The sequence below is a fragment of the Miniopterus schreibersii genome (genome assembly GCF_964146895.1).
Source record: "Miniopterus schreibersii genome assembly, chromosome: 8".
Lineage (NCBI taxonomy): Eukaryota > Metazoa > Chordata > Mammalia > Chiroptera > Miniopteridae > Miniopterus > Miniopterus schreibersii.
The window spans coordinates 74,471,975-74,532,922 of NC_138109.1; the positions used below are offsets into that span (position 1 = coordinate 74,471,975).

The 60,948-nt window shown below is 42.1% G+C and overlaps 2 protein-coding genes across 3 annotated transcripts in view; both read right to left on the minus strand.

The window, feature by feature from the left end:
- SNRNP48 (small nuclear ribonucleoprotein U11/U12 subunit 48) overlaps positions 1 to 17,281 on the minus strand; it is a 24,315-nt gene extending 7,034 nt beyond the window's left edge. Inside the window, exons 1-6 of the mRNA XM_081143692.1 lie at positions 17,068 to 17,281; positions 13,980 to 14,093; positions 13,663 to 13,723; positions 12,774 to 12,848; positions 6,173 to 6,361; positions 5,624 to 5,745 (exon numbers count right to left, since the gene is read on the minus strand). Coding sequence (XP_080999818.1) covers positions 5,624 to 5,745; positions 6,173 to 6,361; positions 12,774 to 12,848; positions 13,663 to 13,723; positions 13,980 to 14,093; positions 17,068 to 17,223 — 717 coding nt within the window. The 5' untranslated portion in view covers positions 17,224 to 17,281. The remainder of the gene's footprint in view (positions 1 to 5,623; positions 5,746 to 6,172; positions 6,362 to 12,773; positions 12,849 to 13,662; positions 13,724 to 13,979; positions 14,094 to 17,067) is intronic.
- Positions 17,282 to 20,982: 3,701 nt separating this feature from the next.
- On the minus strand, positions 20,983 to 60,664 carry DSP (desmoplakin). 2 transcript variants are annotated; one of them, XM_081145008.1, is made up of 24 exons: positions 60,094 to 60,664; positions 48,729 to 48,831; positions 47,219 to 47,367; positions 46,307 to 46,481; positions 43,049 to 43,177; positions 41,905 to 41,955; positions 40,858 to 41,019; positions 40,239 to 40,343; positions 39,387 to 39,482; positions 38,446 to 38,571; positions 37,764 to 37,916; positions 36,485 to 36,639; positions 35,583 to 35,709; positions 34,649 to 34,850; positions 34,189 to 34,415; positions 33,334 to 33,500; positions 32,769 to 32,907; positions 32,119 to 32,312; positions 30,728 to 30,890; positions 30,163 to 30,246; positions 29,597 to 29,704; positions 28,930 to 29,028; positions 27,658 to 28,155; positions 20,983 to 24,904 (listed from the first exon to the last, which is right to left on the minus strand). In XM_081145008.1, exons 1-24 carry the CDS (start codon positions 60,291 to 60,293, stop codon positions 21,671 to 21,673), a joined length of 6,846 nt encoding a protein of 2,281 aa, XP_081001134.1. In that variant the 5' UTR covers positions 60,294 to 60,664; the 3' UTR covers positions 20,983 to 21,670. The 2 variants fall into 2 exon arrangements, with proteins under 2 accessions (XP_081001134.1, XP_081001133.1); XM_081145007.1 differs by having other exon boundaries at positions 25,861 to 28,155.
- Positions 60,665 to 60,948: the final 284 nt, after the last annotated feature.

The following is a 60,948-nucleotide window of genomic DNA, read 5'->3' on the forward strand; positions in this document are numbered from 1 at the left end:
ACCAAGTGGAAGTTATAACTGAACTGGAAAATACACTAAAGGGTTTCAACAGCAAACTGGATGAAGTAGAAGGAAAAATCAGTGAGGAGGAGGAGAAAGCAATGAAACACACCCAGGCAGAGCAGCAAAATGAAAAAATAATTTAAAAAAGTGAAGATACTTTAGGAGACCTCTGGGACAGCATCAAGTGGAATAACACTCACATTATAAGGGTCCCAAAAGGTGAAGAGAAAAAGGGCCAGAAAAGTTATTTAAAGAAAAAATGGCAAAAAATTTCCCTAATCTTGGAAAGGAAACAGATACCCAAGTCCAGGAAGCCCAGAGAGTTCAAATAAGATGAACCCCAGCCCAGCCGGGCGTGGCTCAGCGGTTTAGCGTCGACCTGGGATCCAGGCAATCGGGGTTTGAGTCCTGGTCAGGTCACATGCCCAGGTTGTGGGCTCGATCAATGACTCTCTCATCATTGATGTTTCTCTCTCTCTCTCCCTCTCCTTTCCTCTCTCTGAAATCAATAAAGATATATTTAAAAAAAAAAAAAAGATGAACCCCAGAAGAACCACACCAAAACATATTATAATTAAAACGGTAAACTTGAGGATAAAGAGAAAATCTTAAGAGCATCAAGGCAAACCCCATAAGGCTATCAGTGGATTTTTTTCAGCAAAAACTTTATAGGCCAGAAGGGAGTGACGTAACATATTCAAAGTGCTGAAAGAAAAAATTTCCAACCAAGAATTCTCTACCCAGAAAGGTAACATTTGAAGGAGAAATCAAGAGTTTTCCAGATAAGCAATAACTTAGAGAGTTCATGGTAGCAGATCAATTATGTATAAAGCAAATATCAAGGTTAAAAGACAAAACAAGTAAAAGTAACTAAAACTACAATAATTAATTAAGGAAAACATATAATGATATAAAATGTGTTGTCAGAAATATAAACGTGGGCGGGGGGAGTAAAAATGCAAAGCTTTGGAATGTGTTCAAGTTGCTATCAACTTAAAAGAGACTACTGTATACTATAGGATATTCAATGTGATCCTCATGGTAACCACAAAGAAAAAACATAACGCACACAAAAGAAAATGAAAAAGGACTCTAAACATAACAGTAAAGAAAGCCAGAAAGGAACGGAAAAAATATAAAAACAGCCAGAAAACACTTAACAAAATAGCAATAGATACATACTTAGCAATATTTACTTTATTTTTAAATATGTTTTTATTGATTTCAGAAAGAGGAAGGGAGGAGCAAGAGATAGAAACATCAATGATGAGAGAGAATCATCAATAGGCTGCCTCCTGCATATCCCCTACTGGGGATCAAGCCCGAAAACCGGGCATGTACCCTGACTGGGAATCAAACTTTCATCTCCTGGTTCATGGGTAAACACTCAACCACTGAGCCATGCCGGCCTGGTTTAATAATTACTTTAAATGTAAATGGAATAAATTCAGCAACCAAAAGAACAAGAGTGGCTGAATGGATAAGATAAGACCCATGTATATGCTGCCTGGAAGAGACTCGCTTCAGAAGGCCACACACAGACTGAATGTGAAAGGATGCAAAAAATATTTCATGCAAAAAGAAACAAAAAGAAAGCTGGTGTTTCTATACACAGATAAAAGAGACTTTAAAACTAACATTGTAATAAGACAAAGAAGAGCACTATCTAAATGATAAAGGGGACAATTTGCAAGAGGATATAACATTTATAAATATATATACACCCAATATAAGTACACCAAAATATATAAAGCAAATATTAATGGACCTAAAGGAAGAAACTGAAAGCAATACAATAATAATAGGGGACTCTAACACCCCACTTACAGCAATGGATAGATTATCTAGACCCAAAAAACCCAATAAGGAAACAAAAGCAGAATACACATTCTTCTCAAGTGTGCATAACAGTCTCCAGGATAGATCACATGTTGGGCCACAAAAAAACCTCAATAAATTCAAGACTGAAATCATATCAAGCATCTTTTCCAACCACACTGGTATGAAACTTGGAAATCAATGATAAGAAGATAAATGGAAAAACTTACAAAAACCTAGATATTAAAGAGCATGATAATAAACCAATGGATCATCAAAAAAAGTCAAAGGAGAAATAAAAAAATAGGTAAAGACAAATGAAAACAGAAATATGACTTATTAAAATCTAAGCAATGTTCTAAGAGCAAAATTCACAAGACAGGCCTAAATCAAGAAACAAGAAAAATCTCAAATAAACTATCTAACTTTACACCTAAAGAACCTAAAAAAAAAAAAAAAAAGATGAAACGAGCCCAAAGTTAGTAGAAGAAAACAAGATCAGAGAAAAAAATAAATAAAATAGAGACCAAAAAAATTTAAAAATCAATGAAACCAAGAACTGGTTATCTGAAAAGATAAACAAGATCAACAAAACCTTAGCTAGACTAACCAAGAAAAAAGGGCTCAAATACAAAATGTAAGAGAAGTTGTTACAACACTTACCATAGAAATACAAAGGATCATAAGAGACTACTTACGAACTACTATATACCAACAAATTGGACAACCTAGAAGAAATTGATAAATTCCTAGAAACATACAATCTTCCAGGACAAAATCATGAAGAAAAAGAAACCCTGGAATAGACCAGTTACTAGGAAGGAGGTTGAATCAATAACCAAAACCTCCCAATAAGTAAAAGTCCAGGACCACATGGTTTCACTGATGAATTCTTTCAAACATTCAAAAATTTAGTATCTATCCCTCTCAAACTCTTCTAAAACACTGAAAAGAAACTCTTCCAAACACATTTTACAAGGCCATCATTTCCTACATCGAAACCAGAAGAGGACACCACAAAAAAAGAAAAGTACTGGCCAACATCCTTGATGAACATGAATGCAAAAATTCTCAATGAAATATTAGCAAACCAAATTCAACAATACATTAAAAGAATCCCATACCACAATACAGTGAGACTTATTCCTGGTACGCAAGGATGGTTCAACATGCATAAACCAATCAATGGGATACACCACATTAACAAAATGAAGGATAAAAATCATATTATCATCTTGATAGATGCAGAAAAAGCATTTGACAAAATTCAACATTCATTTATGATAAAAACTCTCAACCAAGTATTACAGACAAAAGTATCTCAACCTAATAACAAACTTATATAATATACTCAATAATAAAAAGCTGAAAGCTTTTCCTCTAACATCAGGACAAGACAAGGATGTGCACTCTCACCCCTTTTATTCAACATAGTATTGGAAGTCCTAGTCATAGCAATTAGACAAGAAAAAGAAATAAAAGGCATACCATTAGAAAGAAAGAAGTAAAACTATTTGCAGATGACATGATACTATATACAGTGGTACCTCGGTTTTCGAACGTCTCCATTTACTAACATTCCAGTTTACGAATGCAGTAAACTGAGACAGAAATGCTTCGGTTTTCGAACACACCTCAGAAGTCAAACATGCCACACGGCTTCCCCTGAGTGCAAGATCCTGAGGCCTAGCTGTTGGCTGTTGATCCTTTGGTTTTCGAATGTTTCAGAACTCAAACAGTCTTCCAGAACGGATTACATTTGAAAACCGAGGTACCACTGTATATAGAAAACACTAAAGACTCCAGCAAAAAACTGTTATAACTAGTAAATGAACTCAGTCAAGTTGCAGGATACAGAATCAACATACAGAAATCTGTGGTATTTCTACACACTGATGATAAACTATCAAAAATATAAATTAAGAAAACAATCCCATTTACAACTGCATCAAAAATAAAATACTTAGGAATAAATTTAACCAAGGAGGTGAAAGACCTGTACACTGAAAACAGTAAGACACCAATGAAAGAAATTGAAGAACCACGATAAATGGATTTGAAGAATTAATATCATTAAAATGTCAACACTACCGAAAGCAATCTGCAGATTCAATGGAATCCCTATCAAAATTTCAACGGCATTATTTCATAGAACTAGTACAAATAATTCTAAAGTTTGTATGGAACTACAAAGATCCTGAATAGCCAAAGCAATAAGAAAAACAAAGCTGGGGGTACTATGCTCCCTGATTTCAAACTATACTACAAAACTATAGTAAGTAAAATAGTAAATGGTACTTAGACATAGACACACAGACCAATGGGGCAGAATTGAGAGCCCAGAAATAAACCATATATATATATGCACAATTTATGACAAAGAAGCCAAGAACATAAAATAAAGAATGAACAGTCACTTTAATAAATGTTGGGAGAATTGGACAGCCACATGCAAAAGAATGAAACTAGACCATTATTTTACACCGTACACAAAAATTCACTCTAAATGGATTAAAAACTTGAATATAAGACCTGAAACCATAAAATTCCTAGAAGAAAACATAGGCAGTAAGCCCCCTGACATTGGTCTTAGCAATGGTTTTGTGGCTCTCACTCCAAACAAAAGGGAAACAAAAGCAAAAATAAACAAATGGGACTACATCAAACTAAAAAGTTTCTGCACAGCAAAGGAAACCATCATTAAAAAGAGAAGGCAACCTACTGAATGGGAGAAAATATTTGCAAATTATATATCTGCTAAGAGGTTAATATCCAAAATGTATTTAAAAACTCACACAACTCAAAAACAAAAAAAACGAACCACCCAGTTTAAAAATGGGCAGAAGATCTTGATGGTTGCAGAGGGGAAGGAGGTTAAGTGAAAGACAGAAAGTGGTCAATTGTGTGGTGACGATAGTAACTAGACTTTTTGGGGTGATCATTTTGTAGTGTCCACAGATGTCAAATTATAACGTACAAATGGAACTTATATAATGGGGAAAAATTAAAACACCAAAATGAGCATTTCAAATGAGGAAACAACATGTATTAGGACATGGAGGTAAGAATAAAGCTATGTAAATCAGATATAGTTTAAGAGACATGCTTGACTAAAGCAAAAGAAAATGTTTGATAGAATGAGGCCAGGTTGTGGAAGGTCTTTGAAATCATAGAGAAAAGAAAGAAATAATGTGGAAACAATTAGGGATTCAATGAGGAAATTATTTCAAGTCTGGGCAAGGTAAATTCATGTACCAAAAAATTCACCAACTCTACCCACTAAATGACATCTGAAAATAAATCTAGGTAGACATCAAGAGAGTGATGTAATTATATAATTTTATAATATATTATATAATTATATAAGTTATATATAATTTATACCAAGACATTTCTTTAGCCCAAATATTTAGCAGAGTACATAAAAACACACTAAAATTTCTGCAAATAAACCACAGATATTTATTGAGCAATTTGTTTCCACATGTATAATCTCAATCAATTCTTATAACAACCCTGAAAAGTCTGTATTGTGACAAAATTTTTAAAAATGATTCTTAAAAAGCTCAAATAACTTGTCCAAGTCAAACAGCAATGATAAACAGCAGAATGAAAACTTAAGCCCAGGTGTATTTAAAGTCAAAATCCTCTTACCACTTTCTCTAAAGTAGGTATTTTTTAAAGACTGTACAACCTCTTTATATAAAGTTTTTGTACCCTAAAAAGCCTTTGTTTGGTAAGGGGTGGGTCTGCAAATGATGAAGCAACTACAAACCAGGTTCGACAGCTTAAAGATACTTACCTCAGTATACGATTTCTTGGTTATGTGAACATTCTTAGCTCTATAGGACTGACGTCTTCTTTTATAATCCCTTACTTCTGCCAGGATTTCAAGGTAAGATTTTGGGCTTTTTCGACTATTATCTAACAAAAAAATAAAATAAATATATCCTTATAAACATTTGAATTCTTATAAATTGGCAGGAAGACCACTACAATCATATTTCAACACATTTCAATGTAGCACACAAAAATATTCTAAAAATTCCACATTATATAAATGGGCTAAGTTTTATATCATTCCTTCTCTCTAGCCATCAGTTGAACATAAGTGTTTAGGTGCATACATTAAAGTAACATCACAGCTGTAACATTTTCACAGAAGGAAACTATACTTAATGTAAAAATCAGAGAGCAAAATTTCATTACTGAGTAAACATCTATTATATGTGAATACCAGATGATACAAAACCATCCTATTCCTACCCAAAGTGGCTTGAAAAATCATCTTCGTAATACTCGAAGAATGGAATGACAATTAAGAAATAGAAAACTATGAGTCATCTCAAACCTTGATTGACTTTTGCAGCCAAGTCTACAAAGAGATCACTGTCATTTTCGATAACTTGAGAATCAGAGCGCTTTTTCTTTGTCTCCTCAATTACAAAATCATAGAGGGCAAGACGATCGGCTTGGGTCAGATCACAAACAAATCGTTTGTGATTCAGAGGCACTTCAACAGGTAATGAAGAATAAATTCCTAAAGTAAAAATAAAACCACAAGAATAAAAATACATGAAGCATTGTGGAATTAAGATCTACCACTTATCTATAAACATGTGCTATAGTAATGCAGTTATTAACACAGTTTTTTTTCATAATAATCCCTAAATTACAAAATATCTATGTGAAAGTGATCAACAATGACTCTATCCTGAATGCTACATTCACATAAAGGATATACTGTGGATATTCGCTCTTCTCTCCAGCAAAGATCCCATGAAGGCAGGCAGTAATTATCATAAGACAATATTCAAAAGAAAACCTTTTGGGTAACAATCAAAGGCTACCCATATTATAAAAGTAGATATTAACTTCCTTTCTCTTTATATGCTTTTTCCCATAAAAGCTGCGGTGGAGGGGACTTTTAATAGGTAATACACATTATAGTTCCTTTGAAAATAAATTATGGAAATATGAAAAATGTGTTAAAAAAAAAAGTCCTTTTCACATGAGACATCAAGCTAGCTGGTTCCATATTCAAAATATAGCCCATTTCTACACTGACTCAGAGCTATGGACGAAAAACAATTAAGTAGCAGAAATCCCACACTTTCTCAGACCAGAGAAAGACAGATTACATTGAGAATAACCTGTTTTAATTTTTTGAAGAGGAAGCATATCGGCTTAACCAAGTTAACTGAAAAAAGTTAACAGCAGTGCCCCCACAACAGTTACAGAACTTTCTAAAATCTGCTCATTAATGAAAAAAAGTAAATACAATACCTTGATATGATGTATTAAACACTGAAGAAAATTTTTGTTTTGAGATTCAAATTTTCTCAAAGAAATAAAAAAATTATTGTAACTGTAAATAAAGCAATTTAAAATGATAGTCCCAGACCTCATTATTTACTAATGCAAAGAACATGAGCTACTAAATACATCCTATTAATATTTACTAGGTTACCCTACAGTAATAACTCTGGTTTATAGAACAATGTCAAATCAGTAGCTCTTCCCAGATACTTATATTTGATAATAACTTTGTTGACATTCCTAAGACACACAAAAATAAATCAAACAAAAGCATACTATGAACTAAGCATTGCAACACACACACACAAAAGATTGCTTTACATTTGTCTACAAATTAAGAGGATAGTTCCAATGAATCTGAGTCTGTAGTTTAACTGCTATAGATGGCCATTTGTACAAGTCAAAGGATTTTGAATTAGTGAGGAAGAGTCCCTTTCAAGTCAGTCAACTTTACTCCACTTCGGACAGACACCAGGAAAAGCCCTTTTGTGCAGCCAGATGTTAAAACATTTAATTTTGTAATATAAAAATGAGTTAGCTTTGATAAACCTAATTCCTTTGAATATAGGCTATTAAAATCTGGGAGAAAAATTAGAATTAGAAAACACTGATGTTCAGTCATGCGCCACTTAATGAGGGGGATATGTTCTGAGACATGCATTGTTAGGCGATTTTGTCACTGTGGGACTATCACAGAGTACACTTACACAAACCTATATGGTATATCCTCTACACACCTAGGCTTTGTGGTACAGCCTATTGCTCCTAGGCTACAGGCCTGCAGAGCATGTTATTACTATACTAAATACTGCAGACAATTGTAACTCAATGGTAAGTATTTATGTATCTAAATATAGTTAAACCTTAAAAGGTAGAGTAAAAATACTGTATAAAAAATTAAGTATGTGTGTGTGAGCGCTGGCTTGGGGGGACAGGGGAGGGCTGTGGAGAGAGGCACCATGAAAGAGAGAGTAGATATAAGGAGGTGGGAGGGAAGAAGGGAGAAACAGAAGGGGTGAGAAAAGGGAGAGCAGAAGTAGAGCTCAAAAGAGACACAGATAAAGCTTGAGATGAAAATAAAAGGGGGAGGAGAGAGGAGGGAAAAAGAAAGGGAGACAGAAAAAGTGAGAGAGACTGAGAGGGGGTTAGAAATGGAACTGGGGGGAAAGAGACACAAAGAGAAACCACAAGAAGGAAGGGAAGTGAGTGTGTGCTGGAGTGTGAGTGCATGTGTGCAGGGGTGGGGCAGAGAGCTCCTGGATTGCCCCCCTCCCCAGCCCGCTCCCCTCACTCCTTCACCAACTCCAGGCCCCAGCCAGAGGGAGGGTGCAGGGCAGGTAGACAACATGCTGAGCGCCCTTGTCTATTTAAACCACCCAGCACTAACAGTAAATTCAACATCCTAGTTGGATCCAGCCTTTTCTTTCAACATCACAAACTTTTGCTTATGATCCATTATAATCTTATGGATCACCATCATCTACGCAGCTCATTGCATACCAAAACATCATTACGCAGTGCATGACTGTGTTATGAACAAGTGCCACGTAAACCTTTGTCTGTTATTTTCGAACAAAGAAATATAATTTCCTTCTTGAAATATACTGGAGTTTTCTTTATTCATCTTAAATTCCTGTATGTATTACCTAAATTCCTTGAAATTCAACTAAAATTCCAAATCAAGATTGTAATATTGTGACAGTAACTAAGATAAAGTTTAGAAATTTGAATGATACTTTTAAAAGGATATCATTTGCAAAAAGGATACTGCATATCTTTAAATAAGGAGTACATTCAGGTTCCTAATTCCTCTTTATACTCACCCCAATTACTGAAAAAGAAAAAGTACAGGAAAAGTTAAACAACAAACTGCATTCGAGTCATTCAGAACATAGATATTTCTGACAAAAAAAAAAGGGTAAACACACTTAAATATGCTTACATTTCCATAAAATGAAAATTTTCAAACACAAGTTTCTATGATTTAGAGTACATCTCAATGTGCTGTAATCATATCAATTCTGTGACCTTCTATCTACATTTTTGTATAATAGTTTTTAATTGTGGTAAAACATACATAACATAAAATTTACCATTTTAACCATCTTTAAGTATATAGTTCATTGGCATTAGTATATTCACACTGTTGTGCAACCATCACTTCTAACCATCTCCAGAAACTTCGTCACCCTGACCTAACACTCTAATCTACTTTTAAATAACTAATTCTCAATTCTTCCTTGTCACTTGTGCCACCATAGGGCATCTTAAACGTATGAGATACAGTATTAAGTATTAACAAGAGGTACACTGTTTCTGAGATACATATTTTGAATTTTAGGGAGAATTCATACAGAGTCAATTTCTTAACATTAGAGATAAAGAAAAAAAAGCCCACAGAAGCAAAATGACTTGCCAAAGTCTCACAAGTGGGAACAGATTAACTCTAGAACCCCTCTAATCCTGTCTCTTTACAGTTCGTTAGCCATAGTACCCTGATCTTCAAATTAGGGCCATGACTCAAATATAGTTGACCCTTGAACAAAGCGACAGTTAGAGGCGCTGACCCGCCTCTTTCCCATGCAGTCAAAATCCTCGTATAATTTCACTCCCTAAAAACTTTACAGTCAGCTCTCGGTATCGCAGGGGGTTGATTCTAGGAAACTCCACAGATACCAAAATCTGTGGGTGCTCAAGTCCTTATATAAAATGATGTAGAACAATACACAGTCAGCATTCCACATCCCTGGATTCCCAACCATGGATCAAAAATACCGTTTTGGTATCCTCCTCAGATACCAAACCCGCAGATGCGAAACCCACAAATACAGAGGGCCAACTGTATTTATTGGAAAAAATCCACGTATAAGTGGACCAGTGCAGTTCAAACCCATGTTGTTCAAGGGTCAACTGTATATGTCATGAAACTGAAGTATCGCAACTTGAATCTTTAATACTGAAGGAAAAAGATAAACCATTAAATATAAAATGATTGTTTATGATTGAAATTAATATCTTGGTTATAAAATTAACCAAAGTAACTATATCTGAAAATATATAAGTGGATCTAACAGTTATTAAGCTTTCACAAAGATTAATGAATTAAGACCTAATAAGACTGATAAAATTAAAACATAATATAACCTCATTGAAAAGACTTATAATTCAGTGGATAACAAAAAAATATAAATTACATGGAAAAATGGAAAATTGTTCATGTTAGTCGTCTTCCTTCAAAGTAAATACATTAAAAATAAGATATTAAAGAGATTTCTGTCCTGGAGAAAAATGTCTAAGACATAAGTAAGCAAAAAGTAATCTCAGCTGAGAAAATGCAGAACTCTACACAAGATGGAAAATAGTTTTAAAGAGGATTACAGATCATATAAAAATATTTCTTAACAGTTAAATCTTAATTTAAGTCAGTGCAAAAATTCAAAATCAAAATCTGCCTATTACTGTTATATAAATAAAAAACTCAGAACATTAGAAAATGTTCTAAAAAATTACTCATATATGTAATTCTCACCCATATCAGTATCTTAATATTGCTTTCTATACATTAATTTGCTTAGAAATTAAACTGCTTAGACAATAACAGCTACCAATTATTAGTTCAGGCTAGTTTAGCATTCACTATTTTTACTGCTCTAAACACTCCAGAAGATAGTTATATATTACAGATAAGAAAGTAAAAACTCAGAAAAGTTGCCATTTGTACAAGGCCAAGCAGCCAGTTTCTTTCTTTAAAATAGGCTTACCCAAAGCAGAATAAACAATGAACAGTATAAACAGTAGCATTAGGTACAGATTTGTAGCTCATGATATTCTCCTACTCAACCACGACAGACATAATAAATAAGGAAGATATGTGAGCAAGCACCTAGAATCCACAAACACAGCTAAATGTAGAGTTTCTAACAGAATGCAGAATAACTCAGTGCAGGGTTTGTGCCAAAATTCAGAACTTGCTCTCGATCAACTTTGCTATTACCTAGCAAAGGACTGTTTATTCTCTTATATGCACCTCTACTTCTGCACCTACCGTGAAGGGGAAAATGCTCGTCCAGCCTATCACAAGTTTGCAGTGGAGTAATAAAACATCTAAGAGGGCTTCGAAAAAAATCTTTTAAAAGTATTAAGTACCTTTAGAACAAACACACCAGAACCTTATCATCTGTCAGTCAGGGTTTGTTTCCTTTTCGGTAAAAAGCACACCCCAGATTAGATGATTTCCAAGTTCTCTTTACACTCTAATATAAATTCAGTAAATCTAGCTAACTAGGTAAGGTCAAATAAAATCCTTTAACAGTAACCCCTCCAAAAAAACAAGATCCTCTCACTTTTTAATTGGTTAACTAAACAGGGGCAATGGGTAGAACCAACAATAGGGGACAAAAAAAAAAGCTTCACTGATCACAGCTCAGTAACCTCTTCAAGAGGAAGTCAAACGTCTCCCTGGGAGAAAAACCAAGAGTTTAGCCTGGGCTGGCCTGCTCAGCGGTTAGAGCGGCCTAGGGACTAAGTGGTCCTGGGTTCGGTTCTGGCCAAGGGAACATACCCTGGTTACAGGCTGGGTGAGGGTTAAAAAACCAAAAAACAAAAACAAAACCCCTGGAATTTAGCACAAAAGCACATAAAAACAAGAGCTTCAAAACAGGAAATGCAAGGCACGTGTGTCTGGCTGCTGTAAGGAACCAACGTAATGTAGACCAAGGGGTAAGGACTTCCTCCTTTCAAAGCCACCGTGCAATGTGGGGGGGAACAAAGCCCAGATATTCACTTAGAGAAATGGGCTAAGACCCTGGACTTCAACAAGGGAGAAAAATCGTAACAACGGGCTGGTGAATGTGATTCGGCCAAAAAGCGGGGTGAGGGAAAAAGGTAAGACGTCCGGGGAAAGCTCCTTCAGAAGGGTCAAAGGACAACTCGAATCCTTGTAAAAGGAGCCAGTCAAGCTTAGCTTAGATGTTTATCTAGGTTCAAAAATCTATGAAATCTATTTACTCATTTACCTTCTATGTTTCTAATGGATTAAGTTTTCTTTCAATTTCCTAAAAGATCACACTTAAAAATTCTAACCTAGTCTCTACTGAACTAAGTCCCAGGTAGAAACTCTTAACCCAGCTCCAAAACTGGGCACGAAACGATCCACAAACCCTCTGAAACTGTACCACACACTCTGTGTGTTTGTGCTTTACACTGAGGGGCAGCTGTGGAAACTAATCTCTTTTAGCCTCAGCCTTTCCTTTTTTACTGCATTTCAATATTCTTACAGTTAACAATGGGCTAATCCTCGAGAGAGGAAACCTAGGGTAAAACAGTCTCACTAAATGGGATTTATTTACAAAATAATCATAATTTAAAGAATTATCTACAAGGCAATCTCATCTATTAGGAAATTCCAGAGCAGGAAACCCCAGCTAAGACAGTGTCCTAGTGAGACTTGTGTATTGGAGCAGAAAATATATAACAAATAAAGTGACACCAAGCACAGTAGTCTAATGTTAAAAGTAAAACTTAACCTTTCCCATGCAATTGTTTCCACAATATTTTTCTTAAAAATTAGTAATGTGCTTGTGGGAGAAAAATAGTTTGACTCATTATTTAGCTCAAACTAGGATGCCACTTACTTTGATTATAACAATCACCATCTTTTCCAACTGTGGTTCTAGCTTGTTTAATTATCTGGAATTGTGAGTCCTTATCTGTCAAAAAAATCCATTAACACAGTATGAATCATCAGTGTCCACAATTAGATTATTAACTGGTTTCCAATCCAAGTTCTTTAGACACAAACAAACCTATAAGAATCTTAAGAAAGGAAACACCCACATCATTGCCTAGGTAATCTGAATGCAGAATTCTTTCAGATCTAGCTAGATTCCAGTCAGTAACCAGAGTTCAAGTGTTTCAGAAAACATTATAATCAAGTGCACAGCAGTAGCCGCTACAAACTTTAGCAGCCAATAACTAGTATCTTGAATCCCAGCTAAGTGTCAGGCATTATGCTAAGAATATTGCATATATCATATAATTAATCCTCACAAAGTGCTATTACCACCATCCCCATTTCATAAAGAAATTTAGGCAACAAACAGGTTAATTATCTTGCGGAAAGTCACATATCTGTTAGCGACAAAACCAGGAGCTGAATCAGGGCCTTCTGATTTTAGAGCCCAAGATTTCAACCTCTTGGAACTCATTTCCATCTTCAGTCCTGTCTTCAAACTGTGTTGTGTGGCCAGATTTTTGTTATACCCAAGAAGAAAGGTGTCTGTTCTACTGTACAAAGTTTTGCTGGGTTTTCAATGACTACTATTATAAGCCTGGTCTTTAACTTTGATTACAAAAACTAGTTTCACTATACATTAATCAATCCTACATTCTCTTAAGGTACAAAATGTCCTTAATCATAAGCATACTTATAAAGTCCATTCTCTTGAATATTCAAAAATGAATTATCAATACATATAGATAGTAAGACATTTTAAAATTATTATCTATTAAGTTAATACTTACTCAAAGTGACTGAAGGTATCTTCATATTCTCATAGAAAAATTCAGAATTATACATTTTATCCTAAACAATAAGAAAAACAAAAAACTCAGTGTTCTTGAGGATCAGATGATTAACTATTTTAAGATTTGACATAAACCAACAATAGATTAGTATCACTTAAATATCTCTTGCAATAATGTGCGAAACTAGGCTAGTACCATTCTACTCCAGAAATGACTATTATTTTATGTCAGAAAACCTCACCTTATACCTTCCATATACTATGAATTTATTTATGCATGAATTGTATGACACACACATAATAAATATATGGTACCTCTTCTTCTTTGGTGTAGCCCAGTTTCCTCAATCTACATGACACCATGTGCTTTGCTAAAGACGATTTAGGCATATGATGATTGGAATCATAAGGGCACATCACAACTTCATCCTATAAAAATCAAACAGAATCAAAGGAAAAAGGAACACGATATTTAAAGATTTAAGTAATTGTACCACTAAATGTTTACTACTTTATTAAGTGATACTATCTAGTTATGCCCTCTTCTGCAGGCCTCTCCCAACACCCTGTTTGAGTGCATGTGCATATTAAAAATTTCAAAAAAGCCGTGGCCAGTTCCGCACACCAAAAGGTTATGGGTTTGATTCCAAGTCAGGGCACATACCTACGTTACAGGTTCGATCCCGGGTTGGGGCACATACAGGAGGCAACCAATCTGATGTTCCTCTCTTCCTCTCTCTCCCCCTTCCTCCCTCTCTCTGTAAAATCAATAAACATATCCTCTTGTAAGGGCAATAAATAAATAATTCTGTACACCTCCCCCATATAGCCTCTGCCCCCTCTTCACCCCATCAAAGCCCAACTCTGAAAGATTTGTTCATGTTCACTGCACCAACCACCTCACCTGCCCACCAGTAGGTCACTAACAACCTTCTTGCTACTATAGTCAAAGCATATGCCACAGTCCTTATTAATATTTGAATGCTGCCCGGCCGGGCGTGGCTCAGCAGTTGAGCGTCGACCTAGGATCCAGGCAATCGGGGTTCGATTCCTGGTCAGGGCACATGCCCCGGTTGCGGGCTCGATCAATGACTCTCTCATCATTGATGTTTCTCTCTCTCTCTCCCTCTCCCTTCCTCTCTCTGAAATCAATAAAGATAAATATTTTAATATTTGAATGCTTAGAAGGTCACAATCCAACTGTCTATTTCCATCACCCTGATACACTTTTCCTTCTACTTCTGTTTCTCTGGCTCCTTCTACCTGATCTCCTCTAAAGATGACTTCCTTCTTTGACCTGTCCTCCTCTATTTTTTTTTCAGAGGCATCTTATACACCTGGGTTAAGCATATATTTTCTTTTACTTATTTCAACTCCCATCAGCTTGTCCTTTACATCTATGGGTCTGTTTCTGTTTTGTTTATTCATTTGTTTGGAGTTTCTTTAGATTTCATGTATAAGTGAAACCAGAGGGTATCTGTCTTTCTCTGACTTACTTCACTCAGCGTAATTCCCTCAAGGTCCATTCATGTTGTTGCAAACGGCAGGATTTCCTCATTTTTATTGCTGAATAATATTCCGCTGTGTATGTGTACCACTCACTACCCATTCCCTTTAAATGTTGGTGCCTCATGTAGGTCTAACCAGTGGCCTGTGCCATTTGACATATACTTACTAGAAGAACTCATGGCTTCAGTTTTCACTATATATAGTGATGACTCCCAAAATCTATAGCTAATTTAGACCTTGTTTCTCTCTTGAATACTTTACACTGAAGACACTAAAATTTCAACATGACCAAAAATATATTCTTCATATTCATTGTCTGCTGACCCCAAATCTGTTCATCTTGTGTTTTCTTATTTCAGTAAAAGGTCCTACTTGCTCAAGCAGATACCTGCCTCTTTTCCCACATCATTCACATCTAATGAATCACCTACCTATACTTTTTACTCCTAAATAACTCTGAAATCCCTCCACATAATCCATCCCCACTACCACTTCCCCAGTTCAAGATATCATGGATTACAATAGCCATTGACTAACTGCCACTTCCTTTTTTTTACTTTTTTTAATTGAATTTATTGGGGTGACATTGGTTAATAAAGTTATATAGGTTTCAGGGCCCTGGCCAGGCAGCTCAGTTGGTTAGCGCATTGTCCTGATATGCCAAGGCTGTGGGTTCAATCCCTGGTCAGGGCATATACAAGAATAGAGCAATGAATGCACAAATAAGTGGAACAATAAATAGATGTTTCTCTCTCTCTTCCCCTCTCTCTCAAATCAATCAATAAATAAAAAGCTTTTTTTAACTCATATAGGTTTCAAGTGTACAATTCTATAATATATCATCTGTACACTGTATTGTGCGTTCACCACAAGTCAAGTCTCTTTCCATCACCACTTATACCCCCTAAACCTTCTTCTACCTCCCCAAACCCCTCTCCGCTTAGTCTCACTGTCCATTCCATTCTCCACACTGCAGCAGAGTTTGAACCCCACGTCTGCAACTTACTGACTGTATTAAGTTAGTCAAGATTCTTAACCTTTCTTTGCTTCAGTTTCCTCATCTGTAAAATAGGTATAGTAGCAGGACCTCTCTCACAAAGCTATTGTGAAGATTAAATAAGTTATACTGGAGTTTATATACATACAGCAATTCAAACAGGGCCTGGGACACAGCAAGCGTTCAAGAAATGGAAGCAATCATTATGTTATTAAAAAGTAGACATTAATTACGATATGCCCTGACTTAAAATGCTTCCATGTCTCCCCCATGGCTCTCATTAAAAAATAAGTATATATAGATTCTTTAAAATGGCTGAACAGGACCCGTAAGACCTCGCCCCCTACCCACCACCACCTGAACACTCTCCTTCCTGCCACGCCTTTTAAAAAAAAAATCACAGCGGGTCACTCTAATCCACTTGCCTACATTTCTGCAGGACAGTTCTAACGTTCAGCAGCGTTGCTCGCCACCATCTCTTAGCGATACCCTTTCGTAACTCTAGAATCGGTGCTGCCCCGGTCAGAAGCGTACAATTTTGGGTCGAGAAAGGCGAACTGAACTCCCAAGCCCTCCACACACGGCCTCTGGTACAACCGCGGGGTCCATGTGACAGATGACAAAGCAAACCGCCGCCGCCGTGCTAGCAGAGCCCCCGGCACCGGTTTTCTAAACACACCCCAGCGCTGCCCGGCCCTCCTCACCCCGAGCACTCTCACGTTTTCCTTAAACCCGAAGTTCCCCGGGAGGTGCGCCGCACCGGAGGCGTCAGGGGCGCCGCGAGCCGAGTCCTGGGAGCCCCCCAGGCTCCGCGCACGGCGGGGGCCCCCGGCATGGACTCCTCCACCGCCCGCGACCGCATGCTCAGGGCCCCCAAGGGCTCCCCGCACCCCTCACCTCGGCCGCCTCCTCCTCCTCGGGGTCCAGCCGATCCAGGCTCCAGCCCAGGGACGACGTCACCTCCTCCAGCTTCCGACAGCAGCTCTCGGCGAACTCGGTCAGCTCCTCCTGCAGCCGCCGCCGCTCCTCCACCGGAGGAGGCTCGCCCTCCATGGCCGCACCCGGCCCGCCGGAGGGAAGCTGCGGGATACCCGGCGGCGCGCGCAGGCTTCTGGGAGCTGTGGGCGGGGTCAGCCCGTCACGTGACTGGAACCGCCTATCGGGAGGGCCCTGGGGCGGGCGGGGGCTGTCGCTGTGAGGCGTTTTCCGGTCTCTTTCAAACGGCGCTGCCGTAGTAACTGCCGCCGGGCGCGTTTGTCCCGGCCGCCCCTGACCGGCGTCACCACCCCACATAAGCGTCTAAAAAATAGTTTATATCTAAAGAAAGGTTTAAAGACTAGCACAGTGAGCGTTCGCGTAGGAGCTGTTAACATTTGGCCCCATTTGCTTTCTCCCACGCTACCTACCTGCGCAGCCTCACGACTTTTGCTGAAGCATTTGAAAGGAAGTTGCAGATACTTCACCCCCAAACGTCCGCATGAATCTCTTCATCATGAGGATATTTTGCCTCCATAACCACAATAAATGATCCAACCTAAGAAAATGAATCATTTCAAAACGTCTCGCATACGGTTCATTATTCAAATTTCCCCAGTTGTCCCCCAAATTCCTTTAACAGCCGCTCTCTATTTTCCAACTCATGACTCTAATTGGCTATTGTCTCTTTTAATCTACAACAGCCTCCCCTACTCTCCTTTTTCAATTAAGCGGTTGTGTCAGGAGCCTCAGCCGCTCGTCGTGCAGACCGTCCCTCCTCCTGGATTTGTCAGATTTTTCCCCTTTACGATTAGAACCCGTTTAAGTGTTCTCGTCAGGAGATGCGTCTCACGGAGGACACACGCCTTAGATCCTGTCAGCGACGCGGAATCGGGCCCGGGCTGAAGGCGGCGGCTGGCTCCCGGTCTAACCGCCCGTTTCCCGGCGCCCGGTGGCCTGCGGGCCCTCGGCCTGCGAGTGTCCCGCCGCCACCCGGCCCGCGCGGTCCTGCGCGGCCCCTCCCTCGGCTACAATTGCCTTCTCTCTCTTTTTTTTTTTTTAAGATTTCTTATTGATTTCTAGAAAGAGAAGGGAGAGAAACACCCATGTGAGACACTGACCCGCCGCCTACCCCCTCCCCCGACCTGGGGTGGAGCCCCCAACCTGGGCGCGAGCCCCAGCCCCCAAAGAGCGGGTGGCGTCCGTCTGGGGCACAGGACTTCGCCCAGCCCCTGGGCCACAGCAGCCGGGCTCAGGGGGCCCTTTCCTCCATCCTGGCTTCTGCGTGTGTTCGCTGGCTTGCTTACCACACCTTCACTGTTGTTTCACCGTGGAGCCAAGGTGAGTTTTTTTAAATTATTGATTTATTATTATTTTTAAATTCAATATTACTGTTCCATTACCACTGTTGATTCTTGTTGAGGCTCCACCTGTCTCAAACTGGACCTGCGGGGTCCCTTCAGGCCGGCCCCCCATCTCTGTGCCCTGTGCCCGGGGGCCCGAGAGCTCCCTGTGACTAACCCGAGCTTACTCTGCACCTGTCCTGCACCAGACCCGGAATCAGCGCCTTTTCGTTTCCCCAGATGGTTTTAACTCCCAGAACCTAGTCCCTCGTTATATTATTTTTATTTTATCCAAGCCGGATGCCCACCCTTTGGCTCCCTTGGCATTTATTTGTTTGCATCAGACGAAGAAACAGACACAAAGGCAATTTTTGTGAACAGCCCTTTCCAGAGGCAGACAGCACCGTTCTCTCGCCGACGGGGGAAAAACGGCGACGAGTGTAAAAGGGCAGCGCCAGGAAAGACGGAAAACAAGCCGGTCGCTGCAAGCAGGTGTGGCGTCAGGGAGGAGTTCTGGAAGTAGCTCACTCACTCTGCCCACAGCATCTTTATTTTTTTTTTTCATTCTCATTTACAGTTAGCCCAGCAGCCTGGAAAAATGTTAAGACTTATTTGAATGTGAGATGATTTTCATTGAAAAAATTATATACTTCCCTTTTCGGTGGATGCAGTGTGTGAACCACATCAGAACTCAGCGCAGGTCGCGAGTGTCCTCTCCCCCAGGACACAGGCCCTACCTCGCCTCAGGGCTTACTGAGGACGTCAGCAGCTTGGAGCGGGCACGCTGCTTCAGCCTCAGGAGCTGCTTCACACGGATGCCTGTTCATCTATTTCACCATCCTTTCCCCAGAGCGGTCTCCTGCCCTGTTCTAGGTTAGGCCTCTGTAGTGGGCTGAATCGTGTCATCCTCCCCCCCCCCCACTCCCAAATGCTTGTCTAATCCCTAACCCCCAATCTGTATTTGGAGATAGGGCCTTTAAAAGAGGTCATTAAGATGAAATGAGGGGAAAAGGGGTTCAATGAGGTTCTAAGAGTGGAGCCCTAATATGATACGATTGGTATCCTTACAAGGAAGAGACCCCAGAGCTCCCTCCATACTCATCACTGCCTACGAACCTGAAGAATGATCGCCGGAAACCAACCCTGCACTGCAACATTTTTTTTTTTTTTTTTTTAACATATCTTGATTGATTTCAGAGAGAGGAAAGGAGAGGGAGAGAGAGAGATAGAAACATCAATGATGAGTCATTGATTGGCTGCCTAGCCCACAACCCGGGCATGTGCCCTGACAGGGAATCGAACCCCCATCTCCTGGATCCTAGGTCGATGCTCAACCACTGAGTCACGCCCAGCTGGGCCTGGACTGCAACTTGATCTTGGAATTCTAGCCCCCCAGAATGATGACAGTCCAAGCTAACACAGCCTCCCCGCTCTAGCATAAGGAATCTCTATTTCCCCCAACATAGCATTTATCACATACTATGTTTTTCCTTTCATATTACAAGGACCATTTTTTACCATGTTTTCCTACCACACGATGTAGTTTCTGGCACAATGTGTGGCATACAGAACTCAATATTTAGTGAGTGAAACTAATTACAAGTCTTCCAGGCTTGGGGCGGGGGGGGGGCAAGGGCAAGAAAAGAGGTCAGACATGAATGCTGTTTTCACGCAAGTACCAAAAGCCCCAATAATTTAAGTATTATCTTAAGTAGGATCTTTTTTGTTTTACACAATTAGCATTTCATTTGCTTTCCTATTTTCTCTCTGTATTATAAAATGTTTGGTTGTCTTAATATACACTAGTGACATATGCAAGTTGTCCCACTGACTGCTTCATGTGTGCCTTCTGTCCCCGCCCAGGCTGCAAAGGCCTGAAGTCAGGGGTCTTCTAAATTCTGTTGAGTCCTCCTACTACCTAGCACAGTACTAGACACAAAACAGGTGTTCAGTAAAGTCATGTTAATTTAATGACAAATGTCTGAATTTCAAGTTTCTCTTTGATTGAAGGAATAGGCTTCTATCTCATTGTCTCCAACAGGCAGCCAAGAACTCTTCAGGAACTATTTTCATAGACACAGGACAATTCTTTTAGGGGACAAAATGAAATACCATGTATTTTGAGTATACCCAAAATAGAATCTTGGCAACCTTGTGTTTTTTAAATGTTATGATGATGACTTTTGCCCATGTTACTTGATATTCATTGTCCAGAGTAAACTGGAGCTGGGTATTGACCTCTGGCCTGGCCTCTACACAGGCTTATTTCCAAGGACTCACTGCCTGGTACACAGCAGGCACTCGAGAAGGGTTGGAAAAAAACTAACTTCAAAAACCAAATTCTAACAAGAATTCAGAACGAAAATAGTTTAGAAATGGTCTTCCTTAATATGCATTTTGAAAGCAGATGGTTTTAGACACATTTTACAACAATCAAAAAGCTTTTGCTAAGTCCCTTGTGTGTATAAGTGTTATTAAATCAAAACGCAAAAAATTCAAAAGTCCAAAAGTTTATTGCCAGAATAGCAAACTTCGTAGACACCTTTTTAAAGTACATCAAAAATGATAAGCAAAATAAACAGAAAACTTTGACCAAAGAAAAGCAAAGATTGCTGCTATCATGCACATACAGTCAAATTAATACCAAACCAACAGATACATAAGAGTATATGGGTCATACAATCCACATTCTAAAACTAAAAGGAGACTCATTCCAAAATGCTTAGGTTTGGGTGGGTTTTTCTTGGGGGGAGAGGGGTAATTTTTCTCGTAATACAGAAAATGGAAATATGCAGATGAGAAACAAAATGATGACTAAAATATTAACGATCGATTTAATTTTCATCTCCAAGAAACAGAAATCTGTATTAAGGCCAAAAGAAATTCAAGAAGAATGGACCAAAAATCTAAACACAGAAGAAAATTCTAAACTCAATTTGTGCTATCCTTACAACTGATTACCATTTCATTTACACTACATCCAGCGTATTACAATAGTGAAGGTGAGCTAAGAAGATAAAAGCCAGAACAGCCTTTACTATTTGATTTCAACCCTGGCAACGTTTCCTTAAGCACAGAAGATTCTATCACTAGATTGCAAGCACTAGATTTTCTTTATTATTTAATAAAGTGAAAATTCCTATAAATGAAGTCAAGGTCTAGCGCCCATTTCTAACTGACTACTAGTGCCCAATAGAGCTACTGCTAAAGGTGTAGGAGTAAGAGTAGGAAGAATTCCCTGTGGCATCAAAGCTTCCTCTCCGGGACCCACTGCGGGAGCCAGAGCGGGAGCCAGAGCGAGACCCGGAGCGGGAGCCGGAGCGGGAGCCTGGGGCAGAAGACATGTTATAAGGGCTGGGCAGGCCCTTGGATGAAACAGAGGCGGCCTCCAGAAGGCGCAGGCCAGTGACATCTTCCACCATGGAGCGATTCATAGCATCCTTATAGGAGATTTTTAACTTGGTTTTGGGGCAGGTCAGGATTTTGGCGTAGCTGCTGATGTCTTGCAGCCTCTGGGCTGCTCGGCCGTCGATGAAGCCCTTTCTGATGGCCTCCTCAATGCCTATCCTGCCGTGCACCTCGGGGTCAACGAGGCCCCCCGTGAGGTACTGGAACTCCAGGAAGCGCTGGCCAGCCTCGTAGGGGAGCCACTTTTCTTTCACTGCCTCCGCTGCCGACATCTTCTTCCCCTTCACGCCTTCAAAGCCAATGAAGGCTTTCTGAGCAGGCTTCAGCCTGGTGGCCATCTCTTGGTCAATCAGGCCCTGGGAGACGGCATCCTGGAGCGACAGCTTCTGACCCGTGGTTGGATGGATGATGCCGCCCGTGCAGGCCTGAGCCTCCAGGAGCCTCTGGCCAGTGATGCTGTCCACAATGCCCCGCTCTATGCCTTCTGCGATGGAGATCTTCTCCAGGTTCTCGGTGTCGAAGATGGCTGCAATGGGGCTCGATTCCTCCAGGGCGTCAGACAGAGAGCTGCTCTTGATGGTTAAATTCCTGACACTGGATATGGTAGAAATCTTACTGACCGACTCATGTCGGGAGCTGCTGAAAACATCATCACTGACACCGCCACCCATGCCACTGCCATTGCCAACACCATTTTTCAAGGAGATCATATCAGCAAATTGAGTGAGGCTGAGGCTACCGGATCGGTACTGATCAAAAAACTTCCTGTCAACCAGGCCCTTGTCAATAGCATCTTGAATATCATACTGACTGCCTGTCTTTCTATCTACCAGGACCACCCTGGTGGAGCCGTCAGATCCAGTGATGGTTATTTCTTCCCACTCGCACTCCTGCTCACACAGTTCCTTATAGGTTTCGTAATCGATAAGGCCCTTCTTGTAAGCCTCCTGAACAGACATCTCCTTGTTGGTTTCCGGGTCCACGATGACCACTCTGCGCTTCCTCAGCGTGTTCTTCTGTGATGTCTGCACCTGCTTCTTCTTTTCTTTCAGGGGCAGTAGACAGAGCCCCGTCTCCTCGTCCTTGATGCACCTTTCTTTTAATTGTAGATAGGTAAGATTTTCTTCAGTGTTTGGGTCAAAAAATCCTTTGGTATCATCAGTTGGATCTGAGAGAATCTCACTGAGCTCCTCATTAAAGTAGCCCCTCTTGTATGCCATGTCAACGGGTAATCGATGGCTCTCCTTCGGGTCGATGATCCCACCGGTTGCAATCTGTGCTTCTAGTAATCGAATGCCATGGCCCTTTTCGATGAGTTCCTTGTTCATGGCTTGGAACAAAGAGATGATGTTTCCTGTTTCAGGATCATTATACCCGGTGACAGCTCGTTCTGCAGACAGGAGCTTCTCTTTGAACTCAATACCCACCAGACCTCTTTTATAGGCTTCCTCCACTGTTAACCGCAAGTTGCCAACAGGATCCACTATAAAACCAGTAGCTGCTTGGGCTTCCAGCAACTCCAGAGCAGTACCAGGTCGGACCAAGCCAATTTTCATGGCCTCGTAGATGCCAAGCTTCTGTTTTGTGGTCTCATTGTAAATGCCTGCTATGCAGCTTGAACCCTGAAGGAAGTCCTTAATTCTCTCACCAACTTCATCATAAGAAATTCGACCTGATTCCAGTTCATTTACAGTGGATAGTCCCAATATACCAGAATCCACCAGCTCAGAAACGGTCACAGGTTGTCTGATTCCTTGGAAGGACATGCTTCTCTTCTGTACGGACAGCAAGAGCAGACCAGTGTGAGGTTCGATTCTGCACCGTTCCCTCAGCTGCATGTAACTGACCTTCTTTTGGGTAACTGGATCCACAAAGTTTTTCTGACTATCTCGGGGATCATTCAGGGACCGATACAAATCTCTGTCAATCAGCCCACGGGCCAAGGCTACATCTTTTGGCAAAAAGACGCTGTTCACGGGGTCCACTACACCCCCCGAAGCAAGCTGGGCTTCCAGCAGACGCATTCCAGTTTCTCTATCAATCAAATTTTTCTTGATGGCTTCTGAAAGGGTTACTGTCTTGCCTGAAAATGGATCATCAAAACCAGTGATAGCTTTTTCTGCTGTATATATCTGTTGACGGTCATCGAAGTCGATGAGGTCCCGGGCTATTGCATTGTCAACAGTCAGCTTCTCATTCCTATGGGGATCAATGATACCACCTGTAGCCGCCTGGGCCTCCAGAAGCATGACTGTGGATTCTGGGGTGATTAGATTCTTCCTCTTGGCCTCTACCAAAGAGTACTTTTCCTTGGGGGAAACAGAAGCTCCAGCAATAGCTCCTGCACCCCGAAGGAAAGGCTGGATTTCAGAAGCAACTTCTTCCACTGACTTTTTCCCCTTCAGCAGTTTGTCCAAGGTTGTTTTGTCAATCAGCTGGCACTCGTAGAGCTGCATTGCCGTTACCTTCTTCCTTAGTCCATCAAACACCAGCTTGGAGGAGTCAACAGTCCATTCATACTCAGTCTGGGTCTCCCGATGGGACCCATATGGGCGCTGTTTGAGTTTGTCGATTTCCCTCTGAAGTCGGGAGCGCTCTGTCTCCAACTGTGACTGTGTCTCCCTGGTAGAATCCTCCAACTTTCGCCTGCACCTCTCTTCAATCCTCTTGATGTCTGCCTGGAGTCTTTCAATCTCACTCCTAAGGCAGTTCTTCTCTCTCTCGCTCTTTTCTCTTTCTGACTCTATCTTTCTAATAGCCTCTTCTTTCCGGGAGTATTGAGTTTTCCACTGATTCAGGTCATTCTGGATTTGCTGTTTCTCACACTCAAGGCGCTGTTTCACCCTACTTTCTGCCTCTAGAGCTGCTTTGGCTCGGTTCAGCTCATCCTCCAGCCTCTGCAGCCTGATCTTATCTTGCTCCAGAACTTTGATTTTCACCAGAAGGCTCTCTCTTTCCTGCACCACTTGAGTGCACTGACTCTTTGATTCGTGAATCCTGTTAGATGCCTAGAATTTAAAAAGAAAGAAATGGGAAAAACATGTTTGGATCATATCGTATGGCTACCATAATTTAAAACCTGTTTTCTTACATTTTCTAAAAAAACACTTATATCCCCTGGGTATACTGTTATTTTGTTATCTTATAAATTCATGAAAAAATTCTGTAGATGTATGTTGCCACTTTGAGAAACGGCTTCATACTTAATATTTTTTCCATAAAAGGAAACAGAAGTTATAGACCTGTCTTATTATTAACAGCAATTATGGTTTGAGAAAATAAAGAAGCGGTGTTCCAGGTAATTAATTACACCCGCTATACCCACAGCTCGCCTGTTACAGCTATACTAACATGCTTTAAAAAGCAATAATCATCTTTGCATATATACATACCCGACACCCAGCCCCACACAAATATTGTCTATAGAAGCCAAATGTATTAGAAGTTAAAGAAGTTATTTTTAAATTAGGGATTAAAAAGATAAAAGCCAAACAAACGGGGCCATGACCAAGAGAATAAGGCATGCAGGAAAATCATGTAAGCAAGAGGGAAAAAGTGATTTTTAAAATTGCATAGAAAAAGCCTATGGATGGCTCTTATTTAGGAAAATTTAAATTTAAAATGTAGGTCATGGCTCAGTAAGTAAGAGCTATCTTCTAGACAACAGAGTGAAACCCAGGGGAAATGATCTCATATGTTATACCCATGCTAAAGTTAAAAGCAGAGCCAAACACGGGTTACACTCAGGCTGGCATTGATGCAGTGACAGAACAGAAGGGCAAAGCGCACTGACGCTACTCAAAGCAGTTGTCTGGACAATAAGAGAGAGTAGTACAGTAATAAAAAGAAAAATTAGACTTTCTACCAGCATCCATCTCAGTAGCAAGAGCATAGTTCAGACAGGGTGACAATGAAGTGAATTATTTGAGAGACAGTGGAGCTGTGATCAAATATTTGTGAATACCTCTAAAGCCTGCTTTTGGAATTTCTCAATTTCCTGTCTCAAATTTTCCCTCTCTCTCTGTAAATCATTAATCAGCCCCTGCAGTTCCAGGGTTCGGTTGTTGCTGATCTGCAGTTGGCTCCTTAGTTCAGAGATGGTTGTGTTTTTATCACTATCTGCTTCACTCCGGCCCCTCCTGAGCTCATCATATTCCAGCTTCAGGTTCCGTAGTTCTTCCTCCAGCATCAAATGCTCCTTGGTCAAGTTCTCTGTGAGCGACTGCAGCCTCTCGATTTCTATTTTGCTTTCATTTAAGCTCCTGCTTTTATCTTCTATGGCCTTCTGGAAATGCTCATTCCTCAAGTGAGCCTGTTTAACACTGTCTTGTTCCTGGAGCAGCTGGCGCCTCAGGGCCTCCACCTCCAAGGAGAGCCTCCTCAGCTCCTCCTGGGTCCTCTGCTTCTCCCTCAGGTGGCCGTCCAGCACGTCCCTCTGCTGCCGGAGGTCATCCTCGCTCCTTTTCTTCACAATGGACACCTGCTCCAGCTGCTGGGTCAGGCTGGTGATTTTTATCGCTTGCTCCTTCAAAGACCTCCTCATGCCTTCCAGCTCCTCCTCTAGCAGCTTCCTCTTGCAGGAGTCATCTGAGGCCGTCCTCTTCAGGCGATTCAGCTCCTCTTCCACCTTCTGCTTCTGCAACTGCAGGTCCTTCAGAGAATTCTGGAATCTTGTGATGTCCTGGTCCTTCACGATCCTCTCCTGGGAAATCCTTTCGTAGTCGACTTTCAGGCGTGTTAGTTCTTTCTCATGGACCTTCAATTTGCTTATAGTCTCTGTGGCATTGTCATTTGCTTTCTGCAGATCATACTGGGCTCTTTGTAATTTAGCATTTTCATCTTCCAGGCACTGGCGTTCCTTCGTTTCTGTTTCTATAAGTTGTTTCAGCCTTTCTATCTCCCTGTTTTTATCCTGAATTGTCTTGGCAGCATCATCGAGAGACTGCTTATATCTCAGGCTCTCTTCTGTGCGCATCTGAGTGACCTGTCTCAGCTCGATCTCCAGCTGCTGCTTTCTCTGAGACACCTCTGAGCCGGCAGCCTTTTGCTGCTGGGCATTTTCTTCGACCCTCCTGAGGTTGTCCGTGGTCTGGGCTAACGTGCTCTTCAGCCGCTTTACTTCCTCAGACAGGCTCCTGTTTTCCCTGGTGAGGTTGTCTATCTGGGCTCGGTAGCCACTGGTGTCTTCCTCCTTCTTCAGGGTGAGCTGGTGGATGGTCGTCTTCGTGATGTTGATCTCGGTCTCAAACTGGTTTTTTAAGCTAATGATTTCCTCATCGTAATTGCTCCTTACCTTAGCCAGTTCATTTTCATACTCCCAGCGGCGCTTGGCCTCCTCCTGAAAGTCAGCTTTAAGTCTCTCGATCTCCTTATTTTTGTCCTGAATGGTCTTTGCAGCCTCCTCCAGGGACTGCTTGTGCCTCGCGTTGTCCTCGGAGCGCTGCTGGATGACCTGCTTGAGCTCCATCTCCAGGTGCTGCTTCCTCTGCAGCATCTCAGAGCCGCAGGCCTTCTGCTGGAGGGCATCCTCCTCTGCGCGCCTGCGCTGCTCCGTGGTCTGCAGGATGCTGTCGTTCAGCCTCACGATCTCGTCCTTCAGGTCGCGGTTTTCCCTGGAGAGTCTGTCGAGCTGGTTTCTAAGGTTTTTGGAATCATCCTCCTTTTGCATGCTTATCTCCTGGATGGTGGTCTTCGTAATGTTAATCTCTGTTTCAAACTTGTTCCTTAAATTACTCATCTCCTCATTATAGTGGTTTCTTACCTTTGCCAGCTCATTTTCGTATTCTCTCTTCCGGGCACCCTCCTCCTGCAGAAGGATCCTCAACCTTTCTATCTCGAACTCCTTTTCTTTGATGGCTTTCTCTGACTCTATTTTCTGCCAGCCCAGGCTCTCCTTTTCACATTGCCTCGCTTTCTGCAGTTGGTCATAGTCGCTCTTCTGTTGGTCAAATCTGTCCTCCACAGCCTTTCTTCTCCTCTTTTCATCTTCAATCTCATAAGTAAGCCTGGTGATCTTCTCGTTGAGTTCCTTTATTTGCCCATAGCACTTATCTAGGTTTTGCTTAGCTGCCTTCCCATCCAGCTCAGCTTGTCGCTTTAGTTCCTCCAGGCTCACGAGCTTTGCTTTGAACTGGGAACACTCAGTCTGGTATTTCTGCAGGTTCTGATCCAGGAATTTGTTCTTATTGCAGTTTTCAGAGTTGGCATCTCGGGCCAGTCGGAGCTCCTCTTCCAAAACTTCGATCTTGGTATTTTTCAGCTATAAAAGCAAAATCAGAAATATGTTGAAAGAAAAGCACTTCATATCACAAGAGAGCAGCAGTACTTTCCTCCTCCCAGACTGGTGTGCACTCTCATTTCTCTTTACACACCCACACGCGCGCACACATATACACACATATGAGCACATGCTTGTGCACACACAAGCACACACATATAGTGATACAAGACAAAAACTACTTGACAAAAATCCAATAAATCTGTATTTTCCTCATAATCCTTCAACTGTTTGTGTGATCTTAGCAAATGATACACCTTTGAGTTTCAGCTTCCTCAGCTGTAAATGAGGTCATTTCTTCCAAGATCAAAAACTTATGATTTTATAAATTATGTTTTCTTTATTTCAGGGTAAACCGTAAGTTTTCACATAAACTCAATTTAAGTATGAGAAATGAGGAAATTAAACCATCACTCAACATGAAAAATTCAACTACAGCTCATTCAGTATGTTCTTAGTCGTGGTTTAACACAAAGAAATAAAGCAAATTACTTGATCAAACTAAAAATTAAGTTACTGGTTTTGGGCAAGGTAAAATAGCTAAAATTTTGCAAATACTACCTAAGGCATTTTGAACAGTGTACTAGAGCATGGGACTAACCCCAGGCTCATGAGCAAACTGTATTAGACTGTGTAGAGAAAATCTAGTTTTACCAGTAAGTATGCCCAAATCCATGTTATAATGAGGCAATATTAATAAGGTTCTACTCTATTTTATTTTTTTGCTGCCTCAAGGAAATGAAGTAAATAAATTACCTTCAGGTCTTCCAAACTCTTCAGCATCTCACTTAAGAATCTGTAATAGTCTCCAGACCTTGTAATCAGTTCTATGTACCGAGCATGCATATCCGCAGCCTTGGAGAAAAGGGGTGAAAGAAGATAAAAAAGATATTACATTCCAAAAAAGTCCTATGCAAGTGGACCGATTTTGTTTTTCCAAAACTATGAAATAGTAAAAGTATAATTTAAAGAGTGAATTCCCTTCTTTCATGCATGCTAATGCCAAATTCTAGGAGTACATCAAAATAAAGGGCTAAAAACATTGTATTCCATCTTCATCACTCTGGGGTGTTTCCCCTAAACCATCTGACCGGTGATGTTCTCTGACATCTTTGGGAAAGAGCTGACTTTTAAAAACCCACAAAATATTTTCTACTTTTTTAAAGTATCCCTCATTAAATCCAAAATTTAAGCCTAATTTCTGCAAAAGTTCCAATAAATTGACAACAGATTCAGACTTCTACTGATCATTTCCTAAAATGCACCACATATTGATGACTCACACTAGGAGGAGCATAACCTTCCAGTCAACCTTTTTGAGTGGATCCCCTATAACAAGGGATGAATTTAGGGAAAACAGGAAGAATACAGGGAAAAGGGAGGAGGCAGAAGGAATGACATACATATGTAATGACATACATACCTCTTGCAGGATCACTCCAGAAGGAGACTGAACCATGGTCCTCTTAATAGGTATGTTCAGTAGAGTTTCTAGTCCTGAGGTGTATGATGCTAGCTGGAGTTCATAATCCTGAAGAATAATAGAGTTTAAGAAAAACATACTCCGTTAACTTACAAGGACACACTGACAGCTACAATTCCACAGTTGCATCAAACTGTATTTCTAATGACTAACCCCAAAGGGTATCATGTGCAGCTAGTGCCCACATGGCTAATATTACATTATTAAACCAGGCAGTACATCTTTATACGCTAACAGGAGAATCAGTCCTGCACATGCCACCAGTCTAAAGAAGGAAGACCAGCCCATTCCCACAGATACAATATCTGTAATGAATTCAAGTGAATTCAATGTGTAATGAATTCAAGTTCAAGGATAGCAATTTTTTATGGTTTGTTTAGGAGAGAATATATAAAATCCATCATTGCTATCTTCAAGAAGTTTATAATCTTGAAAGTGAATCAGAAAATAATGCAGTTAATAATATGCTTGATGAAATACCAACATTCTTTGTAAAACCAGCATACCTTAATTGAATTTGCACAAAGTTCAGCAATTTTTTGTACTTCTTCTGATTTGTCACGTTTGCCAGAAATTTCATTATGCAAGTTCTATATAAAAGATAAAATGTTATTTACGAATGTTAAAGTGTATAAACGTTTAAAAATAAATATTATTTCACTTTCTAACCACTGTTACTTGCTTTTTCTCTCTGTTTATTTCTACATGTACTGACCTCATATTCTCAGTTAAACCTTAGGAGATGAGTGTATGTTCTACTCAGAAAAGAGAACAAAGCTCTTCAACTTATTATCCACCTAAAAGGTCACTTTCTAGTCAAAACTCTTTTCTGATCTTTCACCTCAATTTATAAAAGTACTTTAGTACAATATTACATTATTTCAATATTCATAATTGCATTTCTTTGTAAGTATCTCAATTATTTTCCTCTGGGCAGTCTTTAAGCATTCACAAAATAGGCTAGTAATATTAATCATTTCAAACCTAAGCACTGCTATGAAAACCACAGGAAAATACAGCATACACCCAAGTAATTTCAAAATAGCCACGGAATGACATGTTGACTTTTACCTTCTGCTCATTCAAAAATCGCATGACTGTGCTGGAATCTCCAAACTTCATGGATTCTAAGGAATCCTGGCGGCGTTTGGCATCATAGAGCCACTTGCAGAAAGCCTGATAGTTATCACGATAATTCCTCAGCTGCTTGATTTGTTTCTCCAGGTCCCATAATCTAGAGAAAACACAGATAAAATTATTAAGATTGTGAAAGCACTACTGTTGTCCCTCAAAGTATTTAATATAGAGTCCCTATATGGCCAAGCAATTCCACTTGGTATATACCAAAGAGAAATGAAAACACACATCCACACAAAAAGTTATACATGAGTGTTCATTGCACCATTTTTCACGATAGTCAGAAACTGGAAACAACCCAAATATCCATCAACTGATGAAAAGATAAACAAAATGCAGTATATCCATACATAAAATATTACTCAGCCGTAAAAAGAAACAGAGTACTGACACATGCCACACCATGAGTGAACCTTGAAAACACTGTGCTAAGTGAAAAAAGCCATTTACCATTGACCGTCTATTGTATGATTCTATTTATATGAAATGTCAGGACAGGCAAATCTATACAGACAGAAAGTTGGGAAGTAGTGACGGCTGGTGGGTGGAGGATTTCTTTGTGAAGATAAAAATGTTCTAAACTTAGATTGTGGTGGTGATTACACAATTCTGAATATAACTAAAAACCACTGAATTATACACATTAAATGGGTAAACTGTATGACATGTGAATTACATGTCAATAAAGAAGTTTTTAAAAAGCACTGCTAGCCATGGCTGGTGGCTCAGTTGGTTGGAGCGTCGTCCTGTACATCAAAAGGCTGTGGGTTCGTTTCCCGGTCAGAGCACACACCAAGGCTGTGAGTTCAAATCCAATCGAGGCTCATACGGGGGCAACCAATCGATGTTTCTGTCTCACATCAATGTCTCTTTCTCTCTCTCTCACTTCCTCTCTCAAATCAATAAAAATATATCCTTGGGTAAGGATTAACAAAATAAAATAAAAAGCACTGCTAGTAAAATGAAATACAAGCAAAATTCGGGAGATATTTTTAAACCCTCATGCGCAGTAAGGCATTTCTTTTGTTAAGATTTAATTTTCATAAACTTTCAGTGAAAAAGCATCTACTTCCTCCAACAGTGATAACAAGAGTTTGCTTATAGGGCACAAAAGAGCTTGATCAATGTCTTCTATTTCCCCAAGAACCTGGATGGCACCTGGCACGGGTTGGTTCAAGCTTGGCTATCCTAGTCCATAAATAGAACACCTGTATTAACTAACTTACATACGAAACAAAACCATTATTTTTTATAGTGATTATTTCAAGTGGCATTATCCTAGGAACAAAGAGCTGGGAAGAATGTGCAGAAGGAGGCTGGCATACCTGTAGTCTATCTGTTTATCTATTCTCTGCCAGCGATCTGTCAGCTGCGTGACTTTTTCACTGAACTTGCCCAGATCCAAGTCATAAAGTGGATACTGCTGTGAAGTCTGGGAGTGGATCTGCTGGGCTTTCTGCAGTTCTGTCTTCATGGTGGCCAACAGTGACTTCTTCAAGTTCAAGTCATTTTTAATTTTCTGTCATCAGAGAAAAAAAGAGTACAAATTCATCTCATATCCTACTTCATGCCTCACTGCAAGTCACCAAACGAAAAAAAAAAAGTTTATAAAACTCTTTTAGAACATCCGTATTTTTAAGTGGTGATCAATTCAGGAAAATATATTTACTGATTGCGTTTCCCAATATTTGTGTATTAATGGTTCTGAGAAGTCCTAGAGTAAAGAAACCAGTTTAACTACTTTCACCTAAGCATTCTGCAGACTAATCTCACCACAAATTACTTTCTCACCTAGTTCCTACTAACATACTCCGGAAAGCAGTGCACCAGAGATAACAATTAACATCAACATGTGTGGCCAGCGAAATCTGGTAAACCTCAAAACGAATGAAAACTTAGCGAAGCTTCCTCACTGGGGACTGAGTCCCGTCTCATTTCCTACAACCGGGGCCGCCGTTACACCCTCCCGCATTACCTTCAGCCCGCAGCGGTAAGCTTCCACTTTGTCCAGGTCCAGGCAAACGGTTTCCTCTTCAGTGAGTCTGGCTTCATAAACCTTTAACATGTCTTCTGTTTGGAGAATGGCCTGGAGCAGTGCTCGCACTGTGCACAAGCTGTGAAGACCAAAAGAGGCAAACAGCATTGCCGGTGATTTCATTAAATTTTGAACATCTGGCCCCTGCCTCTATTAATGAAAATAAACAATATTAAAGCAGGTAATTCATTTTGCCTCTTTTACAATCTGCAGGAGCAATACATCTGCTCCAGGCCACCGTTTTGCGTTCACTGGAGAATTCTAAGTTCTGGCCCTTAGAGTGTACCTGAGTTGTAAGATCCGTTAGACCTCAGAGCAGTGGAATTAACTCCCTTGGCTAGAGGAGCCTCTCTCAAAAGCACAGAAGAATGTCAAGTAAGCATCTAGTGAAAACAGAAACTGTAAGGCAAAGGATTCAGCAAGCCAAGCATATAAAGCAAGTGAATCTGACAAAACGGAGCTCGAGCGAAGCAGAAGGTCTGGGATAAGCGTTAGTTGTGATTACCTATTTAAGTAGCCGTCTGTAACGCCGTTGATGTTCTCCAGTTTCTGAAACAGCCCGAATACCTCATTCTGTAAGTAGCAATATTTTTCCGAACCTCTGAAGTTAGCTAGCATATCTTTAAGCTGGTTGAGAACTTCAGCAATTGCTTGAGAATCATTCTGCACACCCTGTCAAAAAAGAAGGAGAGCCCTTTTGATTTAGCTGTGTGATTTCTTATGATCATTTTTGTCCTTAAAAAGTTCACTACATGTAAAGGATTCAAGAAAGAAACTAACTTGACCTTTCGCTTCCTCCTTCAGGGAGATCTTATGAACACTGTGTAACTGTGACCCCTTACTCAGAATTTACACCTTGGACATTCCGGTGCAGTGCCAGGCGTGGCCGGGCAGACAAGACCACTGAGCTATGAGCTGAAACACTTGCGCCGTGGTCCCAGCTCCATCAGTGGCTTTGAGCTTTTACTCCCCCGACCAAATCTCTCAGTGCCAGTTTCCTGTCTATAAATAAAGATCATTCCACCTGTCTAGCCCATGTCATAGGTTGTTTTAGGCAGAAGCCAAATTAATGTTTGTGAAACATTTGAAATGAACCAAGTACTACATGGCACAAAGGAAAAACACTATAGCCTGATTTAGCAACTCACAACCTAACAGCAACGGTGGCTTAGTCCCCAGCCTGGTAAACTTCTACAAATCTGGAAGCACGGGAAACAAAAAGAAAAAATCATGCCAGAAACCTGTTTTCTCGAAAATTAATGTTTCTTGCTTATAAATATTTAAACCAGGAGTTTTTAAATTAGTTTTCAGATAAATATAAATATACCTGGAATCAGGCAAAATATTAATAGGTACCTACCTTTAACTCATTTATTTTCACTGTGATTTGGTGAGAAGACCCTTGGTCTGCCAGAAGGATGTTTTTAAGAGCCATTCTGCCCTCACAGTGCTCCATCTGCCTGCGAATCTTCTGGAGCTCTATCAGCATCCATGTTTCCTGCTTGTCATTTTCTCTGTTGGTTTCAATTACTTTATTATGGTTGACATCTTGGCAGGAACCAACATGAGTGATTTCAGTTGTGGTTACTGTAAAAATATGTTAGGGCCACAAAAATCAGAGAATTCCTAGTTAGAAAGGAAATCCATACTGCATAAAAGTGTAGCTACTTCCTTTGATTTGATTTTGAAAATTTAGGGTATAAATGAATTTTGATATATTATTTTTCAAAGAAGTGATTCTGAAACTAGTTTTATGCCAACTGCTTTCTTTTAAAACTGCATGTATGCTTGACACAAAAAGAAAGATGCTCCAAACCAACCTGTCTGGTGCTGAGGGTGGCCGGGCAGTTGGATGACCAGCGTCTGGTAGTGCTTCTGGGCATCCGTGAACTGCGACTGCATTTTCCGTTTGTCATCATCTCCAAACATCTCTGAGCCTTGGCTGTTTCTGATGAACTCTTGGTAGTGTAACTCAAGGTCAGATATTGTCTTCATGTAATCTTCCTGCCGCATGGTTTTCAGCTGGAAGTAAGCCAGGCAAAGTGATTTATGGTTGACCCCATAGTGCGACCAAGAAAAAGTCTGCTGAAAAATGCCCTATGCTAGATGGGGCTTAAGGCAATGCTCTTAAGGCCCGTTAAAACACAAAAGGTCTTTGAGGTGTACAGATTGCTCCTACGAAACAAAGCAATTTCTTTTTTCCTACAGAATTATTCTTTAAAGGAAATATTATTCGGAAGCCCCAAATGTAAAGCAGATCACAGCAAAGCTGTCCTGACTAAAAAGAGAAAAGGTTAAGGGAAGCCAAAAATGACCCATTTCGTGCCCCTCTCCTCACAGCCATTCCAATCATCCAAGAGGACCGACCCCTTCACCTCGAATTCTTAGACCCCAATTTGAAAACCAATGATGCTGAGTAACTAATGCTTTGATGTTCTTCCAAGAATTCTATTCCACCTTTGATTTCTGTGGCATCCAGCAAATAATTTATGACCCAACTTTCCATTACACCTACAGAAATAGGATCCAGAATATTACAGGACCACGTGCCTTTGCCACAGGTACTAATGGCCTGTCAGGTAACTTGAATTGGTCTGGTAACCAGCCGCATGTGAATTCCTCCCATTCTGTATCGGACAGGCCAGCACCTCTACAGCAGGCTATACAGCCAGAAGGTCTGACCGGCAGAAACGCACACTGTGGGGAGCAGCTCAGTGCCTCTTCCAGGCAGCCTGGGGGGTCCTGGGGACGTACCTTGGCAATAGTCATGGCCCTGATTTTCTCGATGTCGATCATGCAGTAGTGCCAGGACACCAGGCTCTTCATGTTGATGTAGAGTTGGTTCCACAGAGCCAAGATCGCCTCGTAGTACTGCTCGATCCTAGGAAGCAAGGGGAGGACACGCTGAGCCTGGCTTTCACACTCCGTGTCACTCGGGAAACCTGGCCATGCTTAGGTGACCTCACAAAAAGCTAAAGAACTAACAGAGGAACAGGCGAATGTGTAAGTTTCAAAACAGTCGACACTGCAACGCATTTGGACTAATTTACTCCCCAAAAGTACATTCTCCATGATCTGTATTAGCGTAGATAGTTGCGATCATTTTGATCAAAATATACAGTATGATGTTTTTGATCTGATCTGCGCAGTTTGTTTGCAGAGCACACTTTTTAATCGACAGAGGCCTAACACTGGGGGCACTGCAGGGACAGTGCGCTCCTGGGACGCGGAGGGCTGCGGGGCCTGCAAACGAGCACGCGGGGCTCCTTCCTATTCGGAGGGCGCTGCCGTGGACAACCAGCAAAACAAATGTTCCACCGATCGATGAGCGGATATTGATATTCAGGGCATTTTATACTGTGGCTACAGGCAAAATTACTGATAGTGTAAGAAGGGAAGAACTCTGAAACTATGCCTTTTAAGCTTATGACAATCACACTCTCTAGGCTTACAGGCAGACACTCCTTCTGCTCCTCCCGTAACTGCCGCAGTACCTTCAACACAAAGTCATAGGGAGTGTGAGGGGACCTTCGTGAGGCTCCTGCTGGGACGGGGAGTTACAGTAACAAAGGGGGTGTTCGCGTTTCCTGCCTAAGCACTCGCCCCATTGCTCCCCACTCCCACTGTCCTGGGAACGAGGAACTTGAGCGACTCACTTGCCGGCCAGGTCCACAGCCAGGGGGTTGGGAGGAGGAATGATGAGGCTGACGGAGGGCACGAGCATGTCCACGCCTCCCGGGCCCGTCACGTACCACTTGCTGCGCTCGTTGTTGTCTTTCAGGATGCACTCATCCCCTTTGTGCACAATTTTCTGTAAGGCAAGCAACCGGCCTTTGGCTTTACTCATGAGCACGCGTTTTTATATTTTTCCTCCAAGATGGAAACAGGGATGAAAGCGTGCAAATGATTTGAGCTTATTACCTTGCTAGCTTTTCCTCAGATGAAATAATCTTTACTCAATACATGTGAGCCTGAAAGGTGTGTGTAAAGGGAATGAGGTGAAGCCGTTTTCCAGAGAGAGCCCAGGGAACCCACTAATCAAGTGAGAAATCCTTTGGGAAAGCAAAAACTCACCACATGGCTTTTCTTTGTTTGTGATTTCGTGTTTTATATATTAGATTGTAGTGTGTGGGAGTCACTTGTCTCATTCATTTGCTCTTAAAATTTTTAAATAAAAAATTCTGGTATCAGGTCCTCAAGAAAATAACTTTCTAAAAATTAACTCCAGCATCTAAATAGCTTCCTTTCTAAGTTAACTCTATATAGCTTCTTAAAATGGGTAATTAAAATATGAAAACTATCTTAACCAGTGAAATGTAACAAGCTTGATATTTATGTACTTCACTCTCCATTTCAACTTATTTCTAATCTCCACATAAGTTCTTAAAACATTTCTGCATGGCAAAATAGCTCCATTGTTTTATAATATTTATCTAACCAACTAAACACATTTTATATTTCTTAAGTCCTCCATAATTTTTGTAAGAAAATAGAGCTATGGGAATTACATAAATAGTTACTCAAAACAAGTCCTCTTTCTATACAAATATCTGTATTTCACACCGAGCCTGTAGAATTGGCATGCTCGGTTACGGCATGAAATCTGCAATGACTTTCACTCCATATGCAGCAGAATGCTCACACGTCTCATGTTAAAGTTTGAAGGTAAGAGTGAACACAGATTAATAAGTTTTGCATATCAGAAGAAAAAAGCTTGAAGACTTAGAGCAGTTTAAAAATAAGCCCTGTCCTAATCACTGGCACTCTCATGTGATCCCAAACAAACCTGCTGCACTTGCTCTGCACTTGCTGCTTTGTGTGCAAAAGAGAGACATTTACTGAGGCATTCGCTGGAACCTACATTAAATTCTGCCCTCTCAATGGACAAAAGCCTTTATGTAAAGGAGGGGGAGGCATTGAGACGCGGGCACACACCTGGTCTTGTTTGTAGTCGCACAGAGCCCTGAGGATAATGGGCTTATTGCTTCTGTAGTCAGGGTTCCGCGGTTTCAGCTGCACAATCTTCTTGGACTTGTTCACCAAGTTCTGCACCTGGCGCTTGTATTCAAGGATTTTCTCTCGTTCTTTCTGCAATTGCAAATAAATTCATACCTTAACATAGACAGTCTGTGAATTTTAGATAAGATCTTCAAATGGCATTACGAGAGCTGCTGTGCCATTACAAATGACGTATCACTGTATTTGTATTAGCTGTAAAAAGCCACAAATTCATCTATGTCCAGGGACTATGGTAATCTTTCCTAATAAGCGGCTCCAGAAGCCACACAGCGTGAATGAAGAGGGCAGGAAAGAATATCATTGTGTAAAGAACACTGATGTTGATAAAACTTGATATAGGCTTTTCCAAAGGAATTTTCATGTTTTTCTCTCCATTTTTGTTCTGAGCAATAGTAATTACTTTAGCAAAAGTAATTTTCAACAGTAGCTGAGCATGTAAAGAAATTTATTTTGAGAAGTCACTGAAAGATGAGGAAATGTTTGTGTGAGCTTGGGCATGTATCGTTCTACACAACAATGCAAATCGGCAGCCTGAACTGCGTCGGGCGGGGGCACTTTATCCTGCATAAGGCTGCCGGGCCTGGGTCTGAGATGGTACCTCCAGCTCCTTGATCTGGTCCAGCAGGCGCTGCAGGGGCATGTTCTTGTCACAGTGGTACTTCTTCCTGATGGAGTCTTGAAGGCCCTTCAGGTAAGCTTCGGTCGACTGGGCCTCTTCGAAAAACTATTAAGGGTGAGAGTGATTCCGTGTCAATGAAGAGCATCTCCATAAGCAATACCATCTACTATTCTATTTCAAGGACTATCCTCCCTAAGAATATATTTGACAGGTGGCTAAAGAAAAGATTACAGCCTGGCTGGTACGGCTCAGTGGTTGAGCATCCACCTATGATCCAAGAGATAGAAGTTCAATTGCCAGTCAGGGCACATGCCCGGGTTGCGGGTTCGATCCCCAGTAGGGAGCATGGAGGAGGCAGCCGATCAACGACTCTCTCTCATCATTGATGTTTCTCTCTCTCTCCCCCTCTCCCTTCCTCTCTCTGAAATCAATAAAGATATATTTAAGGGGAAAAAATGAAAGAAAGAAAAGATTACAGTACAAAGTATTTTAACTCATGTGGCAACAGGAGACTATTTGAGCAATGGATGACCAGGTTATCAATCTATGTTTCTCTAAATTAAAAACCAGTAAGCAGCCCAGCCAGAGTGGCTTGGTGAATGAGCATTGACCTACAATCCAGGAGATCGAGGTTCGATTCCCAGTCAGGGCACATGCCTGGGTTGTGGGCTCGATCCCCAGTAGGGGGCGTGCAGGAGGCAGCCGATCAATGACTCTCTCATCATTGATGTTTCTATCTCTCCCTCTCCCTCTCTCTCTCTGAAATCAATAAAATAATACTTTAAAAAACAAAAAGCAAAAAATCCAGTAAGCAGTATTTATGTAATACTTTGAATACTGTTTTTACTATTTTTTAAAACATTCAAAAGATAAGGTATTAAGATCTAAAAGACAATTAAATTATTACTAAGCATAAAAACCTGAAAGTAGGCAGCATTTTCTTTGAGATGAACATCAATGCATTTGGTGATCTGAAGAATCCAGCTCCACTGTGTCTGCAGAGTATCCATATATGCCTGAAACAGAAAACATCAGCTGTCTCACCACCACTCAGCCGTACAGGGACATCTATTCTTTAATAGATATGTGAGCCTGAATGAAAGCTATGAAATATTTTTTATCTAAATCCAAATCAAGGAAACTTCTTTCCAAATATTAAAAACAGGATTTCCCAACAGGGAACTCTTGGACTGAAGAAATTAAATTTTAAAACCAGTTTTAACATATAGATATCATTAGGAGTATTAGTTAAAATATTCACCCAAGTGGCATACCTACTGACCAGTCAGAACAGACACTGGGGCAGCCCTGGAACAGGGTTCCTCCACCACACAAGCCCTGTTCCTAGATCATGGGAGGCCCAGGCACCCATGCCGGGACTTGAGGAGCTTAAAGCAATGACTCTGCCCAAGTGATATGGTAATATTTAAATTTTTTTAACAACCAATATAACCTTACCAGTGCTACCAGCTAATGTCAGCCTTGAGCACAGCCCACGGATGGCAGTCTAGGTCAGAGGTCAGCAAACTACAGCCCCAAGGGCCACATCTGGCCCACGTGCCTAAAGTTTTATCAGAACATGGTCATGCTCACTCATTTACATATTGCTATGGTTGGCTTCACACTACAATGGCAGTTAAATCATTTTAACAGAGACCAAATGACTGGCAAACCTAAAATATTATTTGGTCCTTTCCAGAAAAAGATTTGTCAAGCCGCTGGTCTCGTTTCCCTTTTTTTCCTAGTAAGGACCTAAATCTCCCGAAGCTCACCTCAATTTTGTCTGAAGCCGGGTGCTGATTGAGAACAAGTTGGTCGCTTTCTTGTTTCAGCTTATTGAGCTCCTTTTCCTTAACCTCCAGCTGACTCATGCGTATCTGTGAATGAAAGGAGAGCAAATCCTTCAGGACAAGTCGCCGATGGCCTCCCAGCATTTCCACCACAGGATGTTAAACACAGAACTGCAGCTGGGAAACGGACCATGCCAGAGAATCTCGTTGTGTGTTCCTCAAGAATCCTAGCGTTTTGAAGACCGGAAAGGATGTTTGAGATCATCCAGTATGTGGGGACACGTCCAAATTCACACAGGTAAAGTGACAGAGCTACAGCGAACGCTGAGATTTTCTAATTCTAGGTGTTAATCCACCACGCTACTGTGCTACCCCACTCTGGGATACGCGAACGAACGAATTCCTACACCGCCTGCTCTCTTCTGGGATGTAAATGCACCCTCCCCCTTAAGTCACTCAAAGGAATGGTTTTTCATGACTGTTTTATCATAGCCTATTTAAACTTAAATTAAATTATGACAAGCCCATTCATCCCCACCTCCTAGGCCTCGAGGGTGACGGCCTTGAGGGGAGCATCAATAACTACTTAGGGCAAGCTTACGGAGAAGGCCTCCTGCTTCTGGGCGATGTTGGTGTTCTTGTCGCTCCAGTCATAGAGCAGCTCCTCCTCCTCGCAGTCATTGATCCACATGATCTCTCGGGACGTGGCCTGGATGATGTTCTGCAGCTGTCGCAGGTGATCCATTCTCTCGAAGGACGCTTTCTGTGCGGGGCGTTCAAAAGCAGCATTAGGACACCACCAGGCAGATTAATGGCATTCTCTGCAGATTTCACAGATACACCCGTGTGTCCCTTTTTCCCAAAAAACCCCCGTAAGAATCAGTAAAATGTTAACCTCTTGCATTCACTGACCACCTGGTATGTGACCCAGCCAAACTTTTGAGGAGCAAAGGAGCAATTTTAGATTCAGTGAAACAGCCTAATCCAGAAGGGCCTTCATTCAGATACTGATGTCTGGATTCACTAATCAGTTTGAGACTATAAAGGGGAATATGGGATGCTTAAAAAGATAAATCAAGCTTTTTCTGCCCTCTCCAACACCCCCAAAATTCAAGGTGCCATCAGTCACTCCCCAAACCTAATGGGAGTGTCACTATTAGCCACGTTATTTAAAAACTAGCACTGCCAATTAGAAAATATTGAGAACGTGAAGACAGGGTGACACAAATAGGCAGAAGAATGGAAATATCTCTTCTTATGAGTCAAGTAATTGATTCAGACTTTATCATAAAACGGTGATGGTGGTGTAAGGAAAGCAAGCCTCACTCTTGCTTACACCTCATGAAAAGACTACAGTTCACAAGCAGAAAGGCTTTATTGCTTTAACTGCAAGTACTAATAAGTGCTACTGATGTGCCACGATGCAAATAGAACAGCCTTCAAAAAAGAAAATCTCTTAAAATTCACTTCTAAAGGAAACCAGCAGTGGAAATGAAATTAGCGTCTCCAAGCCCCCAAAGTGTACTTCTAAGTCCTTCCAAAGTTGTCAGGTATAACACCTAGCAGGTGCCTTACCCCAAGGCAGTGCCCCATACTTATGGAGCCGCACTGAACTGAACACGGAGGCTTCAGAAATAAGTCGGCTTACCAGCAGGTTTTCATACTCTTCCTCCAGCTGGTAGATGGCAGATTTCTCGCGCTAGAAGGAGAGAAACAGCAGGTAATGATTTCACTCCCCGTGTGGGTTTGTAGAGAAAGAGCAGTTTCTCTACACCTCCTGTTGTCAGATACTGACTTGACATCATTCCACAGACTATTTTCTCTGGAACATCTTTCACCCACAGAGCCCTCTCCCCAGCTGCTGTGAAGGCGAACCCTTGTTGGCCTGGAGGTGCCATCTCCACAAGTGAAGGCCTGATCACTGTCACTTAAAGACCTGCTTGTTACAAAACTGTAAAAGTCTGAATATATAATTTAGGACTCCCTAGACTTAGGGAAAATTGATCAGATACTCAAGTGACAAAAGTAAGGCAAAAAAGAAAGCCAGCAGAAAGGAAGATGAATAGCTCTGTTCTAAATATAAAAAAAAAGTCTATTGCCCTGACGGGTGTGGCTCAGTTGGTCCCACGCACCTCCCAGTCAGGGCACATGCCCTGGTTGCAGGCTCCATCCCCAGCAGGGGGCATGCAGGAGGCGGCCCATTGATGTTTTGCTCTCACATCAATGTTTCTCTCTCTCTTCTCTCAAAAAAATTTTTTAAAAATCAATAAAAAAATCTTTTAAAAAAATGTATAGAAATCTGGGGGGAAACTGAGTGCTTAAAATCAGATGAATATTTTAGTTGTAATTCTCTACCCAGCTTCGAGTCAGTCCTTTCAGCAAAGGAATCGGGATGAAACATAATTTTCCTCAGTAGATACATTTTAATTACCACATAGAAAAGGAATCACCAAGGACATAAAACTGTATGACAGTCAGATTGTCTCTATTTGAAGAGACGCTCTGCATTCTGAAGGAAAGAACTACCACCCCCAAAACGCTCTCTTACAAACTGCACACAAATGAGTGTTTATATTCCCTTAGACTTTTGCTTGACTGCCCCTACCCAGTGTTAACGCAATATCTAGCAGATCTATTGTGTTCTACTTCCCTATTTAAGAGATGGGATTTTTTAAACTTTCCAATCATTTGGGAAAGTAATCATAGACTAATGTTTCAGACAGAACTGGCTGGGATCAAGTAATTACACAATCCTTCACCATGCTTTTTGAAAGTGAAACATTTCAAAGTACCAGGTCAGCTTTAATTTTGTCCAGCTGCCAGCGGTAGTCCCCGATGGCATTGTGGATGCTCCTGTGGCTGCCGATGTGCTGCTCCACCGAGGCCATGTCCACACCCCAGGAGACCATGTCCATCTCCGCCTGCCGAGGGAGAGAGAGTGCCCTTCATTCCCGATCCTGTGCACCTGACACATCTTCCTACAGCATCAGGGGTCAGAGTACCAAGGGCCACACACAGCTTCATTCAGATCAAACTGAAGATGTAAATATTCAATATTGAAACAAACAAACAAAAATCTTTTTTAAAGGCTTGGGATTTCCAAACAGCTAATGGAGGTTGCCAAATACTTTGCTCAACTTGTCTGACCCCAGCTCAAGATGGGCTGAGAGGTGATTCAGAAATGAGATCCCTGAAGCCTAGATGCTGTCCTCTGAAGAAAAAATCTACATGGGCACATGCAAGTGGCATGTGTATGTGTGTGTACCTTGTGTGCACACCTATGTACTATACCTAACATATAACATGTCATAAAATATTGATAAGTTTCTATAGTCATTTTAAAATGGGCATCAAAACAATCATATACTTCTTCCCAAGCTAAATAGGTAACCTAAAAGTATTTTTGGTTGTTTTTCTTTAAATTGTTTTGATTAATATAATTGTTGACTCTTTAAATCCAGCATTTACTATTACCTTTCAGAATGCAAAGCTACTACAGCCCATTTCAAAGAAGAATTACAACAAATACGCAGGGGAACTTCAATTCATGTTGGCAACCTTGACACTGTGGGTTTACAGTAGCTTTTTAAAAATGAAATCTAACTTCCTATTTTGTCTCCACTACTTCCAATTTAAGAATGCCCCCTAAGAATCAAACACATTATTCCACAAATTTCATCTCCTCTTTCTTTTGCACGAGCCCATGTAAATTTCCAAATCACCTGTGTCATCTCCCAGGCATGCCAAGGGCAAACATCCCAGGCTCTTATTACAGCAAGAACATAACACATATTGTTCTAAGCCACATCCAGGCTCCAATACACTTGGCAAGCTTTCAGAAAGGGGAGCCATTTCAGAGTCAGACAACCGCGACTCACCCAGGACTCTGACCCTTCTTTCCCACAGCTCCTTTTGGCTTTCACCGAAACAGGTGAGTGCACTGGGGAATTAATAAGATGACCAGGCTCCTGCTCAACCCCCTCATTACCATCCCGGTGGATAGTATCTGACTGGTCCATCAGCAGAAACACAAATCAGGGGAACAGAACAAAAACCTGGCACTGGAGGTGTGTGCCCGGGACACTGCTGCCTATCAGCCGGCCCAGCGGCTCAGTCTCCTGGGAGTGAGAGGAAGAATGCGAACTATGCTTTGGGGACTAAGGGATAAGAGGAAAAGAGGCCCGAAAGAATCCCAGAGCAAGCCAGCAATCAGTGATAAAACCTCATGTTCTTTTGAAACCACAGGGGCCACCTGATCTGAAAAGCATCGCTCATCAACGGTTAGAATAGGCTCCCAGCACCTCAACAAAAAACTGAGTCCCTGTGACGATGCCATTTTCCAAGATTTAAAACACTGAGCCTTTGCCACAAAGAAATTCTTACAAAGCTGCACCCAACGTGAATACAAAAAGTGACAAATTCTGAGTTGTCGTTTTACATAACTGTCCTACTAAAAAGAAATATAGGGAATCTGATGTTTCAAAATTTGGTTCAAAGGTTGTTTAACCAAACATCACCGACCCTGAAGATGTAGCTCCAGCCCTATCAAGCCTCCCTTTGACCTCTCCATTCCACAGGTATTGAAGCGCACCCCTCCCCCAGGCCTACCTGAACAGGACTTTATTACAACTCATATACAGTATTTAATCCCACTCTGCTCTGCAGAGAAATTTGGCATTTGGATGTATGTATCTTGTTTTCTTCAATAATAAGTCATTTTCAGGGCCATGAAACATAATTTTTGAACCCACAGTTTCTGGCACGGTGCTAATACCAAGAAAATGCTCAAGAAATGTGTGTTCAGAGATTAGAAGGGAACTTCACAATGTATATTATTGTTGAATCACTATGTTGTACACCTGAAACTCACATAATGTTGTATGTGAATTATACCTCAACTAAAAAAAATTAGAAGGGAATTTGAAAACATGCAAATAGGCTTGTATTTAGGTATCTCATACAAAGTTATTAGGGATTAATAACTTACTTTTAGCCTACCTTCTGTAATAGTGATATGCAGTCCTTATAATAAGTGGGAAAAAGTAAACTCAGTGGATGATTATTTAGCCCCATAAGCGCTCACCACTTAGGAAAGTACACATACAAAAATTTTAAAGTTGTCGAGAAATTTTAGAGCCACTGCTAAATTGGTCCAAGAACTAGTAATAAAACCAGCATTTCTTAGCACCACAACCACACTGCATCACAAATGATCTCTCCACAACTTATCATCCTGACGTATCCACCTTCTAGAGAAGGACGGTCCATTAGGTGCCAGGTTTTCATTATAAAGTCCCCATCTCCGTGATTATGGCGCATTTCCACTGCCACCTGCTCATTACAGCGCATAATCACCACGTAAAACAACAAAACAGTAATTAATGCTGAAGAGTACTTTGCAGAAACTCCGGTTCTAGGGAAGGCTCCGCACACACTTCTGATGCCATGACTTCACTTCACTCCCACACCAGTGACGTAGGATTGCACAAGACAGCTGACACTTCAAAATATGAGGTGAGCAGCCAGCGAGCCCAAACCAGAAGATCCAGTTTTAGCAGGTTTCCAGCTCCTCCAAATTTGTTAACATTTTAAGTGGGCCTCCACAACATTCTGTTTTTTTAAGTACCTATCAGTAACCCAGATGAGATCAGTTACCACTCGAGAACAGTGCAGGTTTTTTTAGCACATCAAGTCCCACAACAGATTTTCCGGTTGTGCACAGTAAGAGCTAGATAGTCAAAATCTACTAATTAAATGATACCTGTTAAATATTACCTGTGTGATAAAGTATGACTAGAAAGCAGTGAGGCTGATTCTCTAAGCCATACGGGGGGCGAAAACGAACAAGTTTCATTCATTTCAAAATAGACGCCCACTTCCAAATTGTGTATGAGGAAAATTCCAAAAAAAGTCGTCACTGCCGTCTCAGGGCCAGAACACCCTTTGTGCTCCTGACCACTGGGGCTCCCCCTGCCCCGGTCCATACCCCTGACTACAGACTGGGGATGTCTGAGAAGCAGCCCTTGTCCCTCTGGAACCTGCTTACTTACCCTCTGCTGCCTCATCCACCCCAGACACTCGCTGGTGAGGCGCTTGGTGAATTCATCCCACCCAGAGCCACTCTGACAGGTGTACCCGCCGCCACCCTTGGAGCTGGCCCTCCGGACTCGAGGGACACTGATGGCTTTATACAGGGCTCGCATTTGCTCCTGGAGCTGAAGCAGTCTGAAAGGAAAGGAAAACAATTATAGCGGCACAGGAAGACAGCAAATAAAAACCCGTGCTGGCTAATTTCCCCTTTTCTGAGTCTCCTTTGTGTCAGTACCGGGGTCACAAATGTCTTATTTGAAGAATATTTTTCTTTACCAACAGGATGTGAATCCTGATCGCATACAAAAACTTAAATATTACGATGCTCAAAGCCTGCCACATCATAAACTTCCACTGGCTTTGCCTAACCTGGCCGTGCCTCCCGCTTGCTCATGAGTTTCACCCTGGGATTTTGAGAGCAAGATTCCAGGCACCACGAGCGCAAAATCAGACTGCACGTCTCTGCTTCAAACTGCATTTCCAACCCTAAGACTCTCAATTTTGTTTTCATTAAACTGAGCTTGACTTAGTATCAGGCTCCTAGAGAAAAATGCTGTGCCAAAGGCCTTTGCTGGCTCCTCAAGGGATATACAATGAACATCCAACGAACTCAACTCTTCAAAATACACACACTCTTTTGGGCAGGTCTGGTCAATTCTCATGGCAGCTTTGTGATTCCATAAAAGATGAAGGTAGTGCTTTTAGTCCATTTGCATTAGACAGACATAAAGCTGCAAAATCCCAAGGAAGAGAGCCTGTCCCTGCAAAGATCTATCTATGCTTCCTTCGGGGGAGGGCCTGAGTCCCGGGGTTGAGTGTAACTAGTTGTACGACATTCTCTCGAAAGTGCATTCGTGCTCTCTGAGAAATACCTTTTCTGATAAGCATCGCAGGGCTGGCCCATCTGCCGCATCTCTCTGATCAAGCTATCAGTAATCTCCATCTGGTCATTGGCCTGAGCAAAACACTCGTCCAGTTCTCTGCTCCGAGCCAGCTGTATTCCATCTCCATATTTCAGTTCCTAAAAGAAAAGAATGTGGGGAGGCTCATTAGCCAAAATCTGTGGGCTGTATTTTAAAGTTTCACCAGGCTTCTAAGAGTATATTTACAGAATACTAATCCTTCCCTTTCTTCTGAATCTGAAATGCGTGTCTTTCATATTTACACAGAACTCTCGTCTAATGGGAATATTTCTGAGGTAAGAACACTGTGCCGTGACACTGGTGAAGGTCTTTTACCCACAAACTGAACTTTTCTTGCATCTTACAAGAAAATAAAATTTCAGTTCTTAAAAAGAAAGCTTTCTAATCCACCGCATTGAGACAATGGATTTCCTGGTTTTGATGATGCACTAATTATGTGCTATGTCGCCTTGGAGGAAGCTGGGCGATGAGTGCCCAAGACTGCTCTGTACTAGTTTTACAACTTCTTGTGAATCTAGAATCATTTAAAAATAAAAAGGTTTTTACATGGATTAAAGTGAAGTTATTTTTTAACTGGACAAAATAAACCAGAACAAGAACCCACACATTATTTAAAATTAAGAAATTAGAACATTAAGATAGTCTGCAAACAGATATATAAATTCATTTGATTAAAATCCCTCTTTTTATTTAACAGGGGTATTTTGTCATGAGGCAGATTCCAGATATAAACCGTACATTAATAAATGTCAGCATTGAGGAGATTGAAGAGATACAGTAAACTGGAGAAGGAACAGAAAAGGTGGCTATGGCCCCACCATTTTCTAGCCCGTTTTTAGCAAACTCAGAGTAAATGTGGATGCTACTGTCTTTTAAAATAAAAACTTTAAATGGGAGGAACATCACGGAAGCCGTGATTTTCAAGCCTTTGTCAATGGGATCCCAAAGCTCTCTCAGTACCATCAAGGAACATCATGAGGCTTTCATAAATGTTACCATTTTTTCCTCAATTTTCAATTGCTTATTTTTCCACATATATATCTTTTTGTTTCTCAAATAGAATTGTTCTTACAATACGGTGATTTTTTTTCCTGAAAACAACCACCACGTATTAAATTGATGGTGTACATCACAATCAGTGACATAAAGCATTTCTAGGAAAAGAAAGTATCACAAAATAAACAACAGGTTGCTGCAGTTCCAACAGGTTGTTACAATCTGCAGTGTAAACATTTGTTGAGGGGAAAAAAAATTGTGTAAAAACTGGTTCCCGTTGTGAAACCAACATGACAAGTAGGTTAAGAAGATATGCATCCCTATCTAGTCTGTTTTGAAAAGACCATCTCCAAACACTGATTGAAGGAGGGCGTGAATGAGGGCACACTGGTGGGGCGAGGAGAGCCTAAGCTAACCGGGGACAGGCCGGGGTGCGGGTGACACCGGGGGGCAGGAAGCTCACCGGCTGCACAATCAGCTCAGCCCGCATCAAGCAGTCCGCGCAGTTCTGCAGAAGCTCCTGGATAGTGTTCTGGTTCTGGTGCCTGGACATCGTTCCGGTTTGACTGATGAGACAAACAGAGAAGCAGGCGTGAATGATTTTCCCAATTCTGAAATGATGTCCAACTTTCAGAAAAGTGGCAAAAATGAGACAAAACACTCCTGCAGTCCCTTAGCCCAGATTCCCCAATTCTTAACATTGCCTAGTCGCCTCTATCCCTCTCTCTGTATATAAATGTATTTATACATTTTTCTGAACGATTTGAGAATCGTGTCCCTTTAACCCAAAATATTTCAGCACGAATTTCCAATTATATAACCACAGTACAATTCTCAAATCATAACATTTAAAATGTATTGAACACTAGTTTCTACTCTACAGAACTTTTTCAAATTTTACTACTTAGCCCAATAATGATCGTCACACCAAGTTGTTGTTGTTTTCCAGGTCCAAGATCCAAATCAGAAATACTCCTCTGAGTTGTAGAAACACATTTCTGGCAGCTTATCTGTCACACCTCTTGCTTCAAACCCCACTACGCCCAGCCCCGCGTCCCCGGGGGAAGACCTCACAGCCTAAAGGTGCTATTGGCAAGTCCAGCTAAGGAAAACAGGAGCAGACAAGAGAAAAGTGTATTCAACAGAAATATTTTCTGCAATCACAGCGAAAGAAAACAGTGGTAAAGAAATGATGGTGTGAAGAAAGTGACGGAAATTTAAACATCTTTAACGCAAAAACAATTCTTTTCAAGATGGTCCTAGAGTATTTCCACATGTACATGTCAAATGAAGCTCTTTTCTGGAAGACGCACGACAGAAACCTTAAAACAACAGTGGTGCTTAAGAAGAATGTTGTAGATGTTCCATATTTTAAAGAAAGACATTACAGGCATTTAATCTGCTCCAGTTTTAAGTAAAAAGAGCAAGGTATAATAACACAGTCTTGCTTTTTAATTTGCCAGGATCCATTATGCCGCAGCAAAACCTACGGCATAGTTTAGTTTAAGAGAGATTTAAAGCATATTAAATTATTGTTTAATGATCGGGAAAAGGCCTCATGAATGGGCTACAAGAAGCCTGAGTCCCTCACGGGGCTTCAGAGCCACCCAGTCTTTCGGCCAGGGCCGCCTGCAGATTAAACCGATTGATGCCTGTTTGAGGTACTGGGCTTTCTCTTATGTGTGTCTGTGTCTGGGGTGAGTGGGGTCGGTGTATCTGTAAGTGTTTTAAAGAAAGAATCTCACTGTTTAAGAAAAAGGGTTTGAAAAGCACAGGCTGTACTATGCCTAGATGGGGTAAGATCAAGAGAAAGTGGGGAACTTCTCCCACCAGGCCCGTTCCGTGGCATTTCCCATCAGGAAGCACTCACCGACTTTCTCTCTGCCACCTATGAGGTCCCTCCCTGCAAGCAAGGCTCCTCGACAAGCCCGCACTAGCTGCATCTATGTGGGTGAGGAACCAAGCTTTCCCTGGGAACCACTCCCAGGTGACGGATGGCATGGCTCCTCCAGGCAGGCCCAGGCGATGTGCGGCCTGCACGGCCCACCTATCAAAACCAGGTCACCACACCCCCCATGAATGCAGTCAGTCTTCCCTCCGCTCCGGGCTGCACAGGAAACCTGGCACACTCCTGGTCCCGCTGAGATACAAACAGGGCTGCTTCAGCTGTCTAAACTTGCACAAAATTCCGACTGAAACAGAACGCCTTCCAAAATGCGCTTATTGTAAAACAGAGGAAAGAAATTCAAGAAACAAGAGAAAAAATTCAGGAATACGGAAACCTCCTTTAGAACCCTAGGATGGGTAAGGAATTAGGAAGGTCCTATGTAATTACATTGGTTGTTTTTATTGAAGGGAGAAGAGAGTCCCTTTCTTCTGAAACATTCAGTAATTCTGTTCAGCTATTTGGTTCACAGGGTGATTCCCACAAAGACTGCCAGTCCCTAGGATATAAGCGAAGGGGCTAGCTCTGAGCATAAAAGTCTGAGTTTCTTAAATGATTTAATAATACGCACTTCTGTAAAAACTATCACAGACAGAGCTATTAGGCAGCGGCAGGTGGGGGAAACTGGGTGAGGGTTATATGAGAACTCTCCAGTATCTTTGCAACTTTTCCATAAATCTAAAATTACCCCAAAATCAAAATGTATTTTAAAAAAGACGGACCAACTCAGCTGTGAACGAGTATGCCGAAGGGTACATGTGTCTTTTTAAAGCCAGTTTATGACTAAGTTAATTTGACAACAAAATATAAAACTCGCCTGCTTCTTTTTACCCCACTTCTACAGTAGTTAGTTATGGGATACTTAGAAACTGACTGTAGCTAGGAAAAAGAAAGGTGAGGCAATTAAATGTTGGCTTAAAACAGTGAACTTCCCACATTGTTTTTGTTCCCTCCTACTTTTAAAAGACATTCCTACTTCTCGAGAGAGCAGCTGACAGTTCTATTAAGATAAGTCACCTTATCTGCTTCCTGTCACCTTCATACATCTGAACTTAAAAACAAACAAAAAACAAACTTCATATGCTGTTGATAGTACCAAAAAGAATTCTTCATGCTCACTGAAGGATTTGCCTGTGTTTATCACACATGCCCTTGACATCCACTAAAACCCTATGGGTTTTACTTGACATTTTAGTAAATAGATTAACAACTACGTAGGAAAGAGGAATGCACAAAAATCTAATCCCTTTAAGGGTCAAAAAATGGAAAGCTAACATGTTAGAACAATGTAATGAAGAATCTTTGGTATTGCTATTTGTCCACAGGAAATTATCTGATTAACCGAATTTCATCTTAAACACAACTCTGGATGACTGCGTCTGGTCCCGAAAGCAGGACCTGCCTCTCCTGCCTTTCACTTCAGTCTGAGTGGCTGAGGGCGCCCTTTGGAAGCAGATCCAGGTGAGAAAGGGAACCTCGGAAGAGCTCAGTCCATCCAACTGAGCCGGAGGAAGGGAGACTGAGGCCCCTGAGGTTTAATGAGCGGGGGAAAAGGGAATCCACCTTCTCAGCCCAGGGAAGAATCCACACGGAACCGGCTGCACTCACATCAAAGGGGAGGTGCAGGTAGAAAGAGCTGTGACCAAGGGGTCGGGCTGGTGTCAGACACTCAACACTGTGCAGAGCTGGGCTCTTCAGCATGACAGCCAGGAGAGCTTGCTTCAGGAAGCGTGTGCGTTTTCTCAAAGTTGTGTGCCAGGCAAAAATTTTAAGTCAAATCCTGTTTTCTATTGGCCTCATAACAATTTTAGACCTTTTTTTTAATCTCAGAAATTTCTAGACCTTAGTTTTCCATCTGGTAGGCTAGATGGCATCTAAGATTTCTCTAGCTCATGCTTTCTGTAACTCTGTTTTATAAAACTCATTCCTCCTTTGAAAAAGTACAAAAGTTCTATGTTCGGTCTAACGGTAATAAGTGTCCACGTCAATTCATATAAATGAATGCACTTTGAGAAAAGGCAAAATTCTATCATATGTGAGAAAATAATTTTTATAAGGATTTTAAAAATCCCCAGCCTTGAAGAAATTTTCAATCCTGGTACATTCGGGTGTTACGGGTGCAGAGGTTTTAAACCATGTTAGGACTGAACTAACAAGCTCAAAGTTCAATTTTTAAATCCCACTTCAGTGGCATGGAAGAGGAAAGATGTCAGGTAAAAATAAATAAATAAATAAAAACCCTCATTTGGGCGAAATCAATAAAAAAATATTGACTTCTTAAACTAAAATTAATAGCTGTCCTTAAAAAAAATAACATTTATTCTTAAAAGTTTTTAACTTTTTCTGAAATTGTTTTATCTCCAAACTCACAAAGACAAATGATTCATATGTTTTTTAAGTTGACCTTCTAAAACATGTTTGAACAAGTAGTCGTTCCAACAGTTTGCCTGAAGATCCCTTTGTCAGTGGCTAAAAGGAAAACAAGTTGTGGGTTTTAATCCAAAGATGAAGTACATGAACATGTGAACAATATTAGAGAGCTTTGTATGTTTTGTTTTACCACCTCTAAGTAACACTCTTTTCTTTTAAAATGACTCCAAAATTAGCTGTCTTAAGGCATTAGTTTAACCCTTGTTGCCAAGAATATTATTAAAGAAAAATTATTTTGAAGAGAGGTATGCAGCATTACAAGGTAAAAAATATTTTTGAATAATAATAGTTACTCTGCTTTGTTTTATGAAAGTAATTTTATAGCAAACTATTCTGTTCATTAGACTCTTGGCCCAGGGTCTAACTGTGCATTTCTTTTGTGTGTATACTTTCTCTCCCATAGGATTCCTTCTTTCCCTTCCTCCACCTCTCTCTCTGTCCCCTCTCCTTCCCTCTACCTCTAGACTTTCTTTTGTTCACTCACCCACAGAGGGTCCTGTACATGTGCCAGAAATGGTGTCATGTCTTTTTGTATTCAGATTCATAGAATAATGGCCTTGGAAAAGCTCAATAAATATTTGTTGAAAATAATGAATTATGCAATGCACGAATATGGATCTTAAAACCAATAGGCTTAGCATTTTCACATATACTACTTTGAGTTTCTTTAAAGAATCTTAAGTAAAAAGAAAAAAAGATGTGATATCTGTAAAAAAATATTTTTACTTCTTTGTTTAGGAACAATACCCTAGCTCCAGGACTCACTAAACACTCTCCCATCCTCCAGGAGTTGCAGAGCAACTGCCGCCCCCTCTACTGAGCTTTCCCACGCACACCTCTGCTCTCATTCTGCTATTTACACACCTGTCTTCCCCACTCCTGAAGATCAAAGTCCCACATCTTCGACTCCTGAAGGCTCCTAGCAACACAATTTGCATGCAGAAGGTGCTTAATGCATGTTTGTTTGATTTATAGTAAAGTGTAAGAAAAACAAAGTCAAATAAAAGACTGATATGAGGATGTTCCCACTCATCTCATTACTCCAATTTCCAAAGCTCGATCAGGTAGCACAACTATCCCCACCCATTCCCACCCTAACAGCGAGCAAAAAAGGGTGTGTTTTTTCCTATAAATTTAAAAAAGAGGGCCTCCGCTGATCCTTCATCTTGTCCTCACGGGGGAGCTTTGGAATTAGTACTCTAATAATAGTTCCATTTCTGTTCCCTGTTTATTATTTTCACACTGTTTTTGGTGGATTGGAGGGAGGGGGGAGACTGATCACCTATCATTAACTTCAGAAAGGCTTTGAAGGCGGACAGACTTGGCCTCCACTCCCTGCCCAGCCGCTTCCCGGTGTCCGGTTGGGATCCTGAGCAGGTCAGGCTCTGTGGCTGGAGTCTCCGCATCGGCGACGTGGAGCCGCACCCACCTCCTGCGGGTGCCAGGCGCCTGCGCCACTCATGCCTGCAAAGCCCAGCAAAAGCTAAATCCTCACTGCAGGCGAGCCCTTGTGTGGTGGCTGCTGCTGCCATGACAAGGCGCTCAGATTTCATTTTGATTTTTTACTTTGTCATTTTTGCCCCAGTTCATAATTTTAAGGATATCCTGAAGCAAATTGTGGGATGAGCAAAAAAAAAAGGGGGAGGGGGACAAATGGATTAGAATTAAGTGTGAGACATTGCAGAGGTTCCTAAAATTACCTACAAGACCCGAAAATAATAGTTTAAGACAATTCAAAGGGAATGATAGCATGAAAGAAACTTATTGAAGAGATAGGGAAATTCAGAACAAGATGTGTTCCTTTCCTTTATTAAGCAGGGATGACATATAAATACTTGGTCCTTACAAATTCAGTGTCAAAATAGGGATCTCTATTTTGAATTACTTCTCTGTGTGAAAAGTTACATTCATTCTGAAGTCTGAAGGAATCATTTACAAGTTATCTGATTATCCATCAAGAAGTCAACTCCTTTTTAAATTTTTTCCAGGTACCAGATGAAGCAAGGGACATTATGTTTGCAGGTCAAAAATTTTAATTACGCCCGGCTGGGCATGGCTCAGTGGTTGAGCATCGACCTGGGATCCAGGCGATCGGGGTTCGATTCCTGGTCAGGGCACATGCCCAGGTTGTGGGCTTGATCAATGACTCTCTCATCATTGATGTTTCTATTTCTCTCTCTCCCTCTCCTTTCCTCTCTCTGAAATCAATAAAGATATATTAAAAAAAAAATTTAATTACAAGCAACTTAGACCTCTTACTAACATGTCATCACTTTCATAAAATGTAGATTTCACTTTCACGAGGTCTTTGAAGGTCCTGGACCCTTCCAGCCCGAGCTGGAAATGATTGGGCTGCACTAGCATTTTACAAGATGTTGCTTCCATTGAGTGGCTCACTGAGTCTTGGGGCCTGTAGGCCAGTGGCTTCAACATCAGAGCCACACCTGACCATTTTCCCATGAGTGTCAGAGGGAGAAAGAGAGAGACAAAGGGTGGGGCAGTGCTCCCAGCGCTGGTGCCTCCAGACTGAAGCAGCACTCTTCTAGAACCTCCTCTTCTGGAAAGACTGGTTAGCAGAGAACTGAGTTAGGCTCTCCCAGTCACACCCAAGCCCTCCTTTGCTCCACCCTAAGAAGTCAGCATTGAGGCATCAGGGGCATCAGCAGTTTTTCTTCTTTCCCAAGACATCTCAATCACCTGAACAACAATGAATTATGCCCATATTTAGAGAAAAAAATTAACTACTGTAGAAAGCTGTTTTGTAGATCTGCAGCATCAGACTGCATTTTCCTAAGCAGGTGGAAACTCGACAGGAGTATTAATGAAAGAACACTGTGGTTATGAAATTAATATTTCACAGGAATGCAACAAATGAATAAGTGAAAACTCAGATACAAGAGTTTACAAGTAGGAGAGATGAATTCTAATCACTACAGTTTGATAGTTTGATTTTTTTTTTTCCTTGAGTCATTGTGGTATACTGGATTAAAATGTAGCTCAATCACTGTATGACCAAGCAAGTCATTTAAACTACTTTAGCCTCAGTTTTCCAGCTATAAAATGGGCAGTTTGTCATGAGGTTTGAGATAAATACATAATATACCTGGCACATCACAGACGTGTTTGCCAGGTGATGGTAACTATTATTAACCACTGATGTGATATTTTTTATAAAATATATCACTTTTTCAAACTTGATAACCATGTAAATGTTATCTGACACGTATTAAGCTAAACTGAATCTTACTTTGCAGTCGTTTCCCAGAAAAATATTTAGAAAATCTATTCTATGAGTCACCCAACTCTCAACCTGTTTTCTCAGACTCTCCCTTGCCTTTCACGTCCAATTCTTAGCTGAAGCTGCCACTCCACCTAGCAATATCTACTTTCCTGACCTACTGTCATCAAACTCAATCAGACATTTGTCACCTCCCTCCTTCACTGTTGTAATTACTTCCTTAAGCCAACTCCCTCCTGTAGGCCCTCCCCACTTCATGCCACCTGCATACTGAGGCCACTGAAACAGTGCAAAAGCTCTCAGTGCAGGAGACCTTCACTGGCTTTGATGAAAATCTGCAATGGCTCCCCTCTACCTATCCAAATTTCCCCATGAAGTCAGGTCTGTAAGGCACTGGCCCCAACCAACCCTTCCTCCTTAGGTCTTACTGCTTCCCCACCGACAGTGAATGCTCAGAAAGGACATCACTCTATAGGCCTTGAATTTGCTCCTGGGTTTCCACCTCTCCAACAGTTCTTCTCATGCTCTCTCCCCCCCCCTGGAATGCTCTCTGCCCACCCACCTTTACCAGCTGAAGTAAATACTCCGAAGTCTAATTCACCAGCACTTCCTTTACAAAGTCTTACTAGTTACATTCTTACTACATATGTTATCTTGTCTCCTTAAGGAGCTTCTTAGTCATGTACACCCTTCTCGTCCATTACCCTCCTGTGTTATAGCACTGTGTGCTTACTTTCCTTTAAAGAGCATGCACTCCTTTAAAGAAGGCTTTGTATTTTCACCTTTGAACCTCTCCAACACCTAGCACACTGCAGATGCTCCATAAATATTTGCTGAATGGAGAAATGGAATTGAGATACTTTCCTCATATATGTGCAAGACTGTCTAGTCTAACACACAATGAACTCTCTCTAAAGGCACAGGATGACAGCAGGGCAGAGGGGAGGCACCTTAGCTTCTCACTCAACTCAGCCAACAGTGGGCTGGGATTTGAGGCAAGTATTAATCTCCTTGTCTCTAAGGTGGAAAAGTGAGGGGTTTGTACTCCTTACATTCCCCTGACTCTAATTCAGTGCAAATTAACCTGTTTATCTCATGCAAAGATATAGGCTTCTTTGAAAAGGTAGTTTAAGACAAACTTAAAATATACAGGGTGTCTCCCCAAAAACGTATACAAACTTTAACAGCTGATAGCTCAATTTTGACAATGAAATGTATTTTAATAAACACTGCCTTTATAATTATTCAAAGTGTGTGTATACATTTTTTCAGGACACCCTATATATATCAAATAGTGATCACATGCATTTTGGTTTTGAAGTCATGAGTTGTGGAGAAAACTAACAGCATTATAACCACATATTTCTGAATAGTCATCTTTTAATCCTATAAAATCCATGCTCCAATCAGTGATTTAACTGTGGGCCTTTGTCATTTGACCACCAAATTTCACTACAGATTTGTAATTTCTTTGAATTATAGGAATAAAACTAGAGTAATTCTGCCTTAGTTCAAAACAATATTAGTATAACATCCTACACAAGAAAAATCCAAAGTTTGTATTTTTCAATATATACCTATTATGTTATCAAGCATATAACATTTACCAAACTTTAAAATATGAAGTAGAGCAGAGAAGACGTTAAATAAAGTAGATGCAAATTCCATAAAGACAGGTCAGGGAAGAAGGAAGAATTAGAAGTTAGATATAATACTGCCCTAAAAACTGACAAGTGTTATGAATGTAAAGGACAAAGCGAAGATGTTTTAAAGTCGCTGTTTTAGAAAATAAGGATTGAGCTGTCTACACACTCAAATCAGTTTATTAAACACAAACACTGAGTATTTTGAAAACTACCAATCTCATTCAGCTATTAAAGTAGCAATTTTTTTAAAGTAAATTATGAGTTTAAATTCAACCAGTAGTTTTCATACTGGTTTTGTGCTTTAAAAACAAGACACCTAGCAGAGGGTCACAGGTGGCAGCCGCCTTCCACAAAGAGCCTCTGGGAAAACAGCAGCAGGTGCCTGCCCTCCCTTCTGTCAGTCGTTGTCATTTTAAAAAGCAGAAATCCGCATTTGCAGGTAATTTTGTATTATGCTAAATAATTCTTCAGCTCCAGGAGGGTTGGGAGCAGTGAGGCGGCCCAACCGGCTGGGGAAACCACCACCTGCTGACTCCAGCCCTAGGGCCTCACTCCCTGGGCCTGGCCAACATCAAGGCGCAGGAAGACGCCCTTCCCAGCACCAGGTCATGGATCGCTTGGGTCTGTTTGCCCTTCTCAGAGATGTAACACTTGACAGGTTTATAATCGGCCTTAGGTTGGAAAAACTGAACACAAGAAATGATGCAATCCTATGAGAAAACATCGAGACTCCCCAAAATTTAATTCTTATAAGCCTCGTATCTCTATGGAGCTCATTAACCAATACATTAACTTCAAATTTCGCCTACAAGAAGCCAAGGGAGCTTAATTTCAATGAACAGGAATGTTTATTGTCCATTTTAGAAACAGAGATTCTAGAACAACAAAAGCATATTGAAAAACACACACACACAAAAACTTGGTTCCTAAAATGCCACAAAAAAGAAGCTGCTAGAGAATCCCTGCAAATTCTGACTTGGATTTAAATCTGTGGATATTAGATACTGGAAGACTAGGAGGGAAAAGGAAAGTTTCAGATTTAAGCGGTTGGCCGGGTTTTAAAAACAAATTAAAACATGTTAAAATGTTCCCCCCCTTGTCCCCTATGGCTTGGCACTTTTTTCCTGGAAATTCCCAGGTGCATTTTGTTCAGACGAAAGAGCTTAAGATGGAGACAATTTTTTTTTTTTTTTGCCAACTCACAGCAAAATAAGTTACCAAGATGCTCCGGGGAAATAAATATACAGATAAAACTAAGCAGAAAACAGGCTGCAACTCGACCCGTCCCTGCCTCCAAAACTGCTGGCCAAACAAAAACTCCCGGAGCCTATTCAGGTAGCTCCTCCCCAGCCTGAGGCCACGGGGCCGCGTAAAATTCGCTCTGGAAACCTGGCGTCTTCCCCTGTTTGGGAAGGGCTCGCGGGGTCAGGGTTTACAGGGGCTGGGGAGGTTGGGGAAGACACCTTCCCACGGCTCTCGTGGGCACCCCGAGCCCGGCACCCCACTCTCCACCCACTCAAGTGGCTCCCTCGGTGGGTTTCCTGGACGATCGGGAGAAACAGACCAATTCTTCCCAGCGGGCCCCTCTGGGGACCTTGGCCGAGGCTGGCCCAGCGTCGCGGGCGGGCGAGGGTGCGACGCGGCGCCCTCCCCTGGACAACTCCCTGCCCGCGCCCGGCCGCTGAAGGCGCAGGACGCCCGCCGAGGGGCGCGACCCAGACGAGGGGATCGTCCCTCCGGTGCTTTGTAAAGAGGAAAACAAAGGACGCGAGCGCGCGGCCACAGGTGCGCTCCCGGGGGCGGGGGGGACCCCGCGGAGGACCTGGGGGGGCCGGCGTCTCCCTGCGGTGCTGCGCCCCAGCGCCAGGTGGCCGGGCAGCTCCGTTTGAGCAGCAGAGGAGGCCAAGGCGGGCATTTCCAGGGACGGGACCCCCGCGCCTCCGGGACGCGCAACCTCTACGCAAAACCCTGGGGCTGCCGACGCGGTCTCGGGGTGACCAGGAATCTGGGATGGGCCAGGAGACCCAGCGGAGCGCCGAGTCCGACCCTGGCCCCTGGAGAGGCCCGAGGGAGGCTCCACTCCTTGGCTGTTTTATTTTTGGTTAGAGTTTGGGAGGCTGGGTTTTGCTGTCGAAGCCCCGCCTGCCTGACCCCCCCACCTGCCAGCCTGGACAAAGGGAAGGCCAGCCCGCGCTGGCCGCGCAAGGGGCAGTCCTGCCAACAGCCGAGACCCCCCGCAGGCTGGCCTCCGGCCCCGGCCCGCGGAGAGCAGCACAGGCCGGACGGAGTCTCGGTTCGCACCCGCGCACGGCGGTGCGCACGGCGGGCGGGCGGCGGGCCACCTGGGTCCTGCCGCGCACGAAGAGGAAACGCTTCCTGACCTCGGGCACACAGGCTTCCCTCCTTCTGGACCCGGGTGTCCTCGCGCGTCAGCAGAGAACTGTCCCTCTCCTTCCCAACCGGCGGGGGCTGACTCTGCGAGGACAGTGTGGAGACCCCGCACCCCGGCCCCGCAGCCCCGGCCCCGCACCCCGCGCGCGCCGCGCGCTCGGCACCGCCCGGTACGCACCAGTAGCCGTCGGAGTTCTGGTCGTTGACGGTGTAGCGCCGGGAGTAGTACATCCTGCTGGTGCCCCCGCCGCCGCCACCGCCTCCGCCACCGCCGCCGCCGCCGTAGGTCACCTCGTAGCGCAGGTCGGGGCCCGACTCCGCGCGGGTCATACGGCCCAGCGTGTTGATCCGGGGGTGGGACCCCCCGTTGCAGCTCATGTTGGCGGGAACTCAGAGAGCCACGCAGCGCCAAGGCATAAGCGAGGACCACCGGCTCGGAGCGGGCGGGGGGCTTCGAAGGCGAGGCCAAAGCCGGGGGCCGGAGCGGGAGGCACAAGGGTGGCGGGGCCGCTCCTCCGCCGGGCGTCCTGGCCGCTGCGAGCGCGGCGCGGGGGGAGACGGGCGCTGGGAGCCGGAGCGCAGGGAGAGCTGTGGCGCGGAGGGCGGCGAGAGCGCACAGGAGCCGGGTCGCGGCTGGGTGTCGGTGTTGGTCGGGGGCTCGAGTCTCCTCCCCGCTGGCAGCCGGCGCCGAGCCACACCTGGCCCGTTTCTTTCCAGGGCGGGGTGCGGCCGCCGCTCCTCCCCGTCCCGGGCGCCCCGGGGGCGGCACCGGCGCGCTGGGCCCTCCCCGCCAGCCCGCCCGCCCGCGGCTCCGCCCTGCGCCGCCCAGGCCTGAGAAACGCGGGAAGGGGCGGGGGCCCGAGACCCGGCGCCCAGGGCGCGGCCCCCCGGGGAGACGCGCTGGTACGGGGGCGCCGCGCTCAGCTCGCCGGCTCCAAGGGCCAGAAAGCGCGGCCCCTGCTTCGGACGATTCCACGGTCCCCAGAGCGGAAATTAGCTGGAAAGTAAGGGCCGTTCGGTTGGAGACTCACTG

Excerpts from the sequence above, each read along its gene's own strand:
- DSP (XM_081145007.1), bottom strand. The coding sequence starts at position 60,293 with ATGAGCTGCAACGGGGGGTCCCACCCCCGGATCAACACGCTGGGCCGT. Across the intron at positions 38,572-39,386 it reads AAAATGCTGCCTACTTTCAG|TTTTTCGAAGAGGCCCAGTC; the intron begins GTTTTTATGCTT and ends CACCCTTAATAG. Across the intron at positions 32,313-32,768 it reads CTTACCGCTGCGGGCTGAAG|AAAATTAAAAATGACTTGAA; the intron begins GTAATGCGGGAG and ends CTCTGATGACAG.